General features: G+C 37.7%; 1 protein-coding gene across 1 annotated transcript; it reads right to left on the minus strand.

Moving 5' to 3' along the window:
* Positions 1 to 17,690: 17,690 nt before the first annotated feature.
* On the minus strand, positions 17,691 to 42,305 carry LOC150077805 (ATPase inhibitor mai-2, mitochondrial-like). Its single transcript, XM_090384220.1, has 5 exons — positions 42,190 to 42,305; positions 36,819 to 36,864; positions 22,505 to 22,530; positions 18,548 to 18,611; positions 17,691 to 18,371 (listed from the first exon to the last, which is right to left on the minus strand). Exons 1-5 carry the CDS (start codon positions 42,243 to 42,245, stop codon positions 18,234 to 18,236), a joined length of 330 nt encoding a protein of 109 aa, XP_090240346.1. The 5' UTR covers positions 42,246 to 42,305; the 3' UTR covers positions 17,691 to 18,233.
* Between the last annotated feature and the right edge of the window lie 28,147 nt (positions 42,306 to 70,452).

Raw genomic sequence — 70,452 nt, forward strand, 5'->3', positions numbered from 1 at the left:
AGACGCACATGGGGAAGGATTAACTCAGTACAGTAGCGTACACCGGTTACCGTACCGCCTTTCAGTATCTGGAGTTGTGTACGTCCATCCAAGATAACGCCTCTCCAGACGAGAACACCTTGACCGCCATATCGATCCCTTTCAGTGATGTTTGCGGGGTGATTCCGTGTGCCAACCTCTTGCCAGATTAGCTGACGGCCAGAATCGCTGCTGAGACTGAATCTACTCTCATCAGTAAAAAGTACCTTCAATAATGATTTTGTCGTTGTAACATTAGAAATAGTGTTGGTCCTTACGTTTTGCACACCAGTGTACTATAGCATCCACCCTACTTCCGAATTTGGCTTCATTGGATTATTTTCTATTTGCAAATCTCAAAAAGGACTTGAGAAGACAGAAATTCGAAAGTGACAATGCATTAGCATTAGTAGAGGCACATCATGCAAGAAAGCAAGCTTATGCAGCCTCAGCCAAAAAAAAAAAAAAAAATAATAAAACCGCTCTCATTTCACCCCTCCGTTGGTTCAAAATACCTGTCCAGCCCAACCTTAAATATATTTAGGCTATCAACTTCCACAACAAAGGATGGAAATCTGTTCCACCAACCAATTACCCGCTGGCGAAAGGCAAACTTCCGCACATATATCCTACATCTGTCTTTACTCAATTTCAATTTATGCCCTCTCAGGTTATTATTCTGCGCAAGAGGAAGAATCCCATCAGCATTGAGCATGATCAAACCATTCAAGGCTTTATACACCTCAATCAGATCACCTCGCAGGTGCCTAGTCTCCAGACACTGTAATTTGCAAAACTTAAGCCTTTCTTCGTAAGAGCACCTCTTTGTTCCATTCACTAATCTTGTTGCCCTTCTCTGTACTCGTTCCAGCAGCTCTACATCCTTCTTGAAATGATACCTCCAGACCTGTATACAGTACTCAAGGTGTGGCCTAACCATTGCCTTATAGAAGGGAATAATCACCTCCTTATCCCTGCTAGAAAAATTCCTGTATATCATTGACAAGACACCATGAGCTACTCTTGCAGCCCGTCTGCACTGCTCAGAGAACTTCATATCTGCCTGCACAATTACCCCCAGGTCCTTTTCGTTCTCTACCAAAGTCAGTATAGTGCCACAGAGTTGATACGTTACACTGGGGTTAAAAAAAAAGGTAAAGTGCAGCCATTATCAACCCACTGCAGGATGGAAGTCTCCTCAACAATTCATGCTGAGGAGAAATGGACCATAATCTGCCACGCTGGTCCAGTGCGGGTTGGCAGATCGACCGTATTCAGCAGTCAGGGGATTGAACCCCTGTCTACTCAAAGAGTGTGTGCTACTGCACTCCCGCTCCTCACCACTCGACTACGGAAACTCTGGGGTTACTGCTTTCCATATGTAGTACTTTACATTTGTCAATGTTAAACTTCATTTGCCACCGCTCAGCCCATCTGCTCAACCTTTCCAGATCCTGTTGCAGCAGCGTACTGTCATTAGTGTCCTTAACAACCCTGCCAACCTTCGTATCGTCTGCAAACGTGGACATTAAGCTTGATATACCATCATCAATATCATTTATAAATACAGAAAACAATAATGGACCCAACACTGAACCCTGAGGAACTCCACTAATAATATTAGTCCACGATGAGCAGTGTCCATCGATTAACACTCTCTGTCTTCTCCCCCTCAGCCACCCCTTTATCCACAGCAGCAATTTGCCTCCAATGTCACACTGCTCCAATTTGTGCAGCAGTCTTCCATGTGCAACAGTATCAAAAGCCTTTCTAAGATCCAAGTATATAATATCAAAGTTATTCCCTGCATCCAGTTCTTTTGTGACTGCATCATAGTATCCAATCAAATTGGTCAGGCAAGACTTCCCCTTAACAAAACCATGCTGTGTCTGAGCTATAACTGAAGTCTTGTCTAAATGATCCTGCAGTGCTTCTTTAACCAGTGCCTCCATTAATTTTCGTGGAACAGAAGTGAAACTAATAGGTCTGTAATTACTTGTGTCAGCCTTTGATCCTCCTTTGTGAATTGGGGTTACATTTCCACATCTCCAGTCTATGGGTACCTCCCCTGAGTCCAAAGAAGCTCTCATAATTATGGCTAAGGGTTTGCTTACTTCCTTTGCTGCCTCCTTTAATATGACTAAATAGATCCCATCCACCCCAGGTGCCTTTCTTGTGTTTATCTTCAACTTCTCCTCCACTTTACTCTCAGTTATTACAAGATTATCTAGCTTACTGCTAGAGTTGAATACACCTCTGGCATTCCCCTCGCTAAATAACTCCTCAAGTGTGAATGTAGATGCAAAATATTCATTCAGTTTGTTAGCTACCTGAGCAGGATCATCCTGAGTTGACCCATCGATATCAAGTGGACCAATCTGATTCATCCCTTCCTTCTAGAGTTTACATAAGTAAAGAACTCTTTTCTGTTTTTCTTTGCATCCTTTGCCAAAGATTTCTCGTAATCTGCCTTTGCCTGCCTCATCTCCTTTGTGACTTGGTTACAGACTAGCTTTTATCTATCATAGGCTTCCATGTCACCCATTAATTTATATGTATCCCATGAATTTTTCTTCTTTGCCACATGTCTCATTAGTTCATATGACATCCATTAGGCCTATAAATTAAGTATAATCTCTAGTCAGTTTGCCTGTGTCCGAAAAACTCTGGATTTCCAGAGGACAAAAACTTTGTTATCCTTTCCTGAGAACGTCTAACTGCCAATCAGTGAAAAAAAAAAAAAAAAAAAAAACCCCATAAACGTTCCTCGCGTCATTGACGGGATTCCAATCCAAACCTTTTGCACAATGTTTCAGGGCAAATACGTAGGCTCCATTTCATGAAAAGAGTAGATGTACCTAATAAAGTGACCACTCAGTGTATATCAGTATTTAAAATATTTTTGCAGAAATTATTAAACAGAGAATGAATGATAATGAATAGGGCTGATATGGATCCTCTTGTTTTTTTTCTTTTCAAAATAGGATCTGGTGGCACCAGTTTGAAGCTGGATGGGTATTCTTCCCTGGTAGAAGAGAAGTTATAGAGTTGTTTTGAATGACGAAAAAAAAGTTTCTTTAATGTAGGATTTTCTGTGACATTTTTCCAGCCGGAACGACGCAAACCGGCATTACAGTTGAAAAAGAAACTTGCTAACAACCCACGATCTGTGTTCCCGTTACGCTAATCCACCCAACTGAATCCAAAAAATTACTTACGAATGCAAATTGCATCCATAACGTAATGACATTGTGCTGTGCAACCTCTAGAGAAGCCATGATTAACCATGCTGCCTGCAAAGAGATTTTTTGAAATACGTGTATTTGCCTTCGTGGGTAAGACAGTTTGGTAGAATCATCGTTCTCCCTACACCGGGTGGAAAAGATCCGAGTTTGAGTCCCGTCGATGTCATGAGGAATTTTAATGGGTCTTTTTTCAACGTGGCCGAGTTAGTCAGTCTCAGGCGAAGGTTGCATGGTTTTTTCTCCCGGAAACTCGGGGTTTTTGTCCATCAAATAGAAAATCGACCACAGAACACACGTAATTTACAGACAGTGAACATGGACCAATATGGCCTTAGTCGATGATTCTCCTAAAAGTCTATTACGACAGCAATATCTGACATCTTTCATTTGCCCCAGGAGCTCACATCTGGTGAGTATGGGCTTGGGTCCTGAGCTGGATATCATCATTCTTCTCTCTCTTGGTGATTTCTTTTTACTTTTTTCTCTCAGGGTAACTCGGGAATATTTTTTTGTCTGATGCAGCATACGCCTCAAGCTTCCTTGCACCATATGGAATAATAATTAGCAATAATTTTACAAAAAGTTTTTAATACAATGCTTTTATTGTTCACAAAGTGATTGTTAATTCAAACAATGTGTATACCGAACTATTACTGCAAACCAAGGATATGAGTCCCATGGAATATTGAATGAAAGATTAGACAAAAACTGTTGATGAATTGGAGCAATTGTAATCATAGATGAAGTCAAAGGTGAATTCATAATTCATTATGCAGGTATTCTAATGAATTGTGTATTGTTTATAATTATGAGATTATTATTTAATATCAGGGGCGTAGCGATGCGAGAAGTAGGGGCATATTCTATCGAGTACTGGTTTACGGGGTGGCATCAGATGCACTATTTATTTAGGGGGAAAAATATATTGCATTGTCCTCAGGCGCCACATAACCTCCATATTCCTTGTTACTATTGAGCACATTAAGTCATTGTCTTGAATTTACACTATTTTACCAAAAGTATTGGGAGGCTACAATTATACATTTTGAATGGACGCTTAATTGGGAAATATGTAGGTTATTTTAACTACAAGACGCGTTTCTTGTATTGCTAATTTGTAAAATCAGTTCTGTAGTAAATAATGGCATGTATTCCAATCAATGACTACCCAAATGTTTTCCTTTTAATGTCCATGTTTAGTTACTCTTGGAAAAATAAATGTCCCTAGGTCACTTTGTATTGTTTGCGCAATAAATAACAGTGCGATACTAATTCTTGGGTCCCCCTCGTGGATAACGTGTGGACATAATCGCCGTCCTTTCACACCGGGTGAAAAGGCTTAGTTTCAAATCCTGTCAATGACGTGAGGAATTTTTATGGACTTTTTGCACACCATGGCCAAGTTATTCCATCTTGAGAAAAATTGTATGATTCTATCTCCCGAAAATTTGCGTTTTTTTCCATCAACTTGCAAAATGACCAAAGAATACACACAGTTACAGGACAATATACAGATGCCTCATAGTTTTAGTTACTCTGGCGCTTAATATCACATCACATTAGTATTTCTAGGAATAAAATGACCTCCTCATTTATAAACGTTTGCGGGTAGTTGCTGTTGTTGTTGTAGTAGGGTTTTAGGAGCATCAGCGACTAATGCCATGTTGCTCCCTGTATATTGTCTGTAAATTGCTTGTTCTAATGACGATTTTCTGTTTGCTGGACGAAAAACTCGAGTTTCATGAAGTAAAAACCACGCTTCCCTCGCCTGAGACCGACTAACTCAGCTACGTTGTGAAAAAGGCCCTTAAAAATTCCTCCTGCCATCAATGGGACTCGATCTCAGGTATTTTCCACCCAGTGTGGAGAGGACGGCGATCCTACCAACGGTGTTACCCACGAGGATTTTGAGGTGGCACAGTAGATATAATCACCGTCCTTCCCACGTGGTGGAAAAGGCCCGGGTTGAAATCCCATAAATGATGGGACGGGAGGGAATTTATGGGCTTTTTTCGCAAAGCGATCGAGTTGGTCTCAGGCGAGGGTTTCATGGTGTTTTATTCTGGTTTTTCGTCCAGCAAACAGGCAAATCAATCACAGAACCCGCAATTAACAGACATGATATATACGGAGCAATATGGTATAACTCGCTGATACGCCCGAAATTCTACCACCATCACAACAACAATCCCCCTAGTGAAGTTAGGGGTCCAGCAGAGAAGAGATAAGATGGAGGAAGAAGAGAAATATCCTCACATAATTCCACTCATAAGGGTTAAGGGGGTCAGGAGCTCCCACCCCTAGGAGGTTCAGCAAAAGTAGAAATGGAGGGACAGGATAAAGGGGGAGGTTGAGACAGCATGCAGAAGTAAAGTGGACAGTCAGAAATTAAATATCTTTGAAACATTTCTTGTTAGATGATAACTTGTTTATGAAGCCATTCAGTGTTCTAAATTTCGTTTACAAGTTTCTGAAGTCCAATGATCTATTAATTTGTTTCTTTCTCAGCGGAAGGCCTATTCTCCTTCCACATCAAAGGTATCACGTATTCGTCATTCTTCTGAAACTAGCCGCTTGCCATCGGATGGTTCATCGAATATTGTCAACGGGCTCAGTCAGCGTTTGAATAATACACCAGAAGATGCCTCATCTCATGCTCCAGTTTCAACAAATGAATATTCAGTACCCTGGCCTGCAGAACTTTATGACTTAGTGGAATCCGCTTCACTTTCTTTGTCACATCAAAAAACTTTATCAGTACAGTCATTTCAAGATCGCTTGACACCTCTTTTGAGACAGTCTTCTCCAATTTTAGGACCGGCAAGCAGATCAAAACCCCAAGAAGATATAAAGGAGTTTTCCATAAACAAGGATTTTTCAGTTCGAATCATAGGAAGCGGAGCGAACGTCGCCATTCAGATTCGCAATTCCCAAAGAGCAATTCTATACTGTTCTGCAGATCAATTTGACGTATTTGCGAATCTGATACCTGTTATAAAGGAAGAAGTGAAGAACAGAAAAAAAAGAATCTAAAAATTAATGATCGCTTTATCCAGTTCTTCCTCTGTTAAGTTGTTTAAGGCGAAAATGATGTCCACGTGAGCACAGTCCCATTGATACGTGGTTTTAAGTCTAGCGGAGGAATAACTGTATTCAGAGAAAGAACACTCCATCTGGTACACAATCAGAATTTAAACATCCATAATGTGTTTTCAAATCAAATATTTCTGATACTAATAAAGTAATTTTTAGAAAAGAAGATCACGGCACTTTTTTATATGTATTAATTATTTGGGCGGTTCCTAGCTATATTAGCATTATTAGTGGAAAAGGATGCAAAAAGGCAGCTTATACAGCATCAGTTAAAAAAAACAAACTTCCCATTTTTCACCCGTTCATTTTCTTCAATAGTTTACTAGTTCTTACTTGAATTTATTTAAGTTATCACTTCCACAACAACGCGTAGAAGTTTGTACCAGCAATCAAAAACCCACTAAAGGTAAACTTCCAAATATCTATTCTGCAACCGTCCTTCCTCAATTTGAATTTATGTTCTCTTATGTGAATAGTCTGAGCAAGAGGAAGAATCTCATCAGCATTGATGCTTGTACCAATCCATCAAAGCCTTAAACACATCAATCAAATCACGTTGCAGTGGCCTATTCTAGAGGTGCTACAATTTGCAGAATTGAAGCCTTTTTTGGTAAGAGCACCCCTTTGTTCCACTCATCAATCTCATTGCCCTTCCCTGTATCACTCCAGTAGCTCTCCATCCAACCTAAAATTAAGCCTTCAGACCTATATGCAGTACTCAAGATGTCGCCTGACCATTGCCTTATACAAGAGGACAATCACTTCCTTATCCCTGCTAGAAAAATTCCTGTATATCATTGACAAGACACCATGACCTACTCTGTCAGACTGTCTGCACTGCTCAGAAAACTTCATACCTAACTGCACAATTACCCTCAGGTTTTTTCATTCTCCACTACACTGATTGTACCACATAGTTGATGTTACCCTGGGGTTGCTGCTACCCACGCACAGTACTTTACATTTGTTAATGCTAAATTGCAGTTGCCACCTCTCAGACCATCTGCTCAATTTCTCTAGATCCTGTTGCAGTAGTGTACTATCATTAGTGTCATTAACAACCCTGCCAACCTTCGTATCGTCTGAAAACTTGGATATTAAGCTTCATCACTATCAATAATAAATACAGGAAACAATAATGGGTCCAACAATGAACCCTGGGGGGCTCCACTAATAACACTAGTCCAGGAAGAGTAGTGTCCATTGATTACCACTCTCCATCATCTCCCACTCAACCATCCCTTCATCCATAGCAGCAATTGGATCTTAATGCCAATTTGTACAGTAGTCTATCCTATGCAACAGCATCAAAACCTTTCCTAAAATTGAAGTATATATCAGAATTAGTATTTGCATCCAGTTCCTTTGTGACACATCATAGTATCCAATAAAATTGGTCAGATAAGATTTCCCCTTAACAAACCCATGCTCTATCTGAACTATGACTACAGTCTTATTTAGATGATCCTGCAGTGCTTCTTTAACCAGTGCCGCCATTAATTTTCCCGGAACAGAAGTTAAAGTAACAGGTCTGTAATGACTTGTGTCACCCTGTTTCCCCCACTTGTGAATTGGGGATAAATTGAAACATCTCTAGTCCACGGAGACTTCCCCTGAGTCCAAGGAAGCTCTCATAATTATGGCTAAGGCTTTGCTTACTTCCTTCCTTTGCTGCCTCCTTTAATATAACTTGATAGATCCCATCCGCTCCAGATGCTTTTCTTATGTTTAACTTCAACAATTTTTCCACCACTTTGCTCTGTTATTACAAAATCATTCAGCTCCCTGGCAGAGTTCAATAAACTTCTGGCATTCCTTTCCTGAATAACTCATGTGTGAATATAGATGCAAAATACTCATTCAGTCTGTCAGCTTCCTGATCAAGATCAACAGTCGAACAATCAATATTAAGTGGACTCAAGTTCCAATCAATATCTGGAAGTTAAATTCCCTATTATAAGACATTCTAATTTACTGGCCCATTATTTCTCTTCCTTCAATTTTGCTTTCCCAGTACTTATGTCACACCAAACTGACTAAACATTGCATTGGCCACCATCAACTGGATGCACTGCCTGAGATTTTGTGCTTTTTAACTAAGAGCATAACCTCTCTCCCTCCTACCTTGTCTGTCCTTTCTGTACACCTGATATTCAAATTTTGTTATATCTGAGTGACACCACGTTCCAGTTATCCAGTCTGCAACCACATTTGTTTTGACCAGCATTCAAATTTATTAACTGTTTGTTATTTGGTTTTTAGGAGCATTAACAACTAAGGCCATATTGCTCCGGGAATATGCGGTGGTAATTTCATTGAGCTTTCCGCATCCTCCGTATTTGGTGGTGACGGGCTCGAACCTCGGTCTAATCAAGAAGCGTGTGCTACGCACTGCTGCTCCTTCCCACCTGGCTACGGAGGCGCCAATTTATTAACTGTGTGTACATGCAAGTATACATGTACCTGTTCGTACTCATATTTATCCTAACACAACCCACATAATTACCTTGTTCCGCGATGACTCCCAGCAGTCCTGGAAATCCTAGTTTATTGCTTTAAAGGCTTCTGCTTGCTCCAACAGCAGTGCAAGAATCGTTTTCACCTGTCTGCAGCTATTGCTAATCTGTTAGTCTGTGTATTCCTGCATGCTAGTTTTCCAGTTCTTGATAGCATCAGCAAATATTCTTGCAGTCCATGTGTCTCAGTGACAGTAACACAGAAACATATAATACACTTTAGTATGATGTATGTTTGTGTAATGTTTATCAGGACTGTTGGCTACCAGGAAGCAGCTAACAGCTGGGCACCATCTGCTTGTCTACCATCTACCATCTGACACCTGTCCCTACCCAATCCAATGAGGAGGCTGGTCTGCTTCTATTGACTATGGAAAAAACACCAGAAATCCCACACCCCCTGCTTGTAGTGCAATACCAGTAGGTGACTGCAAAAATAAAGAAAACCCACATGTGGAAGTACAGTATGTAGTGTAGCATCGTCAAGCAAAGTCCTAGATACAGATTAATTTCCAGTCACTCATAGAAACAGTTTCAGTTCTACAATGCACTATAACACAGTTAAGTTTCTCTGTTCACAATACATTACTTTTAAGATTAAATTTATTAGTTACATAATCGAAGTTGTCTTCTTTTACTGAAATCCTCTGAAGAGAAGTAGAGCAAAGAAGTTTCTTGGATTTGCCACTCCTGCACGAGATGACGGTATCCAATTCTAAGAATATTCCTTTGCACTTCATATAAAGGACAAGCACGAAGTATGCATCTCAAGGATTTCTCCAAACTGCAGAAAGGACAGGTTTCAAAACCCAACTGAAATAATTTTACATTTAAAGACCTGTAAGGATATATAGTTATCATAGATGAGATAAACCAATTTTTATTTAATAATGCATATTCAACCTCAGGAATGGTTTTTGTTACTGTTCTGTCACTACCACTCCATCAGGACTGTCAAATCTTAAACATCTCCATTATTCCAGTTTTTTCATTTCTAATACATTTTCCAACTGAGTTTCAATATCCAGTAATGAAGTTGTTAAATCTCTTTTAATTTTAAATAATAGTCCTCAGTATGCTATATATAGGTCTGAAGGTGTAACTCCAGCAATGACCTGTAATGCATTACAGGTCACTGTTGGAAGTAAAACTGTTTCGTAATATAATCATAGTGTGTTTATTTAATCCCTGTCTGAATGAGTTATAATTATCATTGCTGTGATAATTAGAAATTTTTAATTTTAGAGGCTAGATTATCTGCATGTGGTTGAAAATGTAATCTGTTGTTTATAAGTATACAAAGATATTTTGTTTGTAGTAGTAGTGGCATGTGATGCAAGAAAGCAAATGTATGAGCTTATGCAGCATCAACCAAAAAAAAAAAAAAAAAATCACACCATTCCCTCCAAATGCCTGTCCAGTTCCTCCTTAAATTTATTCAACCTATCAACTTCCACAACGACAGATGGAAGTTTGTTCCAGCAATTAACCACCCGCTGGCTAAAGGCAAATTTCCGCACATCTATTCTACATCTGTCTTTTCTTAATTTGAATTTATGCCCCCTTAGGTTCGTAACCTGAACAAGTGGAAGGATCCCATCAGAATTCAGCGTGCTCAACCCATTCAAGGCCTTATATACCTCAATCATATCACCGCGCAGGAGCCGAGTCTCCAGCCACTGCAATTTGCAGAACTTAAGCCTCTCTTGGTAAGAGGATCCCTTCATTTGTGATACGAATGGGATTTGTTTCCCATTAATATGAACTTTAGGTGGGTGATTATAATCCAGTCTTCCATCGAATATTATCATTTTGGAGGTATGAGATATTCTCAATTTATTGATGAGCCTATGATATTAATTCATTGATAATAAATTGTGCATGGTCCTCCAAAACCTTCCAGGATTTACCTGGAATATAAATTACCAGATAGTCTGCATGTGCAATGTTATGGCGGTTTTCAAAATTTTGGGAAACCCACTGACCTAAAACTATATTAAACAGGACTCCCAGGACAGGACTGTGTCAGATTTGTGCAGGTGGCAGTTCCACAGGCCACAAGTACAATAAAAGAAAATTTAAGGAAGCATTTTTTATAAAAATGTTTGAGGCCACTTCTGTAAACAGAAAACAAGGGGTTGAATTTAACCAACAATATTTTAGCATTTTTTAAAGACAACAGAAGATCTGAAGAAGCAAGAGCAAAAACTCCAAATACTGAAAGAACCCACCACCTTTGGAAATAGGCAGCACAACCCCCAGGATGAGATCTGAGTCCATCCATCTCGAGGCTACAATTCACCAAAAAAAAAAAAAAAAATCACTGGATTTGGGATACCCTACTTGGTATTCTGCTGTTAGACAATTAATTAGAAAACCTCATTTAATAAACTCTTGACAGCACCTCTTGCCAGAATGCACAGTTGGCTGGCAATAGGTAAGAAATTCTGATTAACTTCAATATAAAATTATTCAAATGGAATATAGTAAAAACTAATAATGTATAATGTAATAAATAATATGTAATATGCTTTGCATAAATTGTATATAGTAATTATGCATTAGAAGTTTTGTATAAGTATAATTTTAACATAATAGTAATTTGGTTTATTCTTTTTTCTTTGTCCTTAAAAAACAGCCTATGTATGGCCTGAGGATGGGTTCCTGAAATGTTACTTTAACGTATAGTGATTTATTTAACAGCTAAATAAACTATTTTAATATTTAAGTGGTATAAGAGTGGTCATTATAGAAATCTAGATTCCATGGAAAAACACCACGTAACATACTTCAACTATATTATGGAGGTACTTCCATGTGGTGCGCCTCCGTAGCCAGGTGGGAAGGAGCAGCAGTGTGTAGCACACGCTTCTTGATTAGACCGGGGTTCGAGCCCGTCACCACCAAATACGGAGGATGCGGAAATGTCAGGGAATGACCACCGCATATCCCGGAGCAATATGGCCTTAGTTGCTAATGCTCCAAATAACAAACAAACTTCCATGTGTATGCAGATTTTCTAGAGTTCTGAGCACAAATCTAAAACAATTGGCTGAGATATAGCTCACTGTGCATATTTGATACTCTTTTAATCAAGTATATAAGCAATAATGTACATTTTTCCCCTTAAAGTATACATTTTTATTATATTTAAAAATATCTCTTAACTTTACTGTAATAATTAGTCTCACGTCAGGTTCTTCATCAATGCAAAGCTGCTGCTAAGCCACTTTGTTTCAACCACCATTATTGCTAATAAATCCTGGGTATATGGCTATGGCCCAGTCCTCTCAATTCAAGGGTCTTCTTGGAGGCCACAAAAAAAAAACATGACAATGTCACTTAAATATGAAGATCATACTTATTTATGACATACTGGGCATTGTTCATTACGAATTTGTCCCACATCATCATGCAGTGAACTAGTAATAATACAAAGCATAATACAGAGAAAACAGCTAGAAAAGGGGTTTTAGGAAATTGGTGATTGCATTATGACACCTCTGAACACGGCATTTTCCACTCAAGAATTTCTTGAATATTAAATTTTTGTTGTCCATTTGACATACTCAAATTTAGCTCTCTGTAGTTTTTTTTTTTTGTTTTGTTTCCCAAGCTTAAAGCCACCTTCAAACGTCAGATTTGCAAATTAAGGATTTATTCAAAAATTGAGACAGGAATTATTAGCAATTCCAAAGGAAGCCTATCAGCAATGCTTCCAGAAGTTGAAGCATTGGAATTAGTATATATGGTGTCAAAGTGACTAAAATAAATTTTCTGTTTCTACTCCGGGATGACCACATGGTCAGAGGAATTCATGAGAGAGAGAGCCCACATCATATTTAGCATTAGCATTAGCAGAGGCATATGATGCAAGAAAGCAAGCTTATGTAGCATCACGCAAAAAAAAAACTTCCACTTCACCCCTTCCTTCGTTCGAAATACCTGTCCACTTGAGCCTTAAATTTATTTAGGCTATCAACCTCCACAACAAGGGATGGAAGTGTGTTCCACCAACCAACTATCCACTGGCTAAAGGCAAATTTCCGCACATCTGTATAATCCTGCAAATATCCTACATCTGTCTTTCCTCAATTTGAATTTATGCCCTCTCAGGTGATTATTCTGAGCAAGAGAAAAAATCCCATCAGCATTGAGCATGCTCAAACCATTCAAGGCTTTATACACCTCTATCAGATCACCTCACCTCACCGGTGCCTAGTCTCCAGACACTAATTTGCAAAACTTAAGCCTTTCTTCGTAAGAGCAACCCTTTGTTCCATTCACTAATCTTGTTGCCCTTCTCTGTACTTTTTCCAGCAGCTCTACATCCTTCTTGAAATGAGGCCTCCAAACCTGTATACAGTACTCAAGGGGTGGCCTGACCATTCCCTTATACAAGGGAATAATCACCTCCTATTCACTGCTAGAAAAAGTCCTGTATATCATTGACAAGACACCATGAGCTACTCTCTGCTCAGAGAACTTCATATTTGCCTGCACAATTACCCCCAGGTGCTTTTCATTCTCTACCACTGCCAGTGTAGTACCACAGAGTTGATACGTTGCTCTGGGGTTGCTGTTTCCCATATGTAGTACTTTACATTTGTCAATGTTAAACTTCATTTGCCACCTCTCAGCCCATCTGCTCAACCTTTCCAGATCCTGTTGCAGCAGCATAGTGTCAGTAGTGTCCTTGACAACCCTGCCAACCTTTGTATCGTCTGTAAACTTGGACATTAAGCTTGATATATCATCATCAATATCATTTATAAATACAGAAAACAATAATGGATCCGACACTGAACCCTGTGGGACTCCACTAATAACATTAGTCCACGATGAGCAGTGTCCATTGATTACCACTCTGTCTTCTCCCCCTCAACCACACCTTTATCCATAGCAGCAATTTGTCTTCAATGCCACACTGCTCCAATTTGTACAGCAGTCTTCCATGTGCAACAGATCGAAAGCCTTTCTAAGATCCAAGTATATAATATCAAAGTTATTCCCCGCATCCAGCTCTTTTGTGACTGCATCATAGTATCCAATCAAATTGGTCAGGAAGACTTCCCCTTAACAAAACCATGCTGTGTCTGAGCTATAACTGAAGTCTTGTCTAGATGATCCTGCAGCGCTTCTTTAACTAGTGCCTCCATTAATTTTCCCGGAACAGAAGTTAAACTCACAGGTCTATAATTACTTGTGTCAGTCTTTGATCCTCCTTTGTGAATTGGGGTCACATTTGCACATCTCCAGTCTGTGGGTACCTCCTGAGACCAAGGAAGCTCTCATAATTATGGCTAAGGGTTTGCTTACTTCCTTTGCTACCTCCTTTAATATAACTGGATAGATCCCATCCACCCCAGGTGCCTTTCTTGTGTTTATCTTCAACAATTTCTCCACCACTTGACTCTCAGTTATTACAAGATTATCTAGCTTACTGCCAGAGTTCAATACACCTCTGGCATTCCCCTCGCTGAATAACACCTCATGTGTGAATGTCGATGCAAAATATTCATTTAGTTTGTTAGCTAGCTGAGCAGAATCATCAACAGTATATCAAGTGGACCAATCTGATTCATCCCCTTCCTTCTAGAGTTTACATAAGTAAAGAACTCTTTTTTTGCTGTTTTTCTTTGCATCCTTTGCCAAAGATTTCTCATAAACTGCCTTTGCCTGCCTAACCTACTTTGTGACTTGGTTACAGACCAGCTTATATCTATCATAGGCTTGTCACGTGTTAATTTATATGTATCCCATGCATTTTTTTTTTCTCTGCCATGTGTCTCATTAGTTCATCTGACATCCATTTAGGCCTAAACCTTGAACAATATTTCTTAGTTGGTATGTAAAGCCTAGTAGCTTCCAAGATAAGTTCTTTGAATGTTTCCCATTTTGAATTTGCTGTTGGTAACATCACCAGTTGGTCCCACTGTATAGAATTTAAATACTGTCTCAGACCATCGTAGTCACCTTTACGAAAGCAATAACCCTTCCCTTTCCCCCTGATGGTAGTTACCTCTTTGAGTAAATCCCACTTCAGCACACTGTGATCACTACCACCTAGTGGTTCCTTTATCTGCAGATTCTTAATGCATAAAGAATCACTACTGATAATCAAATCAAGTATATTACTCCCTCCAGTTGCCTCCTGAATATGCTGATGTAGAAAACAATCATCCAATAAATCCACAAAAGCCCTGCTAGTGTGTGAGTGACCAACCCACAAATTCCAGTCAATATCTGGGAAATTAAAATCCCCCATTATAAGACTCTCTGGTTTACTGGCCCACTATTTCCCTGTACATTTTCTTATTATACTCATCAGAGTGATTAGGCCTATAGCACACTCCTACTCTCAATTTTGACCTCCCAATGCTTGTCACACCAAACTGACTTGACACTGCACTGTCCAGTGATGTCGACTGGCTTCACCTCCTTGGATTTTATGTTTCTTAACTAATAGCATAACCCCTCGTCCCTTCCTATCCTGTCTATCCTTTCTGTAGACGTTGTAGCAGTTGTGCAAGCTTAAACTAAGGTTGCTCATCACTCAAAGCACATGTAGTTATGCATCATCACGTCTGACTGCTCGACTATGGCAACTATAGTAGAGTCCAGATTTTCCATGTTATCCGAGCTAGCTCTTAGCTGAATCTTCATATAATGGCTAAGTGATGCCTTAAAGAATTGTTTGTGTGCGCATGTATGATGAGTAAGACTGTGATGAGAACAGACTGTGCTGTGCTGATTCATGGAATTTCGATGACTCATCTCCCTCCGCACCTCTCTCTACCCACTCGCCATGAAACTTCAAGTTTTATCTGTCAGGTTCAGTTTGACATCTCATTCAGGTAATTTCGCTTGTGACTAAAAAAAAAAAAATGTGGTAAATTTTCTGTTTATACTCCGGCACGACAATCAGATCAGTAGACTTTACAATAAATCGTCAATACATATATTTATCGTATTTAGTAGTCACGAGTTTCAGTGAACCCTGGTCCACTCAAGGAAAAAGTGCTATGCACTCTCACTCCTGACCACTCAGGCCTACCACTAGTTTATCGGTGAAGACAAAGATGTGTCCAGAAGGCTCAAAAATTTCGCATCCAGAACACCTAAATGCAATTGAGCCTGCACTGCAATACACTGAACAGCAGAATGAGAGTACGCTCACCAATCTACTGTTGTTGAGATGCCTGAGGAACATTGCAGCAAACAAGCAAGGAACTTCTTTAAAACAGAAGACTTCGAAAGATTTTTTTCTAAAGCCTGATGCTGTAATCATGATGATCAGTACAATACTATGCAAGTAAATAAACACAAGTAAAGAAAGCCCATACGAGACGCACGGAAAATTTCGGGAAAGTTTAGTTGTGAAAGTACAGTATATATACTGTACTTTGCCATACTGCACTTGTACTGTTGCTTGCTTGGTAAACAGATGATGGATGTTATTGGTCTGTAATAGAAGTTGAAAATGATATACTGATTGACAGGTAGGCGTGACAAATGGTGTATTGATTGGTGCACGAACAGAACAGATGATAACATCGGTTTAGTCATTGGTTGGCATTATGACGTGTATTAATGAATAAAGAACAGTGCATAATTAGTTTCAGAATGAATGGCATAAAGATAATATTAGCGATGAATCTTTTAAAGTTGGAAGAAATTTGTGGGGAAAAATGAAACGTTGCTTCAACTTCCTTGATTTTTTGATGAAATCTAAATTAATAAGACTGGAACTGTACTGTTTTAAGTGCAATAATTATTTTAACTTAATTGAGTCACGAACAGAGTCAAGCAGAAGTTCTGGCATTTTAAAATATGTTCTGCACGCACAAGTGTCTTTAAAAAGAAAAAAAAAATTACAAAATAAAAATACAGTAATAATAAACAAATTATCCTCCAGTCCAACCATGATTCTATAGAAAAAAAGGTCAGGTTACTCCTTCCACTTCGGGAGGGGTTCAAGCTCCCATGGGATTCAATTTCTATTCCTGACCAATAACACCCACTGTATTGTTGTTTACCGAGCAACAATACAAACTAGTTCCACCAGTAAACCACTCCAAAATTTGCCATACTTGTCGTGTGAGCTTTCTTTACCTTCGCCATAAACACAATTACAGTAGCTAATTACATACATACCACGTACTCCCTTAATGGCAGGAATGAGGGAGATCCTAGAGGGAAGGGGAACATTGTTGCAAGGTCAGTATACGAAAATTTTCCGTGTTAACCGAGTTTGACCATATCCGAGCTGTTCTTGGTCCACATTAGCTCGGATAATCGGGACTCTACTGTACTTTGTAAAAGATATATCTCAGTTAGCTGGTAAGCCTCATTTCGCAAGTATCAGTTTAGTCCCTGAACTTTCTGATCACATCTCGTACATATGAATTTTAGGTGTGGCCCTGACTTATCATTCGAAAAATTAAAGAATGTATGAAGTTAAGGTTTTGTTAGATATCCCTAATCTTTATTTAATGTAAACAGTTATTAGATTTAAAGTAAACTGTTTACAGTTTACTTTAAATCTAATAACTTTAAATCTAATAAATCTAATAGTAGATTTAAAGTAAACTGTTTACAGAATTGATCTTTGCTTTACATATGCCATAATTCATGCATCCATCATAAACCATTGAAATTTAACAATTGGAAATCCCTCATATAGCTATATTATTTCATAACTTATATGAATAAATATGGTAATTAATAAAATAAAACAAAGTACACTAAGGGAATTTTATTTTGCTTCCTGCCTAATAAAAAATAACTACAACTTATGTTATTACTCCTGTTTTTTTTTTTTTTTTAATCATTTAGCACATTTAATAAAAATTAAAGAACTGTACAGAATCTACTATTTACTGCCAATAAATGCACTATTTAAAAGTAATTATCCAACATCATTCAAACACAAGAAAGAAAATTTCAATCTGGGAAGCAGTGCATTTTCAACTATTACAAACTACGAAGGGAAATAACATCTAAATATCACAAAGACAAGATCAATTTTACTTGTCAATGTCATATTTATGGCAAGAGTAATATAAATTTGAAATCCCAATGTATTTTGCACTTCTATTACCATGTACATAAATTTACCAAGTAACCATATTTAAAAAACAAAAAAAAAAGAAAAGAAACAAAAGAACCAATAGCAAGCTTTTATGGTAGCACATCTTGAACACATTTGAATTTTAGTAAAACAATTACTGAACTAAAAAAATAAAACTGATTGAATGAGTACTAATTATTTGTCTTGTAGATATTATGCTAAGTTTCAAAACAAGTCTTTCTTGCTAAAGAGATCTAGATAATTTGTTTCCTAAAAAATCTTCAAGGTTTAGTCATCGTCTTTCTGAAGTTCCTTCATCTTCTTTTTATGGCGATCTATAGCTTCTTGATGCACCTTGATTGCCTTTTGATGTTCATCTATTTCATCATGTATGTGACTCTTCAGTTTGCTAATTTGCTCTTTTTGCTGAGAGAAAAAAAAAAAGTTCTAAATATGGAAAGTGAAATTTTATCATATTTCATTTGTATTGTTTTTTAAAAAAATACTAATACTAAAGCACCCCTAGAAAGTGAACTCAATGTTTAACTGAAATATAAAACAAATTAGCAGTGTATGCACACAGAGTAATAAAATATCCATACCAGTTTTCTAAAGTATTCCTCTTCTCGAGCAGCTTCCATCTTCCCAAAACTCCCACCAGCATCTCTAAGTGAAAATTTAAAAATTATAAACTATTAGTAATATATTCATATTGTAAATGGTATAGACAAAATAACAACGATATTGGCATGGGCCATTCCAAAGTGCTTTAAAACAGGCACATATCTTTATGCAGACCAAAATCCCCTTCTTACAACACCTGACACTGAAATTCATAAAATTCTGTATGGGTAGCAGATAACAGGAGCACAGGTTGTGCTTCAAAAATGTTTACAAATATTTCTTGAGACTACAACAGTATCATTAATAATATACTGAAAATTCCCGAGCAGATGAAAGATCAGTCAGATAGGCAGATACAGTATACACTATGATAAAGGTGACCAAACAGACTTAAGAGATTCTTAAAACTGTTGAAAAAAAATACTCCAATTAGTAAGTTTACCTTGACTTTTGCCATGCTAAAATGGCTTATTGTCAACTGAACTGTAGACAATATAGACAAAAAGTAAATAGTTCTTACATAGAAAAAGATAAATACATGCCAAAAGTAGTTCTCAAAATGTTGTCAGTAGCATAACTCATTTGATTGTCAAAATTATATTTTTATTATTGACCAACTCAATAATGTAACAGCAAAACCCACCTCCTGAAACAAAATATGAATTCATATGGGTTCAGTTTACTGCATTACTTATACTCATGTATGTTATGACATCTTTTTATTGTACACTAAACATATTTCATATGTGCATTTCTTTACCTTCACTCATCAGGCACAAGAATATTCCTATACTAGGAAGTCCCAAATCTCACTCTCTTATGCACAGATTAACACTTACTAATGGCTTGATTGGGTGCAAACACTGCCAAGTTAACATTTTTCCCTCCATTTGCTGCATTTTGAAAAAAAAAAAAAAGGAATTTTCTTGCCATAAAAGTTACCTTTATCTATTTCAATTATAATTACATTGATCATTTTATACAAATCTTGTATAAACTGATCAATGAATGTTCCACATATTCATATATATTTAAGTTAAACTGATTTTATATGTAATGGAATCCAAGGTTGATAATTACATTTTATCTTAGTTGCCACTGTATCATTCAGAAACTCAGACATACCACAGCTTTAGAACACAAATTTCAGCCACTGCTTCAAAGTCTACTGGAAATGCTCCTAGTACTTAAAATATTTTTTGCATATAGATAGATGATGACAGGATTGTATGATGCTCTTTAGTTCTGTTATTTCTCACTATAAAGCATCCAGGTTTGAGAATTAAATATTTAGTTGAAGTGACCAGCATAGAAATTTATTAATCACACTGATCGAAATAACTGTTCTTCTAAATGTAAATCTCATGAAAAAAAGTCCTTTAATGAAGGACTTAATGAAGAAGACACGTCATATTAATTTTTTATAATCATAACAGCTTAAGGTTCATTCTTAACCCAAGAATGGCATACCCTTCCAAAAAGTGCTACTGATGCCATTTGAGATAAAAAATTATCTTCTATAGTGACACAAATATTAATTTTAGTATTCCTCAATCAAATGTATTTCGATATGCATCAATAACTGTTAGAAATTCAGAAATACTATCATAAAAAAAAAATAGTTACAGTAGTGCAGTGGTGAATGTCACAATGCTATGTTTGGTTAATTAATTCTGGTATTCTGCAGTAAGCATAATATTTTTAATGAATATTAACAATTAGATCTGCTGGAACAGGTGCAGAGAAGGGCAACAAGATTGGTGAAATGAACAAAAGGGTAGTCTTACCAAGAAAGGCTTTAGTTCTGCAAATTGCAGTGTCAGGAGACTAGGCACTTGCAAGGTGATCTGATTGAGGTGTTTAAGGCTTTGAATGGGCAAGCTCAATGCTGATGGCATAAATTCAAATTGAGGAACAATGGTTGAAGGACAGATGCGCAGACATTTGCCTTCAGCAAGTGGGTAGTTTAAAATAAATGCAAGGAAACACTAATTTGAGGGAATGGGTAGATGATGTGGGAAGGGGTTTTTTTTTTTTTTTTGGCTGATACTTTCTTGCATCACATGTCATCACTAATACTAAATACAGTAGAACGTCAGTTATCCAGAATAATTTGAAAGGCTGATTTTACTTCTTTTTCTTTTTATCAATGGTAGTATTTGAGACATTTGTTTATTATGCTACAAGAGTATTTCTATCTGTTTTTTTTTTTATGTTGTACATGCAGTGAAATGTTGGATTAGGACTAATGTGTGTTTTCTTCGAAATCACAAGTAATAGAGTTTAGTAATTTTCCATGACATTTTATTCTCTTCATTTCATATTTTGTTCATTTTAGGTTTCAGATTCAGTAAGAATACAGTAATATTGGCTGTAAATTGCACAATTTATTATTGTTCTCAGTTTTTTTTTTTTCAGTAAAATGTCAATGAAAAGAAACAGCACTGAAATTGGCAGAAAATCAGGAAGAATGCAATATAATCAAATTGAAATTACTTTAAATTTTTTTCCACATAAAATTTGTAAAATACTCATCCATACCTATTTGAATACACACACATATGTATGTAAATGTGCAAATTTTTATGTATAAGTTATTAATTATTTTATTTATTTTTAATTAAATAAATCCATTTTTTTTCACACTATTTAGTCTTTTTCTTTTACCTTAATACATTATAACAGAATTTATTTAATTTTACCTTACATTCGATTATCCGGAAAATTTTGCTACCTGGAAGAGGTCTGACACAAATTATTCTGGATAACTGATGCTCTACTGTACTAATACTAACTTATACATTTCTGTTCATTTTTGGCAAGATGCCAGCAATGTTGAGAGGGGCATAAAGTATGATCTGTGCTTGTTGAAGCAAGTCTTAATCAATGCAAGACTTACATGAGCAAGGACAGTGTCCATAAAATACCCGTGTGGATCGTTTATATTAAAAAAATTTAAAAATCAATTGTTCGTGACAGTTTGAAAATACATGGCGACATAAAAAATTAAACTGCTTTGAATTATTCTGGCCAACTTTAAATACAGAACAGGGAGCACTTTCATGTAAGCTGCACTTGAACTAAGGAAGGATATAACTGCACCTGTGCTTGGGTTAGATCTCTATAGCGTCAACTAAATATGCTTTATCATCAATCATCACAAAGCATGCTATATCTTTACCATCTCTCATTTTTGCAAGAACTACAGAAGCACAATTTTAATTAAACTTTGATATTTGAAGCCTATCAGTGGTAACATTTGGTTTGCACAGATTTTATTTGATATCCATAGTAGCGTAAAGCAGCATTGCAATTTCAAAAATGAAGGCATAACAAAACACGACTGAATATATTTAAGACACGTACACAGCAAATCCCAAAGAGGTAAGTAATGCGGTATTGTTCAATCATGCAATTTACAAAAAGAAAAGAATTCCAAATGACTGCAAGAACTGAACTATATATGTGCATGTGAACATATATGCACTTGCATTAAGATGTGATGAAAGAGGGTATTCAGAAGAGAAAACAATGCTAGCCATTGCAATAAATTTTACCGGCAGGGCCATAGAGGAATTGCATGGCTATGCCAGTAAAATTTACTGTGAGTATAGAGTATATTCACTATTTTAAAATATTGCAGAATTCCTTCACTATCAGATAGAATTCAAATGCAGGACTCCAAAAATGAGTGACAAAAACAAAATAGTAATGAGCCATCTCTTATAAGCCCTCTATACTGTCACAGAGAATGCAAATATTAGAAATACAGCAAAAATAGTATCTAAAATACTAGCTTAGTGCTGGAAAGATGCAATGTTTTTAGCTACATTAACTTTGAATTTATCACACAAATATTTTAAATTTAAACAGTACAGCAAAATTAGCTGTGCATATTTTAAAAAGTGCATTAATATTGCAAAACCAGGTCTTACCTGACTGATCCACCAGATCCACCTCCCTATCAAAGAGAAAAATTAGAAGATATTTTTCAGTTTTTAATAAATAAATTTATAAAAAATAATACAAAAAACAAAAAATTTCATTTGCCCATTGTTTCCAATAATTTATCCAAACCTTCCTTAAATTTATCCAAACTACCCACCTCTACACTAGGTGGAAGTTTATTCCAACAATTGTTGTTTCGATGAATTAAAATTTCAGAACAAGAATGGTGAGGGAAACGAAGGGGGTCCTCTTACCAATAAAGGTTAAAGTTCTGCAAATTGCAAGGTCTAGAGACTAGGCACCTGCAAGGTGATCTGATTGAGGTGTATAAGGCCTTGAATGGGTTTTGAGCAGGCTCAATTCTGATGGGATTCTTCTGCTTGCTCAGATTACAAATCTGAGGGGGCATAAATTCAAATTGAGGAAAGACAGTTGTAGAAGAGACATGCAGAAAATTGCCTTTAGCCAGTGGGTAGTTGATTGCTGGAACAAAATTCCATCTGTCATTGTGGAAGTTGATAGCTTAAATAAATTCAAGGAGGAAATGGACAAACTTTTAGAGACTGGATGTGTGAAATTTTTTTTTTTGGCTGATGATACAATAAGCTCATATGATTGCTTTCTTGCATCACACACCTTTACTACTACTACTATTATACAGTCATCCTTTACCAATTTAAATTTATGTCCCTTGCATGCTTCATCCCATAAAAAGGAAAAATGCCATCAACACTTCATTAGATCACTCTGCAGATGCCTAATTTCCAGACATTGCAATTTACTGAATTTCAGTCCTTCTTGGTGAGAATATCCTTCTGTACCCCAACTAATAACTGCTCATATCTGCACCCTTCTAACAGACCTATCCTCCCTAAAATGAGGTTACCAAACCTATATTCCATATTCCAGATCTAACCATTGCCTTATACAATGGGATAGTTCTGTCAATAATATACAGAAACTTTGCCACCAAGCAAAGTTCCTGTATATCACTGAAAGAACCTCATGACCTGGTCTAGCAACTTATTTGCACTGCACAGAGAATTTCTTGTCAGACTGCACAATTACCCCTAGTTCTTTTTCATACTCCACTAGTTTGAGTTTGGTACCACCAAAAAAATGGCATGTCATTCTGGAATTACTGCTATCCAAATTCAGTAGCTTATATTTATTACAGTTAAACTTCAACTGTCATTTTATAGCCCATCTGTTTAATTTATCTAGATCCTCCTGAAGTAGCACACACTGATTACTATCACTAAGCCACCTTCCTTGGATGTGGTAGGTATTTCTCTGGCTCCCTCTCCAGAATCGAATCCTCATTCCCCATTATGACCTTGATAGGCACATAACCTACCATCGACAGCTGATAAGGTAGACACCTGAAAATTGCATCACCAGTACGAAACTGTACAATCTACTCAAAGTTATCCAGAGTCACCAGGAGTTTTAGATCGAAGCTGGATCTCTGCATGTATTAGCTGTAGGAATGCCGGGAAAGCCCATGGAGTCCTAGCGATGATTTATCGAACACTATCTTGTAGAGATATGGAGGCCATAATCCCACTGTATAAGGCAATTGTAAGACCACATTTGGAATACTGTATTCAAGTATGGAGACCTCATCTGAAAAAACAAACACATTGAGCTTCTTGAAAGGGTCCAAAGATGGGCAACTCGAATGGTGAGATCGACAGAAGAATGACTGTATAAGGAAAGACACTGAGTATGTAGGCTACAGAGCTTGGCAACCAGGCACCTCAGAGGGATTAGTAAAATGAACGAAAGCGGAATTCTCACTGTTATAAAGAATTTCAGAACTAAAGTACATAAATTTCAAATTACAGGGATTGAGGTTTAGATTAGATCGTAGGAAGTTCTTTCAGCCAGTGAGTCGTTTATTGCTGGAACAAGTAGCCTTTGCAGGTAGCTGAGGCAGACAGTTTGAATAATTTCAGAGGTCCACTGGATAGCTATCTGTGCGAGGACAGAAGCATAAAATAAATGGACTGAGTATATAGGGATGTATATTTAAATGGAGGTTCTGCCAGCTTTGATACATGATAGTAAGATTGGCGTACCAAGCGTAATAACGTGTCTAGCAGGAACAAGTTCACTATCTTTTTTGATTATTTTGCTTGAATGATTTTTTGATCTTTTAAAAAATTCTTAAAAAATTCCTGATTTTTTGATCTTTTAATTCCAGTGACATTCATCAGATTGCAATTGGAGGCAGGAATGGTGCCAACCAGTGACCAAGAAATCAAAAGAGTAGGAGAGCAGTAATATGGTGGAGGTCGCAGTAATGTTGCAAGTGGTCAGCAGTAACGTTGTGAGCAGAGAAAAACTTTAAAAGCTAGTACTCGCACTAGAAAGACACTAGTAAATCACACTAGGAAAACTGCTTGGCATCCAGGACCAACCTCCTCTGAATCCAAGGATGCTCTCATAATCAAGGCTAAAGGATTGCTAACTTATTTTGATGCTTCTTTAAATATAAGTGGAAAGAATCCATCAGTCTGAACTATCAATTTACTTTTAGTTTCAGCAATTTCTCTTTCCACTTGCCTCTCAGTCATCATGAAATCATTTAGTTCCCAGTTAGAATTCAGTATATTTCTGGTATTCCCATCCCTAAACTTCTTCCCACACTTCGCACAAATGCGAAATATTTATTCAGTTTGTCAAGAACCTGAACCGGATCATCGACAGTTATGTCATTTTATAACTAGTGGATCAATGTGGTCCATCTCTTTCCTTTTAGCATTAACATAAGCAAAAAGGACTTTTCATAATCTGCCTTAGCTCGCTTAACCCCCTTGGTAACTTGATTGCAAAATAGAGTATACTTAGTGTATATGTTCCCTGGTAATTTATAATCATCTCATCCATTTTTATTCTGTGCCACTAGTTCATCTGACATCCATTTAGGTTTTAAATTTTAAATAATACCTCTTAGTTGGTATAAAAAGCATATTAGCTTCTAAAATTACTTCCCATTTAGAATCTGTAGTTATCATCAGCTAGTCTCAGTGAAAAGAATTTAGACTGTAAGACCATTGTAGTCACCTTTACAAAAGTAAAATCCCTTCCCTCTATCCTTGATAATATTTATATCTTTAAATAAATCCTACAAATAAATACCATTTCAATCGAGAGCTTGGGCAAGGCACCCAAGCTCCCAATTGAAATGGGCCAAAATCTAAATCTTAATTTTCATCACATGAACTTCATAGTATGGGTCACTGAAATATACTTTAAATAGTGTTGCAGTATACGTTAAATTTAAATACATTAAATACAGTAGCTACATAAAAGCTGAAAATATTTTATTCCTATCTATTTTAATTTTAAAAGGTGATGTCTTATGAAATCACAGAAAAAAGTGTCATAAGATTGAGATACAAGTTCAAACTGAATAGTGTCAATTTTTTTGTTCATAATAATGAAAGTTAATAAATCAGGAGCTCACTGTAATGGTACAATTAATGATTTTCTCCAATCCACTGAAACTTATCCTTTTACCTCCAAATAATGTCATATAACCCACCATGACTTCTCCTCCAGCTTTCAGGTTTAATTTCATCTACACCTGCTGCCTTTCTCTACTTGATATTTTCTGTGATCATTTCTACTCCACTGAAAGAAAAAAAAAAAAAAAAAATTTCCCCATTTCAATCTTTTTTTTTCATCTTCAGTGATGTCTTCATCTCCTTTATTTATCAAATTGAATTATGGAGTAAATAATTTTAGAATTATTTACTTGATAATTCTAAAATACCTTCTGTTCAGTTTTAATTTTACTCTTATCATTTATTATATTTTTAAATAAATACAAAAACATTTTTCCAAAATCTTCTTGAGATTTTACTTTAAACCCTTTTACACATATCATACCTCTTGCACTTTTCTTTCTAATTTAATTAGGATTCATTAGTTTTATTTGTAAAAATCTGCTGCTTATTTCTTTTCTTTCTCTGGTTGCCATTTATGCTTCTTCAGTCACCCATAATGTTCCAGCGCCTCCGTAGCCAGGTGAGCAGGAGCAGCAGTGCATAGCACACGTTTCTTGATTAGACCCGGGGTTTGAGCCCATGACCACCAAATACGGAGGATGCGGAAAGGTCAGGGAATGACCACTGCATATCCCCGGAGCAATATGGCCTTAGTTGCTAATGCTCCTAAAAACCAAATAACAAACCATAATGTTCCAAATTTCCAGTCTTTAGAATATCTCTCCACATGCTTCTTTTATAATTTCCAGTAAAGCTCTTTTAAATTTTTCCCTCTCTTCAATTCCCTTAAATTCTTCATCAGGAACATCATTTAACTAGTCATTCAGTAAAGAGATTTCTATATTTAATTGTTGTTGGTAATTCTGCAAGATTTTTAATTTTCATTATTTAAAACTATTTCATGCCTCTCATTTTTCTCATTTTTAATTTTCTCAATATAAGATGATCCCAATATCAAATCCTCCATATGCCCTTGTATCTTTATCCAGTTGTGTAAGGTTCTTTTCTTCAATAATATAATTAATTTTGTTTTCTGATTTCTTTTGTTTTCTCCACTTAAATTCGTAGCTATGTTATGCTGAAGTACACTGTTCATAACTAAGTATGGATTACACAAAAATAAATTTTGTGCAATACATTTAGCCTTTTACCATTATTGTTAGATTTATCTTTCTTTCCATATTTCCCAAAAATACATCTATACATTAGTTTTCATTTCCTACCCTGCTATTTAATTCTTTTACCAATACTATTCTTTCTTTACCATTAATTTCTACTGCTCCTTCTAAGATAATAAAGAAGTCTCTTGTTTCATGTTTATAAGTCTTCAGCTGGGCCATATGAATAGAAAAATTTCAACACCAAACTTTCCATCTTAAAATTTATGCATATAAACATAAAGATGGAAAATTTAATTGAAAAATGATTAAAGGTTAAGCTTAGAGGCAAACTGCACCTTACTGCCACCTCTTATAATTTTCATGGGCCATTTAAAAATGTAATGTAAGTTAATGCCAAAACTTAGTGTGGAAATTGAAAAAAGTTATAAAAGGCTGTAGAGAATTTCAGAAATCAGTTACACAAAAACAAAAGTTGCAAAAGTTAGGACAGCCAACAAAAAATTAAGAGGGTACCTCTAAATGAGAGTACAATGACAAACAACAGAATAAATAAAGTTGGAAGTACAGAAAATCAGTTAAATTCATTTGGAGCAAAGGAAATCAGTTAAATTCATTTGGAGCAAAGGAGAAATTAGTCAAAAGATGAAACTAGCTGTTTGTAACACTTTTTATGCCTATTTTAAACTACTGTTTATAGTTCATGTTTATAAGTCTTCAAACTGGGCCATCTGAATAGAAAAATTTCATTACCAAACTTCCTTAAATAAAGACATTTATCAATAATTAGAATCTTCAGAAATCAGAGTTTTAATAAAAATAAATGGAACTTGTTGATGGAAGCAAAGCCAAGATTATATTACAAATGGGGAAAACAAGAAAAAAAAATCTTGAGATAAAAGATATCAAATCAAAAGCAAGTGAAGCAAACAAATATATGAAATTAGTTAAACAGATATTTGAAGCAAAAAAAAAAAAAAAAAAAAAAAAAAAAAATGAATGAAAATAGCCCAAAATTAAATAATGCAAGCATTAAATAAAAAAAAAAAAAAAAATCTGTTTATACTCTGGGATGACCATATAAGGTCAGAGAAGTTCAAAAAATTGAGAGAATACAAGAAATCACCATATTAGTAGTCATACAGGCGTGAACCGTAGTCACTCAAGCTAGATCTAACAGGAAACAGAAGATTCGTACTACAATAATGACCCATACACCCGCTGTGTATAATATATATATCTATTTTTCTTTTATGTAACCCCAAAAACGAGAGGTATTAGAAGTTATAGTACTTAGTACCATGCTTGGGTTGGAGGTTGAGAAGACGAAAGAAGATATTTGTTGACATTGGACTTCGGTAAACTGTAATTTTCAGGAAATACGTATGAAGGAAGGTTGTTCCAGAAAACGGCAGTTGAATGAATAAACGAGGAAGATGAAAAGTTGGTTCTGTGAGTTTGAAGTTGGACAGTAAATGGATGTTGGCGGCACGTGTTCGGACTGTTTTGAAAGAAAGAGCGGGAATTATAGAAGCCAATCATGGAAGTATTAGTATTAGCCACATGGTGCAAGAAAGCCTATGGCTTATGCTGCACCGGCCAAAAAAAAAAAAAAAAAAAACCGAACAAAACAATGATAAAAACAAAAAAATAAAATAAAATAAATAAATAATAATAATTAATAAAAAAAAAGGAAATTAAACCTATCGTCCTATGCGCTTCCCTGACCCCATGGTGCTGTCAAGATGACCTTTGAATTTCCCCAAACTGTCAGCCTCTACCACCCACATAGGCAACTTATTCCAGTAATTTATAACTCGCTGGCTAAAATAAAACTTCCTGCAATCCAATCTAAACCTTTCCCCCCGTAACTTGAATTTATGTCCCCTAGTTCTAGCATCATTTATAATCTTGAAAATTTCGTCCTCATTCATTTTACTGATGCCTCTCAGAGCCTTAAACACCTCAATCAAATCTCCTCTAAGGCGTCTAGTTTCCAAACTCTACAACCCACATATTCGAAGTCTTTCTTCATAAGGACGCCCTTTTGCTGATCTCACCAGGCGAGTTACCGTCTTTGCACCCTTTCAAGAAGCTCGATGTCTTTCTTTAGGTGTGGTCTCCATACTTGAACACAGTATTCCAAGTGTGGTCTAACAAAAGCCTTATATAATGGGATTATCACATCCCTATCTCTACTTGCAAAAGTACGATAGATCATCGATAGGACACCATGGGCCTTCCTTGCGACCTGTTTACAATGCTCAGAGAATTTCATGTCTGACTGTATCGTAACACCCAAGTCCCTTTCCTCTAGTACTGGTTTTAGTTGAACTCCACCAAGTGAATAAGTTATTTTGGGATTACTGTTTCCCAGGTGTAATACCTTACACTTTGTTGGATTAAAGCAAAACTGCCATTTTTCTGACCATTCCTGAAGTCTATCTAGGTCTCTCTGAAGAAGCTCAGCTTGACAGTGATCATTAACCACTCTACCAATTTTAACATCATCTGCAAATTTAGACATCACGCCCTCTATCCCTTCATCGATGTCATTTATGAAAATTAAAAACAACAGTGGTCCTAATACTGATCCTTGGGGAACCCCACTTCTTACCTCAACCCAATCTGAGGAATAGCCATTTATCACAACCCTCTGCCTCCTGCCCTGAAGCCATCCTTCTATCCATCTAAGGATTTTCCCAGTGATTCCAACCTGTTCCAGCTTATAAAGCAACCACTCATGTGGGACTGAGTCAAAAGTTTTGCTGAAATCTAAATAAACAATGTCGAAATTATTCCCTAAATCCAGCTCGTGAGTGACCCTTTCGAAATAGCGAACTAGATTTGTTAAACATGATTTACCCTTTACAAAACCATGCTGAGTATCCTTGAGAATTTCAATTCGATCCAAATGATCCTGAATTCCACCCTTGATCATTGCCTCCATGATTTTCCCTACTACTGAAGTCAGACTGACAGGCCGATAATTTCCAACTTCACTTTTAGAGCCACCCTTATGTATGGGAGATACATTTGCACTTTTCCAATCCAAGGGAATCTCCCCAGAGTCTAGTGATGCTCGCATAATTAGCCTCAATGGTTCAATGCACTCACTTGCCGCCTCCCTCAAGATTACAGGGTATATTCCATCAACTCCAGGAGCCTTACTGGCCTGTAGCCTCGAAAGCTTTTTCATTAAAAAATCTTGCGAAATTTCAATATCATTAAATACATATTTTTTAACTTCGCTCCCACAATTTCCCATTGCCACAAAAGGTTTTTCATTTGTAAATATCAACGCAAAATAACTGTTAAGTTCCTCCACAACGGCAGCTGGTGTATTTAATACTATCCCCTTTCCCTTACGTAAAGGTCTGATTTGGTTTGTCCTGCTCTTCTTAGCATTTATATATGTGAAGAATCCTTTATCCCCCCCTCTTTGCTCTGTTTGCTAGTGATTTCTCATAAACTGCCTTTGCCTGTCGAACCCTTTCTGTGGCTCTATTACAGATCATCTTGTAGCTGTTATAGGTTTCAGTACTTTTTATTGCTCTGTAACCTTTCCATGCCACCTTTTTCTGCTCAAGTAATGTGGCAACTTCACTATTCATCCAATTTGGAACCCTCCTCCTGGAGTATTTTTTTAATGGTATATACGCATTCAAGGCATCTGTGATTAATGTTTTAAAAGCGTACCACAGTTCAAATGTATTCATTCTCTGCGCGATATCTACCCAATTAATAGAGGCCATGTAGTACCTTAAGGCATCGTAATTCCCTTTTCTGAAATTAAAACCCATTCCTTTGCCTTTTACTACCGCTACCTCTCTCATCATCATCCACCGTAGAACTACGTGATCACTTCCTGCTACTGGTTCCTCTACTGTCAGCCCTGTTATGTCATCTGGTTCATGGGTGATGATGAGGTCTAGGATGTTATTTTCTCTAGTACTTTCCCTGACATGTTGATACAAATAACAGTCATCTAGTTGATTTAAAAATTTTGTTCCCCATGTCGAGTTTCCTTCCCATTTACTCCAATCAATTAGAGGCAAATTGAAATCATCCATAATAAGATATTGACGCTTACTTGCCCATTCCATTTGCATGTAGAGGCTTTTGTCATAATCTTCACAATCACCTGGTCTGTAGATTACTCCTACTCGCATTATACCTTTGTTTCCAACTATCTCACACCATACCGATTCTATACTAGCGTGTGAAACGTCTGAATCCGGGACAGCTATCGTTGCATTCATGCTGCTTCTGATAAGAAGCATTACCCCACCACCCCTTCTATCTGCCCTATCCTTACTAAATACATTATACAAGCCGTACTGAAACTCATCATCCCCAATTTCCGGGTGGCACCACGTCTCCGTAAGCCCTATTATGTCCACATTACTTGTTTTAACCAGCAGTTCGAATTCGCTCATTTTATTGACGACACGTCTAACATTACTATATAAACAATTAAGACTTGCTGTTCTTGTATACTTAACAACCATAACACAACCCTTGAAGTTTTTTAGGCTCGCTTCCCTGGCATTAGCTACTCGCTCACTTGAAACATTTCTGCCCCCAGAACATCTAGATAATATGTCCAATTGGGGTAACAGATAAGAACTCTTGAGGTATGTGCAAGAGTTACTTTGACCAATATTATCAGATAAACGCGTGTCAGTATTACCCACTTCCCCCCTAACTAGCAGTTTCCCTGAACCTTTAAGGTATCCTCAATAATACTGGCAAAAACCTTTGCACCACCTTTGTTTAAGTGTATCCCGTCTCTACAAAACAAATTCCTTCTACCTACAAGTGTGGGCCATGCTGATAGAAATTTCCCCCCGAAAGCCTTGCAGATTCCTTCAAGTCTTGAGTTAATCCACAAGGCTTTTAACATATAATCCCTCCTATCGTGTCTGGGCAGAATTGCAGACACATAGACATTATGGCCTAGCTCGTGGCATTTCCTCAGCATGGTCCTGTATTTTTCCAACAAATCGTCAGATCGTGTACGTTTAATATCATTAGTCCCCACATGAATAATAATATTCTCTTTACCCCCTTTAAAATCTGACAATCTGTTGGTGACATCATCAATAGTTGCTCCCGGCAGACATACCCTGGTTCTAATCCACCTATCCTTATTACAAAAAATATTCCCCGTTTCCCTGACAATGGAGTCTCCTAATAAAACAATGTCCTTTTTAACCAGAGTAGTTTGCACTCGGTTTTTCTGTTTTGAGGCTCGAATCGGGTGTGCATCATTTGGTAGATTGCTGGAGACTTGAGTCCCTGACGAGCTCCCAGATGCATTATTCTCGAGGGCAAGTACCCGTTTTTTCAGGGAATCAAATTGTTCCATCAGTGCACCAAATTGTAATTTAAGATCGGTGCACTCCTTACATCGATTACAAAGAAAAGAATCCCCAGGTGAGCTAGGATTAGTCACCAGGTCAACCTTGGAAAACATTCCACAGGTTCCACAACGGATTAAATCATGACTCACCCATAAATCACCATCGGCTATTTCCGTGTGAGTCACGATACCCTGTGACGTGTTTAAGGCAGATCTCGTAACTACCATTATAAAATTAAATAAATATCAATGAAAGTTAAATTTAAAAAAATTATATATATATAATATTATTAAAATCAAACTGTTACAGGAAAACCTATAACAAAATAATCCAACAATATCTAAATAAACCAAATATTTAAAAGTACTATCCAAAGGTAAACCACTTAACTGAGGAGCCCTGACTAAGCGCGTCCGCTCACCTCGAATGGCAACACTCGATCTGTAGAAGAGACATGCAGCAGAAACAGTACGTCTATGAGACAGCGAGAGACAATGTTAGAGATGAATCATTAATTAACCTAACTGCCCTCTTCTGAATGGAATCAAGAAGCCTGAGAGAGGTTTTGGGGACACCACCCCAGATGTGGGAACAATATTCCATGGCAGGGCGGATTTGCGATTTATACAGAGTGAGCAGCTGTTTGGAAGAAAAGTAACACCGAGAGCGAAAGGGAAAACCAAGTTTTTTAGATGCAGAGGAAGCAATATTTGTAATGTGCTTGTGTCAAGAGAGATTAGAAGTCAGAGTAATCCCCAAAAGAGATATATCATTTTGCCTAGAAATCGGAGTGTTACTAAAGATAAGCATAGGAGCAGAAGAATCCTTTTTGCGAGATATAAGGCAAGACTGAGCTTTAGAAGGGTTGAAATCAACTAAGTAGTCTTTGTCCCGCTGGAGAATTACCTAAAGATCAGCATTTAAGGAATTGGTAGCAGATTTTCGAGAAGTTGAAGCTGATTGAGCAGGACAAGGTTTCTCAAAATGGAAAGCAATGTGCTATCATCGGCAAAACTATGGATAGGATTTCCAGTCAATGGAAGGTCATTAATATACAAGAGGAAAAGAGTGGGGGAAAGAACTGAACCTTGGGGGACACCAGCATTAGTGGAGAAGTTAGAAGACAGAGAGCCATCTACCATCACCCTCAGTGAGCGATCAGAGAGAAAACTGGATAACCAATTACTAAAAACAGTTGGCAAACCATAAGATGGAAGCTTGTTTAGAAGACCTTTATGCCAAACATGATCGAAAGCCTTTGAGTTGTCAAGAGCAACTGCTTGTGTTTCACTGAAACTTTCCATTGAATTAGTCCATAAATGGGTAACATAAGCCAGAATATCACCAGTGGATAGACACTGGCGGAATCATACTGGCGATCGTTGATCAGATGGAAGGTTTCTAGGTAGTTTAAGAGTTGGCAGTTAATTGATTTCTCCATTACTTTAGAAAGAGTAGAAGTAATTGCAATGGGACGATAATTGGATGGGAGGGATTTGTCACCCTTTTTAGGAACTGGCTGGATATGAGCAAATTTCCAAGCAGAAGGAAAAACACCTTTGGAATAAGAAAGCAAAAAAAAAAGGTTGCATAGAATAGGAGTAAGTTCAGGAGCAAAGGTTTTGAGAACAAGTGGAGAAATACCATCAGGACCTGGAGCTTTCTTTCTTAGCATCAAGATTTGTCAAAATCCTTCTGACATCCTTTTGACGGAAGACCACAGGAGGCATTGAATGGAGTGTGTTGAGAATGGTGGGAGGTGTTTTACCAAGATCATTAATACATGAGTTGGAAGAAAAATGGGACACTAGCAGGTCAGCTTTATCTTGGCTGAAGTGACAACAGAACCATCTGGTTTGGACAGAGGTGGGAGCAGAGATGGGCAAACGTTGCGGCCAATGGCTTTGGCAAGAGACTAGAATGCTCGGCTACCATTAGGGCAAGGAGCAAGTTTTCTACTCTTAGCCTGTTCAAAGTCTAGTTTGGACTGATTAATAACTGCTTTACATTTGTTGTGAGCGTTGGTGTAGGCAGAAAATGAAACTGAAGAATTAGAAACAAGCCAATTACGATATGCAACATTCTTCTCTTGAACAGCCTTAGCACATTTATTGGAAAACCAAGGTTTAGATAAGGGACGAGATTTTAAAGTGGAGTGTGGGATAAAGGATTCCGTTCCTGCAAGAATAATTTCACTGACACGATCTGAGCAAACGTTGACATCAGAAGTTTTGAAACAGTAATCTGACCAAGGAAAAGAAATCTCGCAGGTCACCCCACTTTGCATTCTTGTATTGCCAAACAACACGAGGTTCTAAGTAGTCATGAGATAAAGGTTCCATTGGAGAAGAGACAATTATCAAGTTGTGATCTGAAGTGCCTAAAGGACCTCTCACTTCGACCGTGTACTTAGAAGGGTTGTTTGTGAGAAAAAGATCAAGCGTATTGGCTGTATGATTAGGATTGTCTGGTATTCTTGTAGGTAAATGAACAAGCTGTGCAAGGTCATTATTAATTGCAAAAGCCTCAGCATCTCGACCAGCTGGGTCGGTGTGACTAGAAAACGGAAGCCAGCTGGAGTTGTGAACATTAAAATTACCAAGGAAAATTACCTCACTGTTCGGAAAGTTGGACTGGAGAAAGTCAAGTTGCAAAGAGAGGAAGAAGTCAAAGAGTTCCAAGTGATTAGTGGAGTTGGGAGAACGGTAGAGACAACAGATGAATTTGACACAATGAGGCAGAGAGATTTTAAGCCAGAGAAGATCAAAGAGAGGAGATTCCAAATTGCCAAGTCTCTGACAGGAAATATCAGAACGGACATATGCACAAGTACCACCTTTGAGGCGAAAGGAATCATACAGCGAATAACTTGGGCATCTGAGATGAGCAGTAGTTGAATCAACCTATAACTGAGATTCTGTCAGAAAAAGTACATGAGGTTTGGCAGACTGCAAGTGGAAATGGACATCGTTGAGATTAGAATTTAGACCACGTATATTTGTGAAATGAATTAGGAAGTGCTTGGGAGGTTTAGATCTTTTCGCAGATAAGCTTGCTCTATTAGTTTGACAATTCGTGGTGTATTCAATAGTAAGAAAAAGTGGGTGGGACATGCTGTATGAAGTAATGAAATTTTGGATATGGCATACACATGGTAAGAATATACCCAAATCCTTAACATAACGTGGCCTCAACAATGCTCCCCGAATACACACTACTCGGACTCCCTCCAGTCACTATCTGGCAGAGTAGAGGTAGCAAGATTATACACTAGCTGATCTGGAAGCCTCCTAGAGAGTTACCAATAGGTTCGGTCCAGTGTACTAACTAGTGGCCGGCCTGCGAGCACCGTTTTAGAGCTGTACCCTCGAAATGTAAGGAATATTGGATCTTGCCACGATGTTCATCATAACCTCAAAAGTCATCAATCACACTGCATGATGGAAGAGATAGGGAAGGGTTGACCGGAACTTAGCTCTAGAGACTAAACATGGGTTCCACCACTTCAAGCCTCCAATAAGCAAAGTGGTGGTATTGCACCGGTTGATGAGAGTCATCTGCCACCTAGTATTGCCTGGTAACAGGGGGGCGGCATTCCTCCACACCTCAACCCCTGCTTACGTTGGTTCACACCTGGATGGTCACCCACCATGTACTTGCGCATGGAGGTTATACCCAGGATTACTAACAGTCCCACCATCATGAAGGTGGAAGCAGAGGATTTGGCTGTCACAGACCGTCCGGACATTGCCAAAATTGGGTCCACTTGACTTGAGTGTCACCCGAATATCAGCTCCATCAGCGTTTTAGATTCCCACGTAGCAAGTACAGCTTGTCTGGCATATCTGAGAGAATGTCTGTGACAACCTCAAGGACCGATGACATTTGGATGACAATGAATGCAGATATATAAATAAGCAGTTTAAAAAAAAAAAATTAAGTAACAACTAGACTCACATGAAAGGATACAAGTTTTCATGATTATATATTCAAAGCTGATTTTAGGCCAAATGGTCCCAAGTGAGAAACTTCTTTGAATGCACTCCCAACAAACAAAATCAAAGTTGTTTCTCTAAGCTCTTAGTTTTTAATTTTACCTATACTTGAAATGAACCAACTAAAGAAACTGAGCTTCATTGTAACACTGCATTGTGCACACTGACATCTTACTGGCAATGCATGCATTAGAGCCTTTCCATCACACGTAGTACCTGCTCCCAAAATTGGTTGCGATTACATTAGAAAAGATCATGGCAATGAAAAAAATAACTAACCTGAGAGATTCAATAAAGACAAACTTACTTTTCCTGATCCACTACCCCATTCTCCTTGAGACGATAGATTTTGACTGAAAAGGAAAAAGAACCAGTATCAGAAATTGAAAATTTCAATTAAAAAAATTATACATTTTTCTTTGAACTGCTTGGGGTTTTTTTTTTTTTTTTTTTGTTAGTTGTTGGCACATAGACTTCTGTGGCCATAATGCACCTCCCAAAGTATTTACATTTTACACTGATCCAAGCCCAAGTAGGGATTTGAATACGCGACCTTTGGGTTGCCAGGCAAGCACTTTACCCACCTGGCTACCCTGGTCGGCAACAGCTTGGTATACATCAAGAAGCTGGATGGATGGATTCAGGGCAGACCATATCTCTACCTTTCTGAGCAGTTTTATTCAGGTCATTAATGGTACACTAAATTATTTTAAGGAGTCAATATTTTTCTAATTATGATGCTTGGGAACTATCTTAATACAAAATAATAAAATATTTAAAAATAATGCAAATAAAAATCTTAAAAAAAGTCTTTTAGAATGAAAAGTCTAACAGTGACACAAATAAAATTAAATTGCTTCTTTATTAAATTTTTTTGAACAAAAAAAACTTGGAACAATTGGAAAATTGTAAGCACTTTTTTTTGCGTTCAATCTGTCGTTAGCTACTCCAGTCTTGCCAGTGATAGACAGTTTTGAACTTCAAAGTTTCAGCTTATGAAAGAACCCCATTAGACAGAACCCCATCAATCATCCATGAATTAACATAAATTGTTTATTAACAATTTATATTGATTGATGTTTTGGCATTACTATTTATAATACACCTAAGATGCCATTGCTGTCTCAAGACTTGGTCATTTGCTAGCCAATGGGTGACCTCTAACAGCAAAGTTATGCTGACCAGTGAATAACATTAAGCCTAAGTGATTACCTATGGTACATTAAGAAAAAAAACTTCAAATTAAACACACAACAAAAAGTTGTATATCTTTGATACTGAGCCATGGTTACTTTACATAGCAAAACAGTTGGGCTGTATTTCAACAAAGATATTTAAATAATTAAATTAAAACTACGCATTTCTGCATTCAATTTCTGTCTAGAACACTTCAGTCCTCTAGTGACAGAGACTGATTTTTGTCTTTAAGGCTTGGGCTTTTGCTCACAACATAACTCTGTAACCTTTACTGCTTTGCTATGCAGTATAAACACATCTTACTATTAGAAGTTAAAAAGGTGTAAAACTCATGTGTATTGGGAGCTTTTATTTCACTCTGATGAGAGACCAGTTAGTTTTGAAACAGTTATCACAGTTTTGTGTTAAGTTTTAAATAAGTAGGGGATTAACTTTTTTGATGATGCGGTTTATAATAAAATCATATTAGCAATTTAGGCTGATATTATGGATAACATGCAAGATTTAACCCTGACAATATTTCAGTTCATTCTTCATCTACTCCATCCACACAGCTGAAACTCCTAATAGTTATTGAAAATGTTTTCTTTGAATTATCCACTGAAAATTCTAGATGTCTGTTAATTATCCCACAATTAGGAAAAATTATTAAGTTAAATCTAATTATATACATGTGTTGATTGGCAACTGTCATGTACAGTTATCAACAGCAAGGTCAATTTACTGTTGTATGCTTTCCTCAAATCGGTAATGCTCTGTGTTCATGGCTTTTTTTTTGGAGGTGTGCAGTTTTAAATTTGTATTCACTTGCAACAGGCCTAAAGGGAGTTTTAATTTCAAAAATTAATTAAAAATGTTTTTAAAATAGGACATGAATTTTTCATATTTTTGCATTCAGAAAAGATTGAAAATAAAAGTGATATATATAAAAAAAGAACAATTTTTAATTATTTTTTTGCAAATATTTCAAATTTTCACATTCTGAAAATCTGAAATTCTAAAGGAATTTCAGATTTTCGGGACCTTAACACAGGGTTAAGACCACAAGACATTGTTATACTGTCTGAAAATTTCACGGTTGGTTTTTCTATTTGTAAAATGAAAAATTTGAATATTTGGGAGAGCTCTTCTAAAAGATGTGAAAAAGCAAAAAGTCTTAGCCATGTATGTGTAAACCACATCCTAATAAGTATGTGGTTTACAACCAAGTCACTTAAAGTTAATTAATAATCTTATAGCATTTATAAAATAAAGCTGCTAATATTTTAGAACAAAAAAAAGAACTAGTTTTGGACCAGATTTTGCAAGTTGGCAAAAGCACTGAAATTGGCAGTTTCAAAGATTCCAGTTACTGTTTTTTTTTGACCTTCCATATTTCATTGCTGAGAAATTATTATCATAAATGTACTTCCAAACAAGGAACATAGTTTCAATACATTATCCATAACTGGGAAATTTTATGAGCATATTCTAAACAAATTAATCAACATTCTAAATCACCTCACCCAAATCAGATGAAAATAGATTAGTAAGCAGTTCTGGGAATTCTAGTTGTAAAATCATTGTTTACACATATGAATGTAAATAAATATAGCTAACCATTGCCTACTAAATAGTCAGTTGTTGATTGTTGATTTTACAGAACATCAACACCTTAAGCCATATGGCATCTTGTTTACTAGAATATGCAGCCGTTTGCTTTTAATTAACCATCTCACTGCAAATGATAAACAGTATGTTCAGTAGTTTTTTAAAACATTTTATAAAACTATTGGTTAGTCTTCAGTATGAGGTTCTTACCCACAGATCTTTGTGACAATGAGTGATAGGCAAGTCTACCTCTTCCCACTGCTTCACAGTGATTGGATGATCCAATCCTGGGAGGAAAATTACTTTCCTAATTTAAACCAGCACCGAAAAGGGGATAATAGGGAAAAATTTCCCCTCTGCCACTGGTTTTAAATCAGGAAACAAAATTTCACACAGGAACAGACAGCAAAATGCCATTCACTCTAATCCAAAATTGTGGTGATTAACAGCCAATCACTGCAAAGAAGTGGAAGGAGCCAGACCTGTGTATCACTTGTCGCAAAGTTCCATGGGTAAGAATCTTGTACTAACCAAACCATTGGTTCACCAAGTACTTAAATACAAAATTTCCAGGATTTTAAAAAAAATTAAGGAGAAAAAAAAGAAAATTAATGAATTATTACGAAGCAGCTAATTTCCAAGGAAAAGATCAAAAGAAAAGAAATTTTACCTACAAAGGACTACAGAGGGTATAACTACCAGCAAGTTATACTCAAAGAATCTAATTACTCACAATCTTTCTAAGAATATTCTCAAGGGATTAGTATTCCCAGTCTATATTTTATAAAAACAGGTAAAAAAAAAAAGTTAAAAGAATATTCTATACAAAATATATCAACAGTTTTTCATCCAATGGAACAGCTCTTAAACAATTAATTTAGTGACACAGTATACAAAGTTATTACAATCTTCTATTCATATATACAGAGAAATTCAGAATAATAGGCCAAATTATATAGTGGATTACAGTATCAGAGAAAAGGATGCAAAGCTAACATGATTACACTGGAAAACACTAAATAACATAACACGTGAAACAATGTGAATTCAGAAAATAAAATTAATAATAAAAAAAAAAAAAAAAATAGAGTACCACTCTTCCATGTAGTCCGTAGAAAGCTGGTGCCAGTTTCAGCAAAAACTTGTGTTATGTGATAATGCAATCACTATTAGCCACAATAAACATTCACAAAGACTATCATTTGTAGAACACGTGTACTTGCATATCATACAAATGATTTGTTTTGTTTTGTGCATAACAACTGGCAATTGCAGCACCATTTTGCATGCCTTAGCCCAATGCATATAAGCTACTTAAATGTGTATTCCACAATTAAATTATGAAACTGTCATGCATTTGCATATGGCAAGCCTTTTATTACATTGAATAATGAAACAATGCTACAACACAAACTGTCAGCATAACATTGACATTCACATTTATTGCACATAATACTAGCATTATTCCACAATACAACTTTTTGCTGAGACAATTTTTCTACAGATTAAATGTCGTTGTTCCATTTTTAGGAGCATCGGTGGTTAAGGCCATGTTGCTCCACGTATATTGTCTACACAATATACACGGAGCAACCTCAGACCATGCATGTGTTCTGAGGTTGATTTTCTGTTTGTTGGACAAAAAAACCCGAGTTTCCGGGAGAAAAACAATGCTATCCTCAACCAAGACTGAATAACTTAGCCACATTGTGAAAAAGACTCATAAAAATTCCTCCCATCATCGAAGGGATTCGAACATGAGTTTTTTCCACTTACTGTGAGGAGGACAGTGATCCTATCAACTGTACTATGCACAAGGGCAGATTAAATATGGGAAGAGAAATCAATCTTGAAATCAATAAGAATCTTACATTTTTTAATAAATTTTATTTTATTCTTGGGGCAAAAATAGTCTGCAATTTCCTTTCCTTAAAGTTATGAATAGTTTTGTGGATTTAATAGATCACTGGTAGGTATGTGGGAAGCATTCCATTTACCTACCCCACTGAAACACATCTTTTGCCCACTGAAAAGAGCTCCGTCCATATATGATACCTTCGAAGATATCATGGATAACATTGATTCCCCCATTTTTTGAAACATCATGCTTTCCTATAAAAACGTTTCAAACACTTCAGTAGAAATAAGTCAAAATGACCTGCACCACTGACAGCTAATTCAGTATTCAAAATTGCAGTGCTGTCTGTATCTAAAAGTAAGTTGAGATTTTTCTTCTTAGTGTTAACACTCAAAGCTTAGATAACAAAAGTAAACGTAAGCTCTCCTGATGTTTACAGTGGATTTAACACAACTGGAAACATCAGATACAGCTAAAACAATTTATTAGTGTTGACTTGTTCAATGGAGAGGGCATCTGCAAAAGAAGAAAAAAAAATGCATACTCATTACAAAGTCGGTAAGTCAATAATATGAAATTAAATAAAAATAACCGATAGAGCACAATTAAATATAAAGTAGTTGTGCATACAATAAAACTGTTATTTTTGCACAAACTTGGTTACCTCAGTGCATTAAAAGATAAGGAAAGTCCTGCTATTTAAATTTGTATCATCTTCTATAGGAAAGAGCTTTCTGAAGCTGTTTGGAATTATTATGCAGAGATTTCAAATACTGCAATACAACATACACACACTTATTTCACATACACTAAACTATGTATAAATAGCTTAAAAGTAAAGGATAACTTTGTATGATGATGAAATACTTGGTTGTTTCTCTATAAATAGCCAAACACTGCTATACAAGAGATACATATGACTTCCTCACAACTGGTTAGTATGTTAATAAATTTACATTGCATGGATTCTATTATGAGTGACATCACTAGCAATACACTTTTATTTTTTAAAGTGCATTAATTATTACCTTACCTCCACATTGATAAACTAGGGGACAACCGGCGAATACTACTCATTCGAAGTGCCATGACAAAATTAACACACCTACGCACCAGCACTATTAAGCAGAAATAACGAATTCAGTAGAGAAGACAGCGCCCCCAGCGGTTCAACAAATGAAACAGTAGAGAAGTAATATAAAATCACGTGCTTTGATGTACGAGTAAGTTCGTCTGCCGGACAAGTTATTATTTGAATGTTTTTTGCTTTAAATTCCTTATTTTATATAATTATTTATAAATAACTTAATTTTCTGTTTATACTCCGGACGATCACATAATGTTAGATGAGAGAGAATACAAGAACGTCACCGTATTTAGTAGGTCAAGTGGGCGTGAACCTCAGTGATTCTAGTGCGTGTACTTTTGTACCATTGCTCTTGAACACCGAGCTATGGTGGCCTTTTTTATGTTTTTTGAACACATGTTATAGTAACTTCTTGTAATTATTTTCAAATTATTTTTCACTGCATTGTTTCGAATGAGAATGTTTATTCAAAGTTAAAAATAGTTGTAAATATTTACAAGAATATTTACAAATTAAATTTGATAATAAAGAGCTATTAAGTGCTCGATAATTCCTATATTCTATTATATTATGAAACAAAATCAACCCCAGGGGCTCATACCCAGGGTCCTGAGCTGGATATCATCATTCTTCTCTTTCTTGGTGATTCCCTTGTACTTCTCTCTCTCTCTCTCTCTCTCTCTTTCTCTCTCTCTCTCTCAGGGTAACTTGGAATTATTTTTTTTAGCTGGTACAGCATAAGCCTCAGGCTTCCTTGCACTATATGGCTAGTAATAATAATAATAATAATAATAATAACACGGATTACCTTTATTTTAGATATAGGAAGCTTCTTTTCCAACCAACTCTCCTAGTCCAACGCGCTAATAATTCTTTGGGAAGGCGATATCAATTTTACAAAACATGTGAGACATCTTCTCCACTGTCAGAACTGTAGTGTTCAGAACCCTCGGTCTCAACATTGAGCGCTCAAGACTTCCGTCTTCAAACACCATACCTCTGGCAGCAAGGAAACCATTACGTGGATTGACATAAATTTAAATTTTGAAGGTCTAAACCGCTTAATAAATATGGACCGATTATTTTCTTCGGTCCTGCAGCTTGACATTAGAGTTTCAGGCCTGACGTAGCCGAGTGGTCAGGAGCGAGAGTGCATAGCACGCGTTCTTTGAGTGGACCGGGGTTCAAGCCCGTGACTACTAAATACGATAAATATTTGTATTGACGATTTATTGTAAACTCTACTGGCTTGGTTGTCGTGCCGGAGTATAAACAGAATATTTATTTATTTAAATTTAGGGGTCTAAAAAGTTTAATGGATATGGGGGAGGAATGTACAGAATAATCCCCCATATCCATTAAACTTTTCAGACCCCTAAATTTAACTCTAATGTCAAGCTACAGGACCGAAGAAAATAATCGGTCCATATTTATTAAGCGGTTTAGACCTTCAAAATTTAAATTTATGTCAATCCACGTAATGGTTTCCTTGCTGCCAGAGGTATGGTGTTTGAAGACAGAAGGCTTGAGCGCTCAATGTTGAAACCGAGGGGTCTGAACACTACGGTTCTGACAGTGGGGAAGATGTCCCACGTGTTTTGTAAAATTGATATCGCCTTCCCAAAGAATTATTAGCGCGTTGGACTAGGAGAATTGGTTGGAAAAGAAGCTTCCTACATCTAAAATAAAGGTAATCCCTGCTGTTTCATATTACAAATTAAAACAAATATGGCATTAATTTGCGCATCCGTTCAAATAACAGACAGTGAATACATATAAAATAATTTATAAATTGGGTCCTATATTGATTGCCGTACCAGTTGTTAGGTGTGATCAAAATTTCCCAGATTGTTAGCTAGCTGTTTTCCATGCTGTCGCCCTACTCTATGATGTTATCCGATTAAAAACAATATTAGTTGCATTTCGGCTGACTATGTGGACAAATGTAGTCATAGCACACTCAGGGTCCTGAGCTGGATATCATCATCCTTCTCTTCCTTGGTGATTCCTTTTTATTTCACTATTTCTCTCTCTCTCGAGGTAGTTCTAAAAATTTTTTTTGGCTGGTGGATTATAAGTCTCAGGCTTCCTTGTACCATATGGCTACTACTACTACTACTAATAATAATATCTAAGGAGCCTAAGCTCAAGCGCTGTCACCGTCATTGGAGGGACAACAGCGTCCTCACACGGCGGACGTTAAAACCTAACACAAAATAGCATTAGCATTATTGTATAGAACTACAAGAATATGAGATTCAATCGTTGTAGATTCGAGCTGGCATGAGCAGGTTCAGAAGAATGTCAAGAGCAAGTTGATCGGGTTTTTTCTACTACGATGGTATAGAGCATCAAGGATTACTTATACTGATCCAAACTTAATCAGCATTTATAAAGGAAATTATATGGTAGGTACTGAAAGATCCGTTATGGAAATGTCAGAGAAATTAGATGCTAGACATTAGTTACTGTATCAAAACACCATAACTGCCCACGTTGTTGTTATTGTAGTACGGTTTAAGGAGCATCAGCGACTAAGACCATATTGCTCCGCGTATACTGTCTGTGAATTGCGTGCGTTCTGTGGTAGATTTTTTGTTTGCTGGACGAAAAACCCGCGTTTGAGGGAGAAAAATCTATTCGACCCTCCCCTGAGATCGACTAACCCCAGGGACTCACATTTGGTGAGTATGGGCTTGGCACACCCAGGTCCCGAGCTGGATATCATTCTTTTTCTAGGTGACTCACTCTCTCCCCCTCTTGGGGTAATTCAGAAATTTTTTTTTTTTTTTTTTGGCTGGTGCAGCATAAGCCTCAGGCTTCCTTGCACCATATGGCTAATAATAAAAACTCAACCATGTTGTGAAAAGGCCCATAAAAATTCTTTACGTCATCGACAGGACTCTAACTCAGGTCTTTTCCACCTGGTGTGGGGAGCACGGCGATTCTACCAACTGTGCATCCCACGAGGGCAACTGCCCATGTTTATCCAAATGTATGATAATTTAATTTGTAGCCAAGAATACTATGGTTTTGGTCTCTTCCCGCCCTTTGCATTCTTCAGATATGCCTCTCGGTGATTTCTTCTTGCCTACTGATTAAACTTTACTCTTAAATGGAAGAGATTTCACGACATTTTAGATAAAAAGAACCACAGGGCTCTGTAAAGAAGATCACATGCTTCTAACAGTAGCAGAATCGGTGAATTTACTATATAATATTCCAAAAGGACTACTTTGGGGAGTAACAGCATGGAACACCTCATAAGGGATCATATTTTTCTTGCCATACATTCAAGGAATTTTAAGATCATCCAGGCTTTATCCATTAAGACATGTAATTGTTATCACATTGATAAAAAGTATTTAAAATTAAAACTACATGTTGTTAATATGTCAAACATATCCACATGGACTATACTGCTCCAGACATTTGCTCGTGCAGTGGAGTTCGTACCAGCTTTGAAATAATTAAGTTCACGGTGGCAATAACATTTTAAATAACTGAAATAACTGATAACTAAGACACGTTGGCAACTACCACCTATGTTTTCAAGAAGGTATAACTGGCAGTTTTCCAGAAGCCCATAGTATTTCGATTTCCAAACTATCTAGAGACAAGATTTCTTTAAGTGAGCTTAAGATTTTAGCACATGCTGTTGTCTAGAAAGGATGGCTGGAGCTTGTTCTGCCCTTCTACACTTTTATTCTTTAATTCTCTAGAGGATCGACCAAAAAGATTTACTAGAATGTATATAAACCATATACAGTTTATGATCTATAAAATAATCATGCATTTTTCCAGTCGCAATAATATATATATATATGTAATCTTTATTACATACAAACGTGGTATATACAATACATCCTTTGCAGCAGTAATGCCAGGGGTTTTACATTGGCTGGTGGACAATAGCCTTTGGGGACGGAGCCCACATCGAAGTTCGGGCTCATCCCCCAGAGCCAACAATAGAATCAGTGTCAGATTCTTTACAGAATATTATGCTTTTGACACTATTTACAATGTATTAATAAAGATATTCATAAATACATTCATATTTACATGTAGACGCTGACCGCACCAGTCTCCACAAGCGAAAGCATCCCACAACACATAGGAGTGACGCCACGATTGTCGCAGCATATACAGTGATGGCACGGTTAGTGCATGTCAGTTCAACAGTAAGAAGGCCGCGCAGTGGGGAAAAGGAATGACCCGACGGAGTTTGAACCAGAAATGGCTTGCGGCCCTAAGAAGGCTGAGGTCAGCATCTCAGAAACTGCAGGCATTGTCGTCTTGTCGAGGGTCGCTGTAGTGAAGTTATGGCTGCAATGGTCTGAAGAGACACACACACAACAACCCCAAGTGCCAGGATGGGGAGACCATCACTGGTTGATAGTCGAAGTGAACAAAGGTTGGCACGTGCTGATCTCTCACTTAACGACAGACTACAACGAGGGAGTGCAGCCGGGTGCACCAGCCAGCGGGCGATCTTACGAAAAAGCCTATGGAATAGGTGACCTTTTCATGTGACCGTGTTGCCGACTGTCATTGATACTTCTGCCTGCAATGGGCACGGGAGCACCGTTCCTGGACATTGGACCACTCGAAAAGAGTCGCCTGGTCGGATGAATCAATGTTCCAGCTCCATCTTGCAAATGGAAGGGTGCATATTCGACGGCGAGCAGGTGAAAAGCTGGAACGAGAATGCACGGTTGGACAAAAACAAGTCAGAGGCAGAGGTATCACGGTTTGCCAGATGTTTTCATGGACATCACCAGATTCCCTCATCCTCATTGAACACACCCTCACATGGAGAAAAAGTCAAAGGGTTTTCAGGAGCAATAATCAGATTATTGCGTTCAGACTGGGGATTATCTAAAAAGTTTCTTTTGTTATATAACAAAAGAGTATTCCCCCAATGATATATACTATTCAGCTGAAGCATGGTTTCATAGGGTAGGAACTGTTGGACATGCAAATAAATTACAATCGATACAGAGATCTATTCTTACGGATTCGGACAACAGATTTTTTTTGTCCTCCTCCTCTGGAGTGGGCTTCCAGAGGAATCTGGCCCACCTTTTGGTAGTATCAGATGAGTCAGGGTCTCGAATTAAGAAAATACGAGCTTTACTGGAACTGGCCCAACTTCCCGTGGTGTGGACAAGTACCCAGAATCATCATTCCAGGCGATTGATGCTTCTGGGTAGCCAAGTGGTCGGAACATACACAATAAACACAAACCAACACCACTCACACATCTTTCCCTTTTAGAGCGGCAATGTTCTTCACATAGATACGAGGCGGAGTCGAACTGATGTTCTAGGAGTCCTCCATACAGAAGTACTCCCCACACCAAGTTCAAATCCCCTCGATGACGGCAGGAGTTTTTATAGGTCTTTTTCACAACGTGGCTGAGTTAGTTGGTCTCAGGCTAGTGAAGCCTGGTTTTTTCTTCCGGCAAAAGAAAATCTACCTGAGAACACACGCAATTCACAGACAATATACAAGAGCAACATGGCCTAAGTAGCCGATGCTCCTAAAATCCGATAACAACAAATGAAATACAGAAACAGATGTCCATGTCCAAGTAGGTGGTCATAGTGTTATGGCTCATGAGTGTATCTTTAAAATTAATTTATGAATGTATTAATAAATTGATTGAATAATTTTCCTAATTTCATTTGAATTTACTTTCAATTCTTCAATCTTTTTGATTTTATCTAGACGCCTGTGAGTTATAAGAGCCTTCCATAATCTACTATAGATGAAAGGGAAAAAATAATTATAATTTCTATTTGCGTTTATTTTGTAACTTTGAATACTTCGGTTGCAAAAATTAGCAACCTTTCAGTTATTTTTCTTTTCAGAGAAGGCAAAATACACAAATAAATTATTTACAAAACAAATTTACTTGCCTGTTTACATAAATACACACAGTTATATCGATTCAGCTAAGCAAACGGACAACAGTTTACATCTACCTACCATTAATTTTTCTGTTGACATTCGAAAAAGCTATTTTATAAATAAGTGATGAGATCATATATACATTAATGTGGGGCCTGTTTTGCTTACTGCACATAAATAAACTTATTTCCTGTAATATTTCTTAAAGAAAATAATGAAACAATGCTAGATGACAAAAGGCTTACCAATTAAATAACTGCGTACATTACTTAACTTATTTTCCTGACTATAAGACGCGCCTAGGTTTTAGAAGCTAATTTTGGAAAAAAATATTTTATTGCCTATCTAAAACACAAATCGAAAACTTCTTATTAAACATAATTTACCCCAGGATCACATCTGGTGAGTATGGGCTTGGCACACTCAGGGTCCTGATCTGGATATCATCATTCTTCAGTATTCTTTTCTTTCTTGGTGATTAACTTCTACTTCTGACTCTCTTTCTCTCTCTCTCTCTCTGTCTCTTTCAGGGTAATTCAGAAATTTTTTTTGGCTGGTGCAGCATAAGCCTCAAGCCTCCTTGCACCATATGGCTGATATGACATAATGATAATAACGTCAGTTTAAAATGAATTTTCTAGTAGAATTCTCAAAATCCTACACTGTGCTGCCACTTTATTCGTTACACCCTTGCTGTGCACACAAATGGTTTGTCCCACAACGTTGCAAATCACATGACCACAGTTGTGGATATAAATACAGCAGAACAACCTTTCTAGTATCAGTTAAGTGCACAAACCGTAGCAAGAATGGGGAAAAGGAGTGATCTAACGGACTTCGAACGTGGCATGGTAGTAGGTGCAAGACGTACTGGACAAAGCATCTCTGAAATGACAGTTCTCCTGAACATTTCCGCACCACACTTTCAAGGGTGTATCAAGAATGGTGCAACGAACAGAAAACATCCTCTCAACGGCACTCCTGTAGAAGAAAATCGCTTGTTGATGAGAGAGCTCAGAGGAGGATGGCTAGAATTATGCAAGCAAACAGACGGGCCACAATATCGCACATCACGTCAGAATACAACCTTGGTGCGCAGAACAAAATATCGCAACGGACCACTAGTCGCACTTTGTCGCGAATGGGCACAACAGCCGACGGCCACATCGCGTACCTTTGTTATCAAGGAAGAACAAGACAGCAAGCCTCCTGTGGGCACAGCAACACCAGCACTGGACTATCGAGGATTGGAAAACAGTTGCTTGGTCTGACGAGTCCAAGTTCCTGGTGCATCATGTTGATGGAAGGATGAGAATTTGGCGAAAATAACATGAATCTATAGACCCGTCATGTCTGACGACTACTGTGCAAGGTGGGAGGGCAGTATTATGGTGTGGGGAATGTTTTCTGGCACACATTGGGTCTATTGATACCCACAGATTAATGTCTGAATGCCACATCGTACCTAAACATCGTTGCTGACCAAACCCTGGGGACTCCCCTAATAACATTAGTCCACATAGAGCAGTGCCCATATATTACCACTCTCTGATATCTCCCCCCTCGACCATCCCTTTATCCATAGCAGCAACTTGCTCTTAATTCCACCCGCTCCAATTTGTACAGCAGTCTTCGATGTGCAACAGTATCAAAAGCTTTCCTGAAATCCTTATATGCTTATATGATATCATATACTTATATGATATCAGAATTATTTTTGTTCATGCAGTTCCTTTGTGACCACATCGTAGTATCCAATAAAATTGGGCAGCAAGGCTTCCCCTTAACAAACTCATGCTGTGTCTGAACTATTATTGCAGAATTGTCTAGGTGATCCTGTATCACCTCTTTAGCTAGTGACGCCATTGTTTTCCCCAGAATAGAAGTTAAACTAACAGGTCTGTAATTATTTGTGTCACCCTTTCAACCCCCTTTGTGAATTGGGGACACATTTGCATATCTTCAGTCCATGGGACCTCCCCTGAATCTAAGAATGCTTTCACAATTATGGCTAAGGATTTGTCTTCCCTCACTGCCTCCTTCAGTATAACTGGATGGATTCCATCCACCCCAGTTGTCTTTTTTAAGTTTAACTTCAACAATTTCTCCCCCACTTTACTCTCAGTTATCACGTAGTTCCCTGTTAGTGTTTGATAAACGTCTGGCATTCCCCTCCTTGAAACACTCCTCGTGTGTGAATGTAGATGCAAAATACTCATTCAGTTTAGCAGTTACTTGAGCAGGATTATCAATAGTCGAACCATCTACGTTAAGTTGACCAATCTGATTAATCCCCTTCCTTCTAGAGTTTACATAAGTAACGAACTCTTTGCTGTTTTTCTATGCATTCTTTATCAAAGATTTCTTGTGGTCTGCCTTCACCTGCCTAACCTCCTGTGTGATTTGGTTACAGACTAGCTTATATCTGGCGTAGGCTTCTGTGTCGCTTGATAATTTGTATGCATCCCATGAATTTTTTTCTCTGCCACGAGTCTCATTAATTATCTGACATCCATTTAGGACTCAACCTTGAACAGTATTTCTTAGTTGGTATAAAAAGCCTAGTAGCCTCCAAGATTAAGTCCCTGAAGGATTTAAAAACTGTCTGAGTTTTTATATTAAAAACTCAGACAGTTTAATATAAATACTCAGACAGAATTTAAAAACTGTCTGAGACCGCTGTTGTCATCTTAATGAAAGCAAAAGCCCTTCCCTTTAGCCTTGATGGTAGTTACAACTTTAAGGAAATCCCAGATCAGTACACTGTGATTACTGTCACCTAGTGGTTCCCTTATCCGCAAATTCTTAATGTATGAATAATCACTGCTGATAATCAGATCAAGAGTATTACTCCCTCTGGTTGCCCCCCAAAAAACATGTCGCTGTAGAAAACAATCCTCCGATAAATCTACAAAAGTTTTGCTAGCGTGCGAGTGAACAACCAACAAGTTCTATTTAATATCTGGAAAGTTAAAATCCCCCATTACAAGACATTCTGATTTACTGACCCACTCTATTTCTCTGCACAACTTTTCATTGTACTCATCAGAGTCATTAGGCCTATAACACACTCCTACTCTCATTTTTCCTTTCCCAGTGTTTATGTCACACCAGACAGACTCAACATTGTGCTGTCCACAAATGTCAACTGGATGCACTTCGTTAGATTTTGTGTGTTTCTTAACTAACAGCATAACCCCTTCTCCCTTCCTGTCTTGTCTATCCTTTCTGTACACATTGTACTCCCCAAATTTCAATTCTGCACTGCTTATGTCTTTGTGACACCACGTCTTTGATGTCCCAACAATACCTGCCTTTGATTGTCTTGACTAGCACGTCAAGCTCATCAAATTTATTAACTATACTCCTAGCATAGGTGTACTGTAATTATACATACACCTGTTTCTACTCTTAGTTACCCTAACACAGGCCATGTATTTATTTGTTCAATTATGATTCCCAGCAGCCCAGGAAATGTCCATTGCCTTGCTTTCCGGGCTGCTGCTCATACTAACAGAAGCAGTGCAAGAATCACTTTTGCCTCTGCCTGCGGCCACTGTTAATCTTTTAGTCTGTTTATCTCCCCAAGCTAGCAGTTATCCGACACACCTAATATTGCCTCGATGGCATCAGCAAATATTCTTGCACCCTTTCTCTTTAAGTGTATTCCATCCCTGTAGAAGCAGTCTCTCCTGTTAGCAAGCACAAAACACGCTGAAAAAATATTCTACCCGGTGAGCCTTGCACAATCTCTCCAAGGCCGAATTGATTGACAAGGCTCTCATCATATACTCCCTCTTATCGTGTCTGGCCAGAATTGCAGGTCTTTCAAATTTAACCCTAACCCGCAACTTTTTTCAGCATTGACCTGTACTTGTTATGTAAATCTGCAGATCTCTTACTCTTAAGATCATGTGCCAACGTGTACAACAATATCACCTTTTGTGGCCTTAAAAGATGATATCTGCCTTACAATGTCATCAACTTTCGCTCCTGGCTGACATACCCTGGTCCTGTTCCACCTATCCTTTTTGCATAATACAGTATATTCCCCGTGTCCCTGACAACAGAGTCACCACAATAACTACTTCCTGTGGCACCAACGATCTCAACGATGTCCATTTGCACTTGCAGTCTTCCAAACCCCATGTAGTTTTTCAGTTATCAGTCGATTCAACTACTGCTCATCTCAGTTGCCCAAAATTATTCGCTAAATGATTCCATTCCCCTCAAAGGTAGTATCGTATAACAATAGCAGAAAGTTACGAAAGGTAAGATCTACGTATACTAAGTATTAACTTTCAAAATCGCTATCTAAATTCAAGGCCAGAACATACAATATTCGGCCTATTCTTGCAGTGATTGCGACTCGTCTTACCAAGGTTCTACGCGGTTTCCTCTGAATTTTCGTGTTCATCAATACGCGGCCTCTTCTCGTTCAGCAGCGTCAGAATTAGCCTTTCATGCCGTTAATGAAAAACATACTTTTTTATTTAACGAGGCCAAAATATTTAGTGTCCAACGTAATTATAAGAGACTATTAATTGCAGAAACTCGAAATTAAATTACATGAGCATTCTGTTAATGCTCGCCGGCCATATCTAATCTCCGATTCGTGTTCTTTTACGCGCATGCGTGAAGACAAATAATCCGTATTTAAGTTTCATTCTCACCCTTATTCCGTAATTTTCATTCCTGTGATCACGACATAGGGTCGAAAAGCGTTGGCAGCTTCAGGAAGGAAAATCGTTTTGCAATTTTTTTCTTAATTTTTAATTGATTTTTAATTATGTTCAATTGATTTTTAATTATTTCTTACTGTGATGTAAGATTTTCGATTTTTTATTTGTTTTCGTTTTAAATTCTGGAGAGTACCATTAGGAAGTGTTCTGCTTATCATACTGAGGTAAACTTCTCTTATTCTTTTACAAATATTGTATTGTATTGTATTATTGCTTAGAAGTAACGTTAAGGAAGTTAAGGCCATGAGGTATCAATATGTAATAACCGTAAATTGTGTTCTCGCTTGTAGCATAGCTGCCAGAACCGCCATCCTTCCAACATCGGGTGGAAAAGACTTGAGTTCGAATCCTATCAATGACGTGAGGAATTTTTACAGCCTTTTTTCATAACTGACTGAGTAGTTCGTCTCAGGAGAGGGCAGTATGGTTTTTCCTCCCAGAAACTCCTGTTTTTCATCAGCAAACAGGCAAATCGACTACAGAACACATGCAATACAAACATAATATATGCTGCTCAAGATGGCCAAAGTCACCAATGCACCTGAACCCTACAACGACCTATAACTTGTTAACGTTTGGGATGGAGAATAGCACAAATTTAATTTTAAAAAGATAATAGTTGCTCGAAGGTATATTCCCATTGTATAAAGAGTTAATTTTTTAAGATAAAGATTGACGTTGTAATGTTTATTTTTCTTTCCTGATCAAAACTCTGTGTCATTTCTAAATACATTCTAACGGTTCTTTCCCCATACAGCAACAATGATATCTTCAGAGTATTATTAACAAATCTAGATTAACATACATAACAATTACCTTAAAGCTGCAACAATACAGAACATTTCTTGTTAGTCAATGAAAAACATGGTGCGCTGCTTATATTTTCTGCTCTTGATGACCCTATTTGAATATTGCTCAAATGGAAGCATCATAGACAGAGAAGAGTCACCAAAGATTTACAGAAGAAATATTTTTAAGCGTATAAAGTCGTTTTTCTCGTCACTGGGAAAGAAGAAAGAGGAAGACGAGAGTGAGAAGAGTAGGTTACACTTTTGATCTGTAAACAAATTATTATTGAATTCCAGAAATATGTATGCTTCTCGTCATTGAAATTGGTCGACCTAAAAGGAATGTATGCCCTGAACTCAAAATAAATGGAGTCAGAGATATATATCTTGACAAGGAATGATCAGCTTGTATATCACTTTAGCAGCATTTGGCTGATTGTTGTAGAGTTTTAAGCGTATCAGCAACTTACGACATGGCGCTGTATATAATATGTCAATAAATTGCAAAGTGTGCTGTGGTGCATGTTTGTTGGACAAAAAACCCGAGTTTAAAAAAAAAAAATCATGCTACCCACCGCCTGAGACCGACTAACTCAGTCACGATGTGAAAAAGGCCCAAAAAAATTCCTCGACTCATTGATGGGATTCGAACTCAGGTCTTTTCTCTCAGATGTGGGGAGGATGGTAATCATACCAAGTAATTGTGCTATCCACGAGAGCCAGCAGTATTTACTTAACTAAAATGCGATGAAAAATCATTGTGAGGTATCCGTCAAAAAGGTGACGAATGCCATCTTGAATACTGAGTCATGCTTCTTGCACTTGTGCTGAGTAAAGTGGTAGGCGTGTGAGAGTCAGGGGTCAGCTGAATGTTTCATTAAATACCACAATATGTTCAATTGGCGACAGATCTCATGAACGTGTAGAATTGGTGAATGTGTTTGGTGGACTACAGATAGAGAGTATGTCCACATCATGTACGAATCGTCAGGATATGAGAGCAATATATGAGAAGGATTGTCCTCCAGGAAAATGCAATTTGTAATGGAGACTAGAAAGAGCAGAAGCACTTGTTTTACGTTGATTTCAATACAATGCCTTGCAATCAACGTGCCAACTATAATGACCAGAGGTGAACGGCTATGTAACCGTTAATTACCAGTACTGTGATTCTCTATGATAATGAGACCAGTTGGATTACCTTTGTCTTTGGCATGTCTCCAAAAGCATATATGGCTGTTACTTGATCCCAGAGAGAAAAGCCATTCGTAACCAAAGACAACATGATTCCATTCTTGTCGACCGTAACGAAATCACCATACAGCCATGGGACAGACACCGCTCGGGGAGGGGCCCATAGAGTCAGGGGGTAAACGCTAGTTTAGTATGGTTGTTTAAGATCACATGGGGATCTTTCAGCAGTCTGGAGGGAGGATACATAATTTATAGCTTCACCCCTGAACTCTCTCCACGTACCATTGCAGATGCTGACTACGACGGTACGGCAACTCAAGCAGACGACTGTGACAGCTGATAGCGACAATAACAGCCTCACTTGTCATGGTTGTTTTGCAATCGGATTTCCCGGAAAAGACGCAGACACGGATGGGGCTATGACATTGAAAATAAGGAGGGTTTTGGCAGATCTGTTTCCTGTCGCTAGTCGGAAGATCCATTATTCCTCCCCTTCTGACGTTCTTCTTACCACGATAGCAATGGCGACATATTCGAGTACCTTCCTGTGTCTATTTTAGTTACTCGAATATGCACCTTCCTGGCGACATATTCGAGTACCTAACTGTTTGGGCATTGCGATCCACACGAATGACGATTTGCCATGTTCAAAATTCAACTTTAAACAACTTAATGATTCGACCCCTTTCAAAGTCTGTCAGCTGTACATAACCATCTTTACCTGTGATGGCATTGCACACTCTAACTGGCTCACTGTTTTGTTTGCCTGCTAACGTACGCACGATTTTATAGCATCTTCGAATTCTACGTCAGAGTAGCAGCAGACACATTATTAAATGTTTTACTGCGCCAATCAGTTTGACATGCTAACTATTGACGTCCATATACGTCTCGGTTATGCATGCAAGTTTTCAGATAAATCCGTACTTTCTAGGTGCAACCTATGATTAACATCATCAGAAAAGAAACACCTTTGAATAGCTCTCACTTGGAGTCCAATGCTAAAGAGGATTAGTATTGTCATCGTTGCAGCAGGAGTTAAGAAAAACTTTCTATTAACTTTATTCTCGAAAAATTTAGTAAGGAAAAGAATAAAATCTTTTTAAACTGACTTTTCTCTTATGTTTTCTCTTTATTTTCTCCTGTAGCTCCATTCATGGAACACACCCTTTTTATGAACACAACCAACAAGATACAATGCCTGGAGACTCCAAAGAGAGGAGTTGATATTTATGAATGGGTACATGAGAACCACGAGCCACTGTCAAGGTATTCATTGAACCAGAGGGGGCAAATCACCATAACCAACGTCCAGTTAATAGATTATGGACTATTTACCTGCCTTGTCACGATGGAAGACAAGACCAATACATCCCAAGGTCATAAAGTACAAGGTAAGGCAATAACTTCTTGCGATTCTCAAAATGAATGCATAGGGAACGCAGTTTGCAATACTAGTTTGATTATAACCAAAAAGTAAAGAGAGTTTACGTAATAAATAAATAAACCATGTTAGAACTGTGATGCGTAATGGACTGTGGAATCTTCCCTCAAACTGAGACAGGTGATGGCATTATATGGAAAGAGAGAGCAGGTAAGTCCCCCTCCCTTCATATACTTTCAATGAATTCGACAGGTTCCCCTTTCGATGGTTCTTCACGCTACAATATAAATTCAGTTTGGGATCAGTTGGATTCATTTTTTCAAATGCCCACTGATGAGGTTCCAATCACCCGAAACGGCCATCTGGGAAGTAGGGAAAATTTTCATAGACCTAGCAATAGTGTTTGTTTAATACCCTGGTTAATCTTTGGCGTTCTAATGTTATTAGTATATCTCGTACTTTGTGGCTTACTTCGAGATTTGAAATTTGAATGGTTTTAGCTTATAACTTATATCATACTTTAAAATATTTTGAACCGTTCTGTTTACGAAACCTAACGATATTCTTTGCATTTCGGACATTTCTGAAGGATGAGCAGCTGCTTTACCACACTATATGAAAAAATCGTGAATTGGCCAGCTCCGAAGTAAGTTGAGAAGTAGTGACCAAGTTTGTCGGTCTCGAAACAGCGCTGTATGGTTTTGTTTCTAGGAGCTCTCCATTCAACCTGAAAAAAAGTTAAACCAACCAAAAATACAAGCATTTAAAGACACGCTATACTGATCCTCCTTGACCTTAGTTTCCTTTGTTAAAATCCTAAACGACACCCAGAGTACTTCACACTCAACTATACAGCACAAACTGAAAAAGATTATTTCAAAAGTTCAGTGAAAACTCATACTTATATAATAGGTCTAATTTTTTAAATAAACGTTGCCCATTGTTGCAGTGGTTATAATTTACCTCCTCGCCCATTCCGGGTGGAAAAGGCCCGAGTTCGAATTCCGTAAATTATGCGAGGAACTTTTACCATGGATCCATGGTAGAATTATGCCTCGGAAACCCCATAACTTCAAAGAATTCCAACATAGATTAAGTGGTGCACTTTTTTCGTTCCGTGGCTAAGTTAGTCGGTCTCAGGCGAGGAGAGCAAGTTCTCCTCCTCCGGAAATTTGTTATTGTTGTTGAAGCAGGGTTTTAGGATCATCAGCGACTAAGGCCATATTGCTTCGTGTATACTGTCTGTAATCTGCGTGTGTTCTGAAGGTCGATTTTTTGCTTGCTGGACAAAACACCTGAGTTTCTTTCTGGGAGGAAAGCTATGCTACCATCACCTAAGACCGACTAACTCATCCACGTTGTGAAAAAGGCCTATAAAATTCCTCCTGTCATCGACGGGAGTCGAACTTAGGTCTTTTCCGCCAGGCGTGGGGAAGACGGCGATCCTACCAACTGTACTACCCATGAGAGCCCTCCAAAAATTCATTCGGGTCTTTCGTCCAACAAAACAGGCAAACCTACCAGAACCAAAAGCAATTTATAGACATAATACGCACGGGTAGACGGAGTAATTCTCGGGTGAAGTGGTCATAAATGAGGAATTAAGATCTTGGGAGACTTTCCCAGAATTTCAGCATTTCTACTGCTTTGATCGTCCTGTTCCCATATGTCATTAAGTCCTTCAATTCTTTTTCTCCTTTGGAAAGAATTGGAGTAGCACACACTGGAGGATTATTTCTATATCCCTTTGTTGATTATACCGGCATTGATGCAGATTATCCTTTACAGGTTAACTTTCCTTTAAAATATTTATCCCAAGTTAAGTGAAACTTTGAATTCAAAAAGTTTGGTGATTTTACTAACGAATTTCGAATTATTTTGCAAACTTTAATATTTTGTCAATATTTGATATGCATAGTTTTAAATTTTATTTCAGTGGTTGGGATGCCAATAATCAAAGATACTTGGATATATGATTTCCCTGTGGAGAAATGTTTCGGGGTTAAAAACCCTATGGTTGATGAAGCTGTTAAAGATTTAATAAAGGACGAGCTCACTGGAAATTCTCGTGTTGACACTTTAGAAAAAGGTTGCGTTACTGACCAGGTGAGCAATTTTACGATATCAAAACGCTGTTCAACTATTACTGTTGTAATTATCGAAAGTCTACACTGATTTCTCAAAAATAAAATCTAACACTGATAGAGTAGGCCCGTTGACCAAGTGAACAGTAGTAGTTGGATAGGATCAGTAATAAAATTTCAAAGAACAGAAGGGATATTAACAACAGCTGCTAAAGGTGAAATTGTAGTTTATTGAGTTTTACTGTGAAAGGGTAGAAAGACATGTACATGTAAGAGATCAGTGCTGTCCCAGGTAGGGGGCTAAAGAGGCTAAAGCCTCCTTATGATCAAAATAATATGGAATTTTTAACTGCTACATTATGATTAAAGCTTAATGATTCTCCGAACGCTGTTTAGGTTTTCCCTTTAATAGCTTTAGTCCCCACCACCTTTTAGAAAATCCTGGGTCCGCCACTTCAAGAGCAAATTTGGTAAACAAAAGATACTTATGGAGGAAAGAGAAAAAGCTCAATCGCTAAAGAGGATTAGGTCGCCCTGATATCCTTCTCTTCAAAACAATGAGACGATTCAATCATTGATAAATGTGGCCATTAGTTTCACCTTCCTTCTAAGGGACTTGCAGAGTCATGTCCATGGTAGAATGACGCCTTGGAAGCCTACCATAACTTTCAAATAATTCCAACAATATGAAGTGGTGTACTGCCACCGATTGTGATATTCAGAACAATAGAAAGTACTTTAGCGATGTGGCAAGCTTCTAGAACCTTCACAACTGTTTCCTACCTTGATAATGATCCAAACCACAAAACCAGCTTTCAGATAGGAGGCGAAACCGGGGACAATGATGCTACAGAATTGGAATGGTGAGCATGAAGTCTTGAACTGAATCCATTGAAACGTCTCTTTGGGACATCCCCTTCTCCGGTTTTGGCTATGCACCTGATAACTTCATTTAACATTGAGTGGAACAAAACGCCACTGGCCAGGCCAGACTGAATGAAAAGATTTCTTGAAAGATCATGGCTGCTGTTATGGCCAAATGTGGATCCAATGTTCATCAGTTTCTGGAATATTCAGCTATCTGACAGGAAAAAACTAGTGTCCAAATATTTTGGAGAATTTACTGTATATAACGTAAACTAAGTGTTCCTTTTCCCATAAGGAAGTAAGAATTAATTTTAAACTACACTGGTTCTCGAAAGTTAAGGAACAAATATGTGAATTCAATTGCATATTTAAATACAAATAAACAAAAAAGGAAATATTTTTCATTTACGAAACCAAACAATCTCTGTCTGACACCTTTAAAAATCAGGTAACCTGGTAAAAACAGCCTATTTTTGGAACATCTGAATTTTATGTTTATCGCTAGCACCATCGATTTTCCCAGCGGATTACAATTAGCAATCACAAGAATCATACTCTCACACCGGCCTGGGTTGGAATCCTGTAAACATTTTTCGAAAACTCGAGTGTTTAAGCAAGCAAACAGATAAATCGACCATAGAATACATACATAATTTACAGAAAAATTATGCTGACGCCTCACGGTCTTCGAATAATACATTTGGTGAGATCATTCAGAAACTTACCACAACAAAAAACGCTAATGCACTAACTGTCAGTGCAGCTAACAGGTGACTCATTGACTGGATAGTTTGTTGTAAGCCTACTATTTCAATCAGAGCCGTTGAGGAAATAGCTACAATATTCAACCAATTGAAAGAAGCAATATTTCCAGCTGTTGCATGTCATTTCCATAACCATAAGAGGCTTTACCAAAGAGCCATGGCCCTCGTGGGTCAGCACAGTTGGTAAAATTAGCATTAGCGTTAGTAGGCATATGATGCAAGAAAGAAAGCAAGCTTATGCAGCATCGGCCAAAAAAAAAAAAAAAAAAAAAAACGCTCCCATTTCACCCCTCTGTTTGTTCCAAATACCTGTCCAGCTCAGCCTTAAATTTATTTAGGCTATCAACTTCCACAACAAAGGATGAAAGTCTGTTCCATCAATCAACCACTCACTGGCTAAAGGCAAACTTCCGCACATCTATCCTGCAACTGTCTTTCCTCAATTCGAATTTATGCCCTTTCAGGTGATTATTCTGAGCAAGAGGAAGAATTGCATCAGCATTGAGCATGCTCAAATCATTCAAGACTTTATACACCTCAAACAGATCACCTCGCAGGACCTCAGATCACCTCGCAGGACCTAGTCTCCAGACACTGTAATTTGCAAATCTTAAACCTTTCTTCGTAAGAGCAACCCTTTGTTCCATTCACTAACCTTGTTGCCCTTCTCTGTACGCGTTCCAGCAGCTCAACATCCTTAATGAAATGAGGCCTCCAGACCTGTATACAGAACTCTAGGTGTGGCCTGACCATTGCCTTATACAAGAGGATAATCACCTCCTTATCCCTGCTAGAAACATTCCTGTATATCATTGACAAGACACCATGAGTTACTCTTGCAGACCGTCTGCACTGCTCAGAAAACCTCGTATCTGCATGCACAATTACCCCCAGGTCTTTTTCATTCTCTACCACTGTCAGTGTAGTACCACAGAGTTGATACGTTACTCTGGGGTTACTGCTTCCATATGTAGTACTTTACATTTGTCAATGTTAAACTTCATTTGCCACCTCTCAGTCCATCTGCTCAACTTTTCTAGATCCTGTTGCAGCAGCGTACAGTTATTAGTGTCTTTAACAACCCTGCCAACCTTCGTATCGTCTGCAAACTTGGACACTAAGCTTGATATACCATCATCAATATCATTTATTAATACAGAAAACAATAATGGACCCAACACTGAACCCTGAAGGACTCCACTAATAACATTAGTCCACGATGAGCAGTGTCCATTGATTACCATTCTCTGTCTTCTCCCCCCCCTCAACCATCCCTTTATCCATAGCAATTTGCCTCCAATGCCACACTGCTCCAATTTGTGCAGCAGTCTTCCATGTGCAACAGTATCAAAAGCCTTTCTAAGATCCAAATATATGATATCAAAGTTATTTCCCTGCATCCAGTTCCTTTGTGTCATAGTATCCAATCAAATTGGTCAGACAAGACTTTCCCTTAACAAAACCATGTTGTGTCTGAGCTATAACTGAAGTCTTGTCTGGATGATCCTGTAGTGCTTCTTTAACCAGTGCCTCCATTAATTTTCCTCGAATAGAAGCGAAACTAACAGGTCTATAATTACCTGTGTCACCCTTTGATCCCCTTTGTGAATTGAGGTCACATTTGCACATTTCCAGTCCATTGGTACCTCCAATGCGTCCAAGGAAGCTCTCATAATTATGACTAAAGGTTTGCTTACTTCCTTTGCTGCCTCCTTTAATATAACTAGAAAGATCCCATCCACCTCGGGGGCCTTTTTTATGTTTATCTTCAACAATTTCTCCTCCATTTTCCTCTCAGTTATTACAAAATCATCTAGCTCAGTGCCAGAGTTTAATTCACCTCTGGCATTCACCTCCCTGAATAACTCCTTATGTGTGAATGTAGATGCAAAATACCCATTTAGTTTGTTAGCCACCTGAGCAGAATCATCAACAGGTGAACTATCAATATCCAGTGGACCAATCTTGACCAAAAACAACAAAGAGTTCTTTAGAACTCTTTGTTGTTTTTCTTTGCATCCTTTACCAAGTATTTCTCATAATCTGCCTTTGCCTGCCTAATCTCCTTTGTGACTTGGTTAAGGGCCAGCTTATATCTATCATAGGCTTCCATGACACCCATTAATTTTTATGTTTCCAGTGCAGTTTTCTTCTCTACCATATGTCTCATTAGTTCATCTGACATCCATTTAGGCCTAAACCTTGAACAATATTCCTTAGTTGGTATATAAAGCCTAGTAGCTTCCAAGATAAGTTCTTTGAATGCTTCCCATTTTGAGTTTGCTGTTGGTAACATCATCAGTTGGTCCCATTGTATAGAATTTAAATACTGTCTCAGACCACAGTAGTTGCGTTTACGAAAGCAAAAACCCTTCCCTTTATCCCCGATGGTAGTTAAGTCTTTTAGTAAATCCCACTTCAGCACACTGTGATCACTGTCACCTAGGGGTTCCTTTATCTGCAGATTCTTAATGCATGAAGAATCACTACTGATAATCAGATCAAGAGTATTTCTTCCTCTAGTTGCCTCCCGAGCATGCTGATGTAGAAAACAATCATCCAATAATTCCCCAAAAGACTTGCTAGTGTGTGAGTGAACAACCCACAAATTCCAGTCAATATCTGGGAAATTAAAATCCCCCATTATAAGACTTTCTGATTTACTGGTCCACTCTATTTTCCTGTAGAGTATCTTATTATACTCATCAGAGTCATTAGGCCTATAGCACACTCCTACTCTCAATTTTGATCTCCTAATGCTTATATCACACAAAACTGACTCGACACTGCGCTGTCTAGCGATGTCGACTGGCTTCACTTCTTTGGATTTTATGTGTTTCTTAACTAATAGCATAACCCCTCCTCCCTTCCTATACTGTCTATCTTCCTGTACACATTGCACTACCCCAGATTGCAGTTCTGCATTCCTTATATCTGTGTGACACCATCTCTGATATCCCAACAATATCTGCCTTTCATGTTTTACCAAACTCCTAGCATTGGTGTACATGCAAGTATACATGCACCTGTTCCTATTTTTAGCTACCCTAACACAACCGATGTGTTTACTTGTACTGCAATGACTCCCAGCGGTCTCTGAAATACCCTGCATCTTGTTTTCCAGGCTGCTGCTCATTCCAATAGAAACAGTGCAAAAATCACTTTCACCTCTGCCAGTGGTTACTGTTAATCTATTAGTCCTTGTATCCCTCCAAGCTAGCAGTTTTCCGACCTACCTAGCACTCTCCTCAGAATTCCGAGAGGAAAAGACTAGTGTTCGAATACCGTCGATAACGTGCAGAATTTTTATTGGCCGTTTTTCACAACGTACTGGAGTTCATCGGTCTAAAGAGAGGGTAGTATGGTTTTCCCTCCCGGGAAGTCCGGTTTTTCTTCCAGCAAACAGCAAATCGATCACAGTACATACGCAATTTGCAGATGATATATACAGCTCAATATGGCTCAATAAGTCTCTGATGCGCATAACGCCTATAACAAACAAGCGAACAAACAAAGAGCCATCAAACATGATCACTACCACAAAAAAATTTCTCAACTTCCTGACATCGAAAAATTACGTGTCTGTTGATACTGTCTCGAAATGTGAACTTCAATGAGGTAGTTAATTATCCAACGACCTTTTTCGCAACCTGGCTTAGTCGGTCTCAGGCTAGGATAGTAAGTTTTTCTCCCAGAAACTCGGTATTTCGTCCAGCAAGGAGAAAATGGACAACAGAACCCATACAATTTACAGACAGTATGCACCGAGCAATATGGCATTATTCACTGATGCTCCTAAAACCCTACTACTACAATTAATCAATGGAATTTTTCAGTTCTCTGGAATTACCAGGTGTGCCCCCCATAAGTGGTAACATAAAATTGGTACGCCATAATGTTTTTAAGAATCTAGAATTCCACTCTACCAGGGAGCAGTAAAACAATTGGCTGTTCAGTTCATGTCATGGGTAGTAGAAGTCACCATAACTAGCTATACAGCAAGTAAGGGTTATTATTGAACCCATTTTTGGCTGATCATATACTTATTTGCATAACTCTATAATTTCAGATCGAAATTTGAGGATAGTAGTAGTAGTATGATTGTGAATGAAAGATGCCGCGTTCGATAGAGCAAACTTCCAGCAATGATAATAGGGTGCCACATAAGCAATCCGTCTGTACGTCACATTTCAAAGGCACTGAAGATCTCTAGATCGACCATTGTGGTATCATCTGCAAATGGAAGCGGACTGGTGCTGAAACGATTCAAGAAACCTTCAAAACTGACGGAACGTGACAGGAAAGCCCTGAAAACAATAGTACACTCAAAAAGCAGGTCGACGTTGTCGTAGCGCACGCGAGTTACTCAATGAGACGATTGGGACACATGTCAGCACTAGTACGGAGCACAGAACGTTGCAGGATTTGGGTTATTACGGTTGTCCAGCTGTCCAAAGTCATTAATCATTCCGACTAATAAAGCCAGAAGTCGATAGTTTGGTGTAAATCCCACCGTTATTGAGCCGTAGACCAATGAAAAGCTATGCTTTGGAGTAACGAGTCACGGTACATGGTCTACCATTCTGATGGTTGTGCCTACGTATGGAAGGTGTCCAGAGAAAGCTACCTGCTGAACTGTATCGTTCCGACAATGAACTCTGGCAGAGGTAGCTTGATGGTATTTTGGACCATTGATTGTTTTAGACAAAACTACGAATGCCGAGATCTATCTAGGCGTCCTGGACAATAATGAGTTACCTACGTTGTGGAAGCACATCGGAGAAGGCTCATACCCGTATCAGCAGGTCAATGCATTATGTCATATTGCTTCTGCTGTGAGGGACTGGTCTGAGGGTATGAACGTCATAAAGTTGGACTTCCCAGCCCCAAAGCTTTGGTCTCGATCCTATAGAGAACCTCTGGGATTAATTGGATCGTCGGGTGCGTGTGAGGAGAGACTGCCCAAAAACAGAGCTAAACTGGTTGCCACTTTCAAGGAAGATTAACGAAAATATCGGAGTACATTATGCAGGTGTCTGGATATTAATGGTAGGGCAGTGTATATAAACTTCTTTAACAGTGATTAACAATGTTTTTTCTATCGAATTTTTTTGGGAGAAAAAACATGCAATCCTCATTCAAGATTGATTGTCTTGGAAGGGACACTTCAATCACTGAAATGATTGTCTTGGAAATCCATGATCCGTTTTATTAACAAAATAAGTTCATATTTTATGTTTCTTTTCAGCTGGATGGCAGTGACAAATACAGAGTTTCTATTCCTATTGTCATCAGTGACCTACCTACAGATGATTGTGATCATATCTGCACTTTTGGAAAAATTACGAACCTCAAAAACACGGTAAATAAACATTAAGTTCTTGTACAAATGTTCATATATTAAAGCTTTGTTGATATTACAGGGGAACTATTTTAAATGAGAACCCATAAAATGTGAATAACGTCGAGTAAAAGAATACAAGAGATAAAATTTATAAGTACAGTAACGTCATTTGTTCTGTACATTGTTTTGCCATCTGTCGACAACCTGTAAAACTATAAATGCGTGTGAGCAATGTCAGCAAATGAACATGGCGTTCAGCATAGAAGAGCGTCAGTTTCGTTTGTGGTGGAACATTGCTTCAAAACAGGGTCGTTTAAAACAGCTCAACGTTATTTTTTTAAGGCAATTGAGTTGTTTTGAGGTACCATCTAAATCTGCAATATGGAAACTTATGAAAATGTCCAGGGAGACTGGGAATTCTAATGTTTGCCTGTTCACTTTTTGATTGTTGTGACTGATGGATGTTTATCACAGTCTAGAGAAACCCTGGCAGCACTTCGTAGGATTGCACAACAAAGATGAAGAAAATAAAACTGTTTTTTTCAGTGCAAAGGGCAGTCGCAGCACCTTTTGCCACCAGAATGGAAAACGAAGCCATTATTGAGGTGGCCACTGGAAGACGTTGATGAAAGCCATTAGATTCTGGATTAGACTGGTTACACTGGATTTTCTTCTCCAATGAGCTTGTTTTCATCTGACTGGGTATGTAAACTCTAAGAATATCAATGCTGTATGGAAAATCTCATGTAGTTCACGAAGCTCCCCTCCTCCCTGCAAAGTGGTATGCAATGGCCTAATTGTTGGGCTCATCTTTTTCAAAGAAAACAGAACATCTCAGCGGTATACTGACAGAGTCCAAGAATCTTCAGTGAGGAGGAGGGGGTTTTTTAAACTGTGGTTTCAGCAAGATAACACAATAAATCACATTTCGCATGCGTCTATGGTAGAAATATTCCTCTTGTCGAGGGGTCACATAATTTCAAAAGGAATATGGCCACCACGCTAAACAGATTTGTTTCCATTAGACTTCTTTTGTTTTCTATGTCAAAGACAATGTCTAGAAACAATGTCTAGTAATACACACGCTTTGGAAGAAATGAAACGCAACCAAAATCATCCCTAACACGCTGCAGACTGTTTTTGTGCAAGTTTCTTCTTGTTCAGTTTAGTTTTGATTACGATGTTGACCATTTTCAATATTTTGTGACAAATTAACGTTAGATAATAAAGAATGTTATTTGTAAATTTCATGTCTCTAGCATTCTTTTACTCGAAGTTATTCGAATTTTCATGGGTTTTGATTTAAAATGCTCGTCCTCTATTCAATGACAATTCAGATAATGATTACCAACAAAGAGTAACAACTATAAACTGTAAACAAAGCGTAAACAAACTTGTAAAGTGTATCATACAGCAAGGGCCAGAGGAAAAGAAGCAATTGAGATTAAAATCCATCTGTTTATCACAACGTTTTTATTTCTAAACAAATATAACAACATTATTTTTTTACCCGCAGATTAGGAAGAAAATGGATTTAATGTATAGTCCTGACACTATAGCAGCATACAACTTTCTGGAACAACCAGAACTTGTAGACCACATAGAGAAGGAAGAATGTCTACCAGGATTTGAGAACAAAAGGCATATTTGCAGTAAAGTTTTGTTAATTCAGTTGGTTCCTTTAATTTTTATTAAAATGTTTATTTTTTATAAATATTTATAATTTATTTTTGATTTTTTTATATTTTATTATTACATTTAGAATTAGAACCGTTTATTATTTATTTCAAATAATTTAGAATGGAAATTTATGTATTATAAACGTATTTATCACATAAATATGTTTATAATAAATAAATAGTGTGTTCAGAAAAGCCGACTGCTGGGGTATAACTCAGTCCCACATGAGTGGTTATTTTATAAGCTGGAATAGGTTGGAATCACAGGAAAAATCCTTAGATGGACAGCAGGATGGCTTCAGGGTAGGAGACAGAGGGTTGTGATAAATAATTATCATATTGGGTCGATGTAAGAATTGGGGTTCCCCAAGGATCAGTATTAGGACCACTGATGTTTTTGGTTTTCATAAATGACATCGATGAAGGGATAGAGGGCGTGCTGTCTAAATTTGCAGATAATGTAAAGATTGGTATAGTAGTTAATGATCACCGCCAAGCAGAGTTTATTCAGAGTGACATAGATAGACTTCAGGGATGGTCAGAAAAATGGCAGCTATATTTTAATTCAGCAAAGTGTAAGGTATTACACGTGCGGAACAGTAACCCCAAAATAACTTATACCAAGTCCCTTTCCTCCAATAGCCAATAGTGGAGGAAAGGGACTTGGGTGTTACGATACGGTCAGACATAAAGTTATTCGACCATTGTAGACAGGTTGCAAGGAAGGCCCATGGTGTCGTATCTTTGATTTATCGAATATTTGCTAGTAGAGATAAGGACGCAATAAACGACGCCTGTTGTTAGACCTCACTTGGAATCCTGTATTCAAGTATGGAGACCGCACCTAAATAAAGACATTGAGCTTCTTGAAAGGGTCCAAAGACGGGTAACTCGTCTGGTGAGATCGGCAAAAGGGCGTCCATATGAAGAAAGACTTCGAATATGTGGGTTGCACAGCTTGGAAACTAGGCACCTTAGAGGAGACTTGATTAAGGCGCCCTATAAATGTTTATAGGGCCACCTTTGGACTGTATCACAGTCCAACTCTTCCCGGAATAGTTTCTACCAACTTCAGGATAGTGCTAGCCAGAATTCGCCTTCATTCCTCTTGCAAGAAGCCAGTTTAGAAGACTGTTTTGGCCGCAACTTGACATATATCCCCAGAAGTCAAGCTATCTCATCTTTTCTCCAAGTCGCATGACGTCCGCTGATATCTTACTTTCGAAATTAGCAGGAAAGATTCTGACTCCCACAGACACTGTCTGTGGGAGTCAGAATCTTTCCTGCTTAGATGAAAATAGATTTATGCAGAACTCACAATAAACAAATAATCAGGAACTACCCCGAAACGTACTTCAGTAGGGTGATCTCCTATGCAGTGAAAATTTGGTCGGCCGCACCTCCCACCAGCCTCAAGAAACTATGGGGTATAGAATTCTGGGTGTTGAAGTGGGCCAACGGATGGTCTCACCCGTCGGCCCACTTCAACACCCGCAGTCCACAGAGCACATGTGCGGAAAATAAAGGCATTCCTTCATCTGTGTTCATCTAAGCGTGATCATATGAACTGGAACACGGTTGGTTTGCGTTTGCCAGGAAGACACCTCTGCAGTACCCTCTCTTTGTGCTCAAGGTTCCAGAGTTTCAATAGACACTTCCCAAATGTGACTTTGAACACTCTCAACTCGTTCAACATCGACTTGGAGCTATGGTCGATTGGAAAGTCATATCGAGATGACATCTTGGGCTATCTTATTGTATGTAAAGGACAGGTGTGCAAGTGCCGGTCCTAGTATGCCGATGTCATTTTATATTATGCTTAATTTGAAGTCTTGTTTTTTATTAAGATTAACTCCTTGTTCGGATATTTTGTCTTTAATGGTTACTTTGTAGCTGAACTTTGTATTTTTGTGATTGGTCACTTGTACAGTGAATGTTTTGTAACTCTGGTTATCTGTGCAGGGAATCAAAAATGTATACCAGTTAATTTATTAAAGAATTTTATTATTATTATTATACTACAAAAGAGGTTACTACATAATTTGTAACACGTAGGGATGATGGGAAAAAGTTTTTAAGATGGATCCCAGGCAGGAGGCAAAGAGATTTTAAAAGATGTTTTTTCTCGTAGTGATGTCCGAATACTTATTGTCACCAGTTTTATACTCTCCGGAAATTTTGAATGGAGATTTTAAAAGATGTTTTTCCTCGTTGAGAATACGAGAAGAGGGATCATTAAATAACCAAAATTTACTTGTGCGTTGAACTATCAAAATGGGGTTGAAGCTTATCTCGGTTGCGTCATTTCATTCCAAATGCTGCCCTGACCACAGATACCGTTTCACGATACGTGTCAAATGGATTCATTTGTTTTTACAAACACCTAAACTCCTTGGGTGCTGTGATCCTGGGTAATTGGTTCATGACGTCGCATTGAGGGCTGTGGTGATTGTCTGCAAATTCCTTTCAGTTATTGCGTATAAAGTGGATTAAATATCTGCATTTCGGGTCACAGAGAATCCTCTTCCAGTTTAATTTTTTGCTCAAGTTGGATTTACAGTTGGATTTTTATGATTATTGATTAGGTCGTTGATATTTTATGCCTTTTCCCATGGTACACATTTAATGACTGCACGAAGGCATCGACTTTCTTCTTTCTATCGGTCCTATTTCATTTGCTTTCAACGAGAAGGACAGATACAGGAAAGCTGTATTCACTAATAAATTAGTAGGGCAGTATTGCTTTTTACCGTATTACCAAACTTGTGTCAGGGTAATCGAAGCTGCTTATGCTTTTGTAAGAAGTTTTTGTCCTGACGTGAACCAGTCTTCAACGTGGACTTGACCAGTGCTGCCACCTAGTGATACAACATACCAACAGACACGTTTCACAAATACAGTAGTTCGGTTGGTTACATATTAATTAATCTATATAATTCAACTTTGATATTTCATACCTTCATACATTTAAAATTAATTTCTTCACAGTTCCTTGTAGTCCGGGATATTACAAAGCTGAAGAAGAATGTCAGATTTGTCCCAGAAATAATTACAGCAGTACATATGGAGCAGTTAACTGCACTCCTTGTGAAGAAGGACAAAGGACACTGTCAGAAGGAGCATCGTCAGTGTCCTTTTGCAAAGGTAAAGTAATTTAAGAGATGAAAGTTAAGGCACATTAATGAAATAAACGAAGATTTTGTGAATTCATATGTAAATTGTTATCTGATCTGATTTTCACAATTAATTCATTTTATGTTTCAGAAATTGGAGATGGCTTGATATTGATGATAGCCGTTATACTTTTCTGGCCGATATGTGTCCTTGTGATTGGTGGAACATATTTTTATAAGTGAGCATTTTCTTTAACTAATCACTATGATTTTTTAAATCTAATTTTATACAGTACTTTGTTTTTAAAATTAATTTTCATACTTTTATGGAATTGTT

The sequence above is a fragment of the Mastigoproctus giganteus genome, chromosome 11 (assembly GCF_048544385.1).
Source record: "Mastigoproctus giganteus isolate SK-2022 chromosome 11, ASM4854438v1, whole genome shotgun sequence".
NCBI classification, from domain to species: Eukaryota; Metazoa; Arthropoda; class Arachnida; order Uropygi; family Thelyphonidae; genus Mastigoproctus; species Mastigoproctus giganteus.

Bases quoted from the DNA above. Each gene is read 5' to 3' on its own strand.
- LOC150077805 (XM_090384220.1), bottom strand. From the start codon at position 42,245: ATGGCACTTCGAATGAGTAGTATTCGCCGGTTGTCCCCTAGTTTATCA. The intron at 36,865-42,189 runs GTAAGGTAATAA...TTTCCTTTTCAG, and splicing joins CCTAGTTTATCAATGTGGAG to TCAAAATCTATCGTCTCAAG. The intron at 18,612-22,504 runs GTAAGACCTGGT...ATTTTCACTTAG, and splicing joins GGATCTGGTGGATCAGTCAG to AGATGCTGGTGGGAGTTTTG.